This window comes from Nicotiana tabacum, chromosome 4 (genome assembly GCF_000715075.1).
Source record: "Nicotiana tabacum cultivar K326 chromosome 4, ASM71507v2, whole genome shotgun sequence".
Classification (NCBI taxonomy): domain Eukaryota; kingdom Viridiplantae; phylum Streptophyta; class Magnoliopsida; order Solanales; family Solanaceae; genus Nicotiana; species Nicotiana tabacum.
The window spans coordinates 109457988-109530076 of record NC_134083.1 but is presented as its reverse complement, the minus strand read 5'-3'; the positions used below and the strand labels follow the sequence as shown (position 1 = coordinate 109530076).

The following is a 72089-nucleotide window of genomic DNA, read 5'->3' as shown; positions in this document are numbered from 1 at the left end:
GGATGTGCATATAACCAAAAAATCACAACCTCTCATAGCATAGAAGAGTAACACAAAGAACATATCAAAACACAAACAAACTCAACTCTAACCGAATGACACACCTTTAAGCAATAACGGTGTTGAGTCAACAAATTTGACATGGTGTAGAATACACATCCTCATTGCGCCTACCAATGGCCCCCCAAATCAACTCCGGTCATCCTCAAATAGATAAATGGACCTCTAAAAGTCCACAATGACCTAACCATAGCACGTATTACCATCTAGCTAACTTTGTCAACTGACGAGCTCGAAACACATACTTAAATTATGCTCGCTAGTCAAATATAGTATAGTATATTATTGTATCCACAGGGATTGGATTTAAACAGTGTTCTTGTAGTTTCTAGCTTGATTGCTATCCAAGATGATCAACAATTTAGATTTCTATGATTTCTAACTACAATTAACTAAGAATCTAAAGCTATTGACTAATGGCAATCGCAATAAAGATAAGCAAGGAAGTTATCAATGGAAGAAGATAGGGGTTGATAGGATAGGTGCAAGATAATTGTTCAGGATCTAACTCTATATAATTCACTTCTAATGTTCAAGTCAGTCTCTCGAATTCACTCAATTATTAGTTCAACGTCAGGCAAAAACTCCTCTCTCGATTAAGTCTTAACCTCACAAGATGAACCAATTTAAGTACGTGAAGAGATGCAAGAATGCGTAGTGGATTGGTCTTTAGGAGAACCTCTCTCGATTATCCTCCTAACTAGGTTTAATCAATGATTCAACTAGCCTCTTTCAATTACTAAAAAGAATTAATGAATTCAACCAACAATATCATGCAAAGATATCACAAGTTATGCCTCTCTCGATTACATGAACAAGTGAATATAGATGCAATAATTAAATCATCCAAAAAGATTCAATGCATAAAACTAGAGTTATAATCCACAAACAATAATCAATACACCAAATCCATCAAACTCTAAAGAGAACTACTCCATAGACATGGATCAATTCATCACAAATATAGTTAAAGTAATGGAAAACATAAATTCAATCCAAACTCGTGTCTTGAGTGAGGAAGGAATGATGAAGTCCTCGTGGTGTTCTTCCAACTCCTCCTTAGGTCGAATATGTGTCAAAAATCCAGAAAATAATGTTTTTTCATATATTTATACCAAGTAAGGTCGGGCCCAGACGAAACCACCTTCTCCTATCCAAAATTAGATTTTCACTCTGTAAAGATCACACAGGCGCGCCGCATGGGGCGACGCGCCATACGGGGCATTAGTGGGGAAATTCATTGGATTCGGATAGTGCAGATTTTAAATACGAATCCAGTGGCAATGTCGTAATTAATATGAAAAATCTAGCAACCCAATACTTAGTAAAATGACCATAAATTCCTCATACGATGTCAAAACTTGATGATTTCAGTTGCCATGGTTCCAAAATTACGATACAGATATAATGGTTTAGTCGAAACACGAATCAAAGATTGTTTGCTCAATATGGTAACATTTATGCTCAAATCGACGTCGAAACTGGAAAAAATTACCATACAACCTAAACTTATCCAAAACTCATAGGAATTTAACCAAACTTTGTGGACATGTCCAAAATCAACATACAAACTTATTGAAATAATTAAAATGTGATTCCGAGTCCACTTACCCAAACGTGAAACCTTGGTCAACTTTTCCCACTTAACACTTCTAAAACGAGAATCATTCTCCCCAAATCAATCTCGAACCACTCGAAAATCGAAACCAACCATACACGCAAGTCATAATACATAATATGAAGCTACTAAAAGTCTCAAACCACCGAATAGAATGCTAAAGCTCAAAACGACTGGTTGGGTCGTTACAAACTGAGGCAGCAATCTCTCCAGTCTACCGGGCTCACAAATCTCATGCCAATCAGCCCAAACAATGATACATGATGTAACAATAAATAACAATAAAGACTGAGATATGATATGCAAATGATGGATGTGACTGAGTACATAATAATTTAAGCAAATAATTCAACATTAGAAATAACCTCTCTGGGTCCCAACAGAATAAGCATATAGCCTAAACATGATTTCTAACATGGACTGCAGCTCAATTACTCTAATATGTAGGGATTTCATGAATAACAACAAGGTTTGATAACTACACAGTACCACGGAAGCAACCGAGCCATAATTACCACGGTGCACGCCCACACGCCCGTCACCTAGCATGTGTGTCACCTCAATACCAACCACATAACACGTATTTCAGGGATTCATACCCTTAGAACCAAGTTTAGAAGTGTTACTTACCTCAAACCGCGCAAATCCCTACTCCAACAAGCCCCTGCCTCGCGAATCGGCCTCCGAACGACTCGAATCTAGACACAAACAATTTAATACAATCAATACAAGCTATAGTAATCAATTCCATAAGATAAATCTAATTTCTTTAACCAAAGTCAAAAAGCCAACCCAAAAAGTCAACCCTGAGCCCACGTCTCGGAAGCAGACAAAATTTACAATATCCGAATAACCATTCAATAACGAGTCCAGCCATACCAAAATTACTCAATTCCAATCTCAACTCGACCTTCAAATCCTCAAATTATAGTCTATGAAGTTTCACAAATGTTTCCCCAATTTCTCCAACCCAAAACACTAATTAAATGGTAAAACAATTATAGATTCATGTATAACAACCAAAACCGAGTTAGAATCACTTACCCCATTCAACTCCTTGAAAATCCCTTCAAGAATCGGCCAAATCTGAGGTCTCTAGCTCAAAATATGAAAAATAGGTTCAAACCTCGATTTTGAAATTTAATGATTGCTGCCCAGAGGTCCTTCTTCGTGAACGCGGAAAGTGCCTCGTGTTCGTGAAGCACAAAATTCATCTGTCCAAAAAATCCTCTTACGCGAACGTAAAGGACCCATCGCGAATGCGACGCATCCCCCTGACCGCGAACGCGAAGGATTAAGGCCTGGTGCCCAAGACGACCTCATCCTTCTACGCGAACGCGAGCACCCCCTCGCGATCGCGATGCTCAAACTCCCTTCACCTTCGCGAACGCGTGGCCCTGTTCGCGAATGCGTGGACCTTTTCACGAACGCGAAGAGCAAACTTCTCCTGCCTCCCAGATACCCTTCGCGAATGCGAGACCTCTCTCCCAAACACGTATAAGGAAACCAGACACCAGAAAATCTGCAGCTTTACAAGGACAAACTCAATCCGCAATCAACCCGAAACTCACCCAAGGCCCACGGAACCACATCCAAACATATTAACACATCCTAAAACATCATACGCACTTAGTCGAGGCCTTAAATCACATCAAACAACATCAAAAATATGAATCGCACCCCAATTCAAGCCTAATGAACTAATGGATTTTCAACTTTTACAATCGATGTCGAAACCTATCAAACCAACTCCAATTAACCTCAAATTTTGTACACAAGTCATAAATGATACAACGGACCTATTCCAACTTTCGGAACCAAAATCCGAGCCCAGTAACAAGAAAGTCAACTCTCGATCAAACTTCTCAGCTATCCAAACTTTAACTTTTTTCAACTTCCGTCAATACAAGCCAAAATCACCTACGGACCTCCAAATAAATATCCGAACACACTCTTAAGTCCAAAATCACCGTACATAGCTATTGGAACTATCAAAACTCTCTTCCGGGGTCATTTACACACAAGTCAATACTCAGTCAACTCTTTCAACTTATGCTTCCAACGTTGGGACTAAGTATCCTAATTCATTGCGAAACATCCCCAGAACCAAACCAACCACCCCAGCAACTCAGATAACAACAAACGAACACAAAATAAGCAATAAATGGGGAAATGGGTCTACAATACTCAAAACGACCGATCAGGTCATTACATTCTCCCCCTCTTAAACAAACATTCATCCTCGAACGGGTCTAGAATCATACATGGGGTCTCAAATAGGCGTGGATATCTGCTCCGCATCTCCCGCTCGGTCTCCCAAGTAGCCTCCTCGACTGGCTGAACCCTCCACTGAACCTTCACCGAAGTTATGTTTTTTGACCTCAACTTTCGAACCTGCCGATCCAAAATGGCAACTGGCTCCACATCATAAGTCAAATCTCCATCTAACTGAACCGTGTTAAAGTCCAAAACATGAGACGGATCACTGAAATACTTCTGTAGCATGGAAATATGAAATACTGGATGAACACTCGATAGACTAGGTGGCAATGCAAGCTTTAAGCCACCTCCCCAATCCTCTCAAGCACCTCAAAAGGGCCAATATACTGAGGGCTCAACTTGACCTTCTTCCCGAACTGCATAACACCCTTCATGGGTGAAACTCTGAGCAATACCTTCTCTCCTGCCATGTAAGAAACATCATGAATCTTCCGATCGGCATAAATCTTTAGTCTAGACTGTGTCGCGCGAAGCCGATCCTGAATCAACTTAACCTTTTCCAAAGCACCCTGAACTAAGTCAATACCCAATAGCCTAGCCTCACCCGGCTCGAACCAACAAACCGGAGACCAGCACCGCTTCCCATACAAGGCCTCATACATAGCCATATGAATACTCGATTGGTAGTTATTGTTATAGGAAAACTCTGCAAGCAACAAAATTGATCCCAAGAACCCCCGAAATCTATGATGCAAGCACGTAGCATATCCTCTAATATCTGAATGGTGCGCTCAGACTGTCCATTCGTCTTAGGGTGGAATGTTGTACTCAACTCAACCTATGTGCCTAACTCTCGCTGCAATGCTCTCCAAAACTACGATGTGAACTCCATGCCCCGATCTAAAATAATGGACACCAGCACACCGTGAAGGCGAACAATCTCACGGATATAGATCTCAGCCAACCGCTCCTAAGAATAGGTAGTCCCAACTGGAATGAAATGCGCGAACTTAGTCAACTGGTCCACAATCACCCAAATAACATCAAACTTCTTCAAAGTCTATGGGAGCCCAACTACGAAATCCATGGTGATACGCTCTTATTTCCACTTAGGAATCTCAAGCCTCTGAAGCAAACCGTCCGGCCTCTGATGCTCATACTTCACCTGCTGACAATTCAAGCACCGAGCAACAAACTCCATTATATCTTTCTTCATTCTCCTCCACCAATAGTGCTGCCTCAAGTCTTGATACATCTCCGTAGCACTCGGATGAATAGAATACCTCAAATTGTGGGCCTCCTCAAGAATGAACTCACGTAACCCATCCACATTGGGCAAGAAAACTCTGAATCTCAGTAGCTGAAGACGGTCTGGGCTAACTCTGAACCGCCTCAATCTTTTTCGGATCCACTTTGATCCCCTCACTGGACACCACGTGCCCCAAGAACTCCACTGAACTAAGCCAAAACTCACACATGGAGAACTTAGCATAAAGTTTCTCCTCCCTGAATGTCTGTAGTACAATCCTCAGGTGTTGTGCATGCTCTTCCTGGCTACGTGAGTACACCAGAATATCATCAATAAATACTATGACAAACAAATCAAGATATGGCTGGAATACACTGTTCATCAGATGCATGAATGTTGCTGGGGCATTGGTCAGATCAAAAGATATCACAAGGAACTCATAGAGACCATAACGGGTCCTGAATGCCGTCTTCAGAATATTCGAGTCTCGAATCTTCAACTGGTGATACCCAGACCTCAAATCAATCTTAGAAAACATTATAGCTCCTTAAAGCTAGTCAAATAAGTCATCAATGCGCGGCAAAGGATGCTTGTTCTTAATTGTAACTTTGTTCAACTGCCTATAGTCAATACACATCCACATAGTACCATCCTTCTTCTTCACAAACAGAACCAGTGCACCCCAAGGCGACACACTAGGCCTAATGAACCCATTATCAAGAAGCTTATGAAGCTACTCTTTCAATTCCTTCAACTCTACTCATGTCATACGATACAGAGGGATAGAAATGGGCTGAGTACCCGGCACCAAGTCAATACCAAAATCAATGTCCCTGTCGGGTGGCATGCCCTGCAGGTCTGCAGGAAACACATCTGGAAAGTCTCGCACTACCGGAATAGAATCAATGGTAGGAGTATCAGCTCCAACATCCCTCACAAAAGCCAAATATGACAAACACCCCTTCCCAACCATCCGTTGGGCCTTCAGATATGAAATCCCCCTACTGGGAACATAGTCTAGAGAACTTCTCCACTCGATCCTAGGTAACCCCGGCTTCGCCAATGTCACGGTCTTAGCGTGACATCTAGAATAGCATGACATGTGGACAACCAATCCATGCCTAAAATCACGTCAAAATCAACCATACTAAGCAATAAGATATCAGCTCTAGTCTCCAATCCCCCAATAGTCACCACATATGACCGATACACACGGTCTACAATAATAGAATCCCCCACCGGCGTAGATACATGAACAGGTGAAACTAAGGACTCACGGGGCATATCCAAATAATGAGCAAAATATGATGATACATATGAATAAGTGGAACCAGGGTCAAATAATATGGAACCATCCATGTGGCATACTGAGACAATATATGTGATCAATACATCTAAAGCAACAGCCTTTGGCCTAGTAGGGAAAGCATAGCATCGAGCTTGAATGCCACTTGATCGGCCTCCCCCTCCAAGGTGACCTCTGGCTGCCTGAGCCCCACCTCAAGATGGCTGAGCGGTTGGTGAAGTAACTGGTGCGTACGTCATAAGCGGACCCCTCTGCTGAACAGGATCTCCCAAGAAACGGGGACAATACCTCCTCACATGTCCAAACTCCCCACACTTGTAGCAACTTTGATCCGTCAATGGTGGTGAAGACTGAATCGAACCTCGAGAACCAGAATAGCTACTAGAAGGACCTGGTATAGATGAACCCTGAACTGATGGAGCACGAGATGAACTTTGAGCTGGGAGGGCACTGAGAAATGACTGACCCAGACGAGCACTGTATGAACCATGGCTAGCTGATGCACCACGATGAACCGGACGAGCCTATAAGGACGACCCCTGCTATGGTGGGACAGCCCTCTAGAAGAAACACTGTCAAAACCACCTGAACCACGAGGCCTCTTGGGAAGTTTGTCATGCCCCGACCTCGGGGAGCACGACCGGCGCTCAACCGAGATACCCCGATTAAGCAAGACTGCTAGATGCCTTCTACCCAAACTTGCCCATTAACAATATAAGAATCAGTACAAGTGATAGACATGAGAAGAGTCAAGTATTCCACATTCTTTTTCCATTACTAAAGGATATTCATTTATGATTTTCAAAATACTACAAGTTTAGAGATATGATGGAAAACGTGTTTGCCCAAATACCAACACTTACTAGTTTAATTCCCAACATTAAACACCACCCACAACCTGTCTACGGAGCCTTTAAGTACAACAGAAGAGTAGTATAGAAGTGCCGACGACAAGGCCCCGACTATACCTCAAAACATAAAGTACCACGTCAAATGACATGAAGCCTGAAATAGAGTAGGGCTCACCAAAATCTGCTGAATAGAGAGTAACTGCTAATGAGGATCAAAACCGCCTGCTGACGAACACCTGCATCCATTGAAGATGTAGCGCCCCCAGCAAAAGGGACGTTAGTACATATGGAATAGTACTAGTATGTAAAGCTAAATGTCCTCTTTCAAAATAGAATGCCAATATAAGAAAGGGAAAACCATAGAAACAACAAGTCACCATCAACAATATCCAAATGCCCAGTTAAAACATAACAATTTTAAAAATACGAAAATAGTATATATTTTCGTATTTGGGAGATCATTAGCACCGATATACCACCATATTTTTAGCACGGAGTTCGATCACGCCCGATCGGCTAAGCCATCTCCCCACGAACAATGTGGTTTGACATGTGATGCAAAAAAAGGTGTTACCAAGAGTAGTACCGCCATGTGCGCAACATGGCGTCCGATCTCCACCCCATCGGCTTGGCCATCTTCCCACATATGCCGTGTGGGTTAATTTTCCAATTCACAGCTAATATCAGTCTCATCCCAATTAAAGGAATAGTCACAATCACATCAATATTATAATCTCATCCCAAATAAGGGGAATAATCACAATCCACCCCTACACCGACACGTGTAATTTCGGGATTGGGCCTTATGACCCACCCTTCCTCGGTTTTCTAACGATACTCCCAAAAATATTTTTGTTTTGCACACAAGGGAAACAAAAGTACAAATATATGTACATATATCTATCTATATTCTTTTTCTTTTATTCACCCCATAACCTTTCACACCATATATAGTTTCATTAGTACTTTCAACCATTCACAACATCATTATTTCCTCGGCTCTATTGGCCATACGTATGATTCTTCTTTCATGGCATGGTGGTCGTATTTCATATTTCACACTTTTATTTCTTTACTTTCAAGGATCACCAATATCAACATCAACATATAGCATATTTTGGAAATTACAACTTTAAGTTCATTAGTAATGAAGGCTTTAAACACATTAGATACCTTTTCAAAGTATGGAGCACAATGACTTTTAATCACAACACAAGTTAAAAATCATAAGCGAGTACTATACCGTATCTTTTTTAAATACTTATTCACAAAAGGGCAATACACAATTTCAACTCTCGAGTACGTAAGAACTTAAATCGCATTGGAAATATTTATAAAGAGGGCATGGTGATTTACAATTTAAACACGACTTCAAATCAAATGCACTAGCTACAACAACCATGGCCACGTTTTGTATCTCACTTTAGTTCTTTCACTTTCAAGCATATTTGTAGGTCATCAACAGTAAGAGCATTTGGGATCAAGGCCTTAAGCATGAATATGAACAATAGGGGTCTTAGGCACATTGAGTTTTCCTTCACAATTGAGCATAACAACTTGCAATTAAAAACAAGATTGAAATCATAATATTCCGATACATTGGCCACATTTGAATACATTCCCGAAGGAGAGCACAATATGATAGGAGCATTCGGTACGCGTTTCTAGTACATATTTTTCAAAAAAAAGTTAATTTGGAATAGTAATGTTTGTACGGAATAACTTCGAACATGGGAATTAGGAACTTGGGCCAACCATACTTGAAACTTACGGGAACATCATGGAATTCGATTCCAAGAGAGAAGTTTAACCAACATACCTTGTTTGAGCTTTCCTTAAGATACTATAACGCCCCAACACTTCTAGCAATAACAATTTATAGGAAGATAGCGAAAATCGATTAATAATTAGAAGGATTCACATGGTGTAACCCTCTTAGGAATTTTGACAAACACCTAGTATGCAAAATAGACTATAAAGCTCTACAATGGTAACCCCTTCCTCTCTCAACCAATTTCAACAAGAAACCAACCAAAATGGTTCATTGATCCCACATACTACAACCTATTGTCACATGTATGGCCTATTTCCAACCCCCACAATATACTTGAACTCATAACCTCTTGCATGAAAGCTTGGGACTAGACTTACCCGGATAGATGATAATCTAGTGATTGGCTTCCTTGATTCTTGAAGGTTGGTGTAAGAATGGGTGCTAGAATGCTAGGCCTTCCCCTTCTCTCTCTAAAATACTCTTACCTCTCTTTAAATTTACCAGACATCTGTTTCAAAATGATCCCCAAAGGCTATTTATCAAAATAGGGTCGGGTTATAAAAATAGGAAAATAGACCCTTTGAACTCATGTCTGCAGTCGCAGAATGGACCTCATAACATATATGCGGCCCGCAAAATGGGCCGCAAAAATGATGCCAAGAAATGGGTTGGTCTGGACCAGTCTGCGACAGGTCTGCGGTCCGCAGACCACTTATGCGGTCACAGAATGGACCGCAGAATCATCCAACAAAATTCTTCATGCCAAATATGCGATGGAAAATGCGGACTGCGAAATAGATATGCGATCGCATAATGGACCGCAAAACGACCTTTAAAATTCATCCATTTTTCTGCTCAACGCTGCAAGGGTATTCGGCCCGCGGAGTGGTTCTGCGATCGCGAAACTGACCGCAAAATCGCCTTCTTCTGCCAAAAATTACCATCAAATCCATAGTGCTTTCTTCAACCCAAAAGGTTCGTACTGCGGTGAGCTGTTCACCTCAAAGATTTCTACAATCCCCAAACACATAGGCCTACCTCGGTACCATAAAACCTTAAATTCCTTAGAGATGTTTTATGGGGCCTTACATCCTCCCCCACTTAGGATCATTCTTCCTCGAATGAGGAGTAGAGTCCGCCCCAAAACAACCAACATAATTCATCTCTTCTTTCACACATCTTGAGCCTCCAAATTAACTAACTCCCAAACTTTTCAGAAATTTCGGCAGAGTCTCCCCTGCAATTGGGCCTATCCACTTGTCAGAAAATTACCAAAACCACCCTAACAACATAACCACAACTCAACAAACTTATTGTGCCCCTCTTTCCACAGCCATAACATATTTCAAGAGTCATCCAACATGTTCCCAAGTAACACTTCTTGCAAATCAAACAATCTGGTTCATTAGTACCAACAACCCTCTTTCGTTTCTTAGATGCTCTCACCACACGATCTGGTGGTGTGGAGACATTGGTAGGAACAAGGACACTTCCCTTAGCAACAAGTTCTCCCATTCCCTCCACAGCTTGACGTATTCTCCCAACGAACTCTTGTGCAATCTCCCCCAAATTCAATGGCGGGGTCATTCCTTCCTCCCTCAACCAATTTTAACAAGAAACTAACCAAATTGGTTCATTAATCCCACATACTACAACCTATTGTCACATGCATGGCCTATTTCCAACCCCCACAATATACTTGAACTCATAACCTCTTGCATGAAAGCTTAGGAGTAGGACTTACCCGAATAGATGATAATCTAGTGATTGGCTTCCTTGATTCTTGAAGATTGGTGCAAGAATGGGTGCTTAGAATGCTAGGTCTTCCCCTTCTCTCTCTAAAATACTCTTACCTCTCTCTAAATTTTCCAGACATCCATTTCAAAATGAGCCCCAAATGCTATTTATCAAAATAGGGTCGGGTTATAAAAATAGGAAAATGGACCCTCCAAACTCAGGTCTACGATCGCAGAGTGGACCGCATAACAGATATGCATCCCTCAAAATGGGCAGCGAAAATGATGCCAAGAACTGGGCTGGTCTGGACCAGTCTGCAACAGGTCTGCGGTCCACAGACCACTTATGCGGCCGCAAAATGGACCGCAAAATCATCTAACAAAATTCTTCATGCCAAATCTGCGATGGAAAATGCCGACCGCGAGATGGATATACGATCGTAGAATGGACCGTAAAACGACCTTCAAAATTTAACCATTTTTCTACTCAACTCTGCGACGGGCATGCGGCCTGCGGAGTGGTTCTGCGATCGCGAAACTGATCGCAGAATCACATTCTTCTACCAAAAATTTCCATCAACTCCTCAGTGCTTTCTTTAACCCAAATGGTTCGTACCGCGACGAGCTTGCTCGGGGAGAAGATTTCTACAATCCTCAAACACATAGGCCTACCTCGGCATCACGAAACCTTAAATTTCTTGGCAAAATTTACGGGGCCTTACACTCCCTCTCCTCACACTTCTGACTATGGACCTGCTCTAGCTGCCTAGCAATATCAACCACCTCGTCAAACCTACCACCCGATGCAATCTCCCGAGTCATGACAAAGCGTAGTCCATAGTTGAGGTCATCAATGAACCTTCTAATCCTCTCTCTCTCTGTGGGAACCAACCATATCGCGTGACGAGCCAACTCTGAAAATCTCATATCATATTGGGTCACGGACATACCCTCTTAGCGTAGCTGCTCAAACTACCTACGCAACTCCTCCCTGCGTGTCTGTGGAACAAACTTCTCCAAGAAGAGAACAGAAAACCCGTGCCATATAAGTGGTGCAGCGCCGGCTGGCCTGCTCAATTCATAAGCCTCCCACCATCAGAAGGCTTCCCCCGACAGCTGAAAAGTAATAAATGAGACTCCGCTAGTCTCTAGAATAACCGTCGTGCGAAGGATCCGCTGGGATTGGTCTAAGAAGTCCCGAGCATCCTCTAACTCAGCCCCACTGAATGATGGAGGCTTGAGCCTCCCAAACCTCTCTAGCCTCTTCTACTTCTCGTCACTCATAGGTGGACCAATCGGGGCCTGAGCCGCTGCAACCAGCTGGGCTAGTAGTACCTCTGATGTATGAAGTCCCTGAACTACCTGGTTTGGAGTACGGACGACGGGTGTCTGAGCACCTCCCCCAGCCTGAGAAGTGGCTAGTGCGGTCAGAACTGAAACCACCTGAGCAAGGCTAGTGCATACAGTCAATATTTGGACCAGAACCTCCTGAAGGCCTAGAATCCCAATTGGCACAGCTAGTGCCTGAATTGGTCCCACCGGCTCAACCACATCTGGTGTCTGCTCCTAAGCTGGAGCAACGGGTGGATCCACAGGTGTTGCTCTACCTATTCTACGAGCTGCACCTTGGCCTCTACCGAGGCCCCGGCCTCCCGCGACCCTAGCTGGTGGTACTGGTGGCCTTCCGCCCTATCCGGTAGCACGTGTCCTCACCATTTGTGAGAGAATAAAATACTAGAAATTTAGTTTCCAGAATCAACAAATTCGCTTGACAAGAATACAAGAAAATGAAGTTTCCTATTGGTTTGGTAGCCTATCGAAGATAAGTACAGCCGTCTATGTACCGATCCTCAAGACTCTACTAAACCTACTCATGACTCGTGAAACCTATGTAACCTAGGCTCTGATACTAACTTGTCTCGACCCAAATCTTAACATGTCGTGATGGCGCCTATCACAGTACTAGGCAAGCTGACATCACCAAACAACTACTCATTTTAATTTAAAAGCATGATATATTGAGTTTAAAAGTGAAAATCTCATAAATAACAGAAAGGACTAACTGCGACTCAAATACGAAATCTCCCAAAATCTAGGTGTCATCGAGTACATGAACTACTAAATATCAACATAGTCAAACTTCTGATACAACTATCTGGAAAGATAGAATAGTGCTAAATAAACTGAAAAGAAGGAGAGTCGAGGTCTGTGAACGCCAATGTAGCAACCTCAAAAGTCTCCAAGCAGAAAATGCTCCCAAATCTAGCAACCACCGTGCCTAGAAGTACCTGGATCTACACACGAAGTGCAGATTATAATATGAGTGTGACCAACCCAATGTACTCAATAAGTAACAAGACTAACCTTGGGCTGAAAGCAGTGACGAGCTCAGAAAGATACAGTCCAAATCCAGATAATAACAGTACAGATATGATAGGAAAATGAAAGTAGTAACTCAGAGAATCTCATAATCAGTTGTACACAGTACAGAAATGTAAACATGCTTTCAAGTTTAACAGTTTAAGCTCAACATTGATAAAATATTACAAGTATGACTGATATGAGAAATGCTACATCTCTATATCTACATGTCAAATGTGCATGTCACATATAATGCATCACAGTGATAACCTCATGTACTCACACTCTTAGAGTACTCAATCTGACTGTCTCAACTATCACTCATCACACTCAATCACTCAACACTGTACAATACCTACGCTCACTGCTGGTATGTCAGACTCTGGAGGGGTGGATCCTTCCCAAGCGCTAATATTAAGCCAATATGGCTTATTGCGGCATGCAACCCGATAAATCCTATAAGGCATGCTACGACATTCAGCCCGATCCATAATAATATATATAAAGCCAAGAAGGCCTGCTGCGGTGTGCAGCCCGATCCACAACCTCACTCAGAACACGGCTCTCAGGCCCCAACTCAGTCATCAATCTCTCTAGTCTCTCGGGCTCACAAATCATGTCAATCAGCCCAAACAATGATACATGATGTAACAATAAATAACAACAGAGACTGAGATATGATATGCAAATGATGGATGTGACTGAGTACATAATTGTAATTTAAGCAAATAATTCAACAGTACAAATAATCTCTGTGGGTCTCAATAGAATAAGCATATAGCCTAAATATGATTTCTAACATCGATTGCAGCTCAATTACTCTAACACATAGGGATTTCATGAATAGCAACAAGGTTTGATAACTACACAATACCACGGAAGCAACCGAGTCACAATTACCACGGTGCACGCCCACACGCCCGTCACTTAGCATGCGCGTCACCTCAATACAAATAACATAACACGTATTTCAGGGATTCATACCCTCAGAACCAAGTTTAGATGTGTTACTTACCTCAAACCGCGCAAATCTCTACTTCAACAAGCCCTTGCCTCGTGAATCGGCCTCCGAACGACTTGAATCTAGTCACAAACAACTTAATACAATTAGTACAATCTATATGAATCGATTCCATATGATAAAGCTAAATTCTTTAACCAAAGTAAAAAAGTCAACCCAAAAAGTCATCCTTGAGCCCACGTTTCAGAATCAGACAAAATTTACAAAATCCGAATGCACATTCAATAACGAGTCCAACCATACTAAAATTACTAAATTACGATCTCAACTCGACCTTCAAATCCTCAAATTATAGTCTATGAAGTTTCACAATTTTTTCCTCAATTTCTCCAACCCAAAACACTAATTAAATGATAAAAATAATGATAGATTCATGTACAACAACCAAAACCGAGTTAGAATCACTTATTCTAATCAACTCCTTAAAAATTCCATCAAGAATCGCCCAAATCCGAGGTCTCTAGCTCAAAATATGAAAAATAGGTTCAAACCTCGATTTTGAAATTTAATAATTGCTGCCCAAAGGTCTTTCTTCGCAAACGCGGAAAGTGCCTCGCATTCGTGAAACACAAAATTCAACTGCCCAAAAAATCCTCTTACGCGAACGCGAAGGACCCATTGCAAACGCGATGCTTCACAGTGCTTTGCCTACGCGAACGCGTTCCCTTGACTGCGAACGTGAAGGCTTAAGGCCTGGTGCCCAAGCTTGCCTCATCCTTCTACGCGAACGTGAGCACCTCCTCGCGATCGCGATGCTCAAACTCCCTTCACCTTCGTTAACACGGAGAGCAAACTTCTCTTGCCTCCCAGATACCCTTCGCGAACGCGAGACCTCTCTCGTGAATGCGTATAAGGAAACCAGACACCAGAAAAATCTACAGCTTTACAAGGCCAAACTCAATCCGCAATCAATCCAAAACTCACCCGAGGCCCCCGAGACCCCATCCAAACATACCAACACATCCTAAAACATCATATGAACTTAGTGGAGGCCTCAAATCACATCAAACAACATAAAAACACGAATCGCACCCCAATTCAAGCCTAACGAACTAATGGATTTCCAACTTCTACAATTGATGCCGAAACCTATCAAACCAACTCCGATTGACCTTAAATTTTGCACACAAATCATAAATGACACAACGGACGGACCTATTCCAACTTTCGAAACTAAAATCTGAGCTCGGTAACAATAAAGTCAACTCTCGGTCAAACTTCTCAACTCTCCAAACTTTAACCTTTTCCAACTTTCGCCAATTCAAGCCAAATTCACCTACGGACCTCCAAATCAATATCCGGACATACTCCAAAGTCCAAAATCACCATGCAGAGCGATCAGAACAATCAAAACTCCCTTCCGAGGTCACTTACACACAAGTCAACATCCGTTCAACTCAGGCTTCCAACCTTGGGACTAAGTGTTCCAATTTATTCCGAAACATCTCCGAAACCAAACCAACCATCCCTACAAGTGACATAACAACAAACGAACACAAAATAAGCAATAAATGGGGGAACGAGGCTACAATACTAAAAACGATCAGCTGGGTCGTTACACTTTTGTTGTTAGCCTTATAATAAAATTCTGTTTTGTTGTCATTTATTGCTTTTACTTTCCGTTGTTAGATTATATTAATATTCTGCACATGTTTCTATGTCTAGTAAGTGTCTTGACTTGACCTCGTCACTACTCCACCGAAGTTGGTCTTGATACTTACTAGGTACCGTTATGATGTACTCATACTACACTTCTACACATTTTTGTGCAGATCAGGTACTCCCGTGCCAGACGCTAGTGAGTTGAATCAGATATCACGAAAACTTCAAGGGATACCTGCTTGACGCTCGCAGGCCTCGAAGTCACCTTCTAGTGATCATATGCTACTATTTCTTTTGTTTCCAAACAATATTGTAATAGAGATTCCTAGTGTATTTCAATAGAGCTTAAGACTCCGTACTACCGATTTTGGGGTGTATTACTATTTGGTCATTTTGTCGATGCTATGTCACTTATCCGTTTACGCTTTTAAGTTAATTAAATTTAACTAGTTATTCTTATCATGTGTTAGGCTTACCTAGTATTAGAGACTAGGTGCAATCACGATTCCTAAGGTGGGATTTTGGGGTCATGACATTTATTGATTTTCAGTTAAAGAGTTTTTAATTGGGCAAGTTGGGTAATATGGTTATGAGTCTCGTCAGTTAACACCAAATATAATATTAGGCCGAACCAATAACATATACTTCCTTCGTTTCAATTTATATGAACCTATTTGACCGGATATAGAGTTTGAGAAAAAAAGAGAATGACTTTTGAACTTGGGGGGTAAAATGAGGTACATATTTTTTGTGTGTCAATAAATTATTGCATAAAGGTAAATTGTTTCAAATACGGAAATTGGGTATTACATTGTTTCAAATACGGAAATTGGACATTCTTTTTGGCACGGATTTAAAATGAAATACATTCACATAAATTGATAAATTGAAATGAAAAGAGTAATTTTTGTCATTTTTAAGCATACTATTATATACAATACCTTTTGTCATTTTTGAGCATTTATAATCGTTTAAACTAATTGTTCAACTGATATTAGTATTAATAATAGTAACACATAAGTAAGTTGGAATTAATTGCTGATATCGTCGGTTGTAGCAAAGTGAATGTGATATTCAGGAAATTACCAATGAGGCTAGCAGCAGCACCAGCAACAGCAATTGGGGCTCCCTCGTTATTTCCTCCTAACACTACTACTAGGAGTACTACTTTGGCATATTTGCCGGTCTCTTCTACTTCACCACCCCCAACTACTTACATCTTCTCGCTTTCCATCACCCCCATCTCAGGTTTCTCTCTATTTGTTTGTGTGCAAAAGTGGGTAAATTGTCTACTTTGCTGCTTGATGGACCCTTCAATATCAAAATCTATGTGCCAAGATTTTTGCAGAAACACAATTTTGAGAGTAAAGCTGAGGCTTTTTTCATCTTTAGATGACAACTAAGTGACTGAAATGTGAAAGTAAAGGATAATTATTGGATTGGTATTAGCAATACTTTTTTGTTATAGGTGAATTTTCTGCTTGATGGACCCGTCAAAATCAAATTATTTCTTGCAGAATTATAATCCAGATGTTAAAGTTGGGTGGGTTTTTTTCTTGTTGCCTTTAAATGACAATTGAGGAAAATGATTAGATGGGTATTTTCGTACTTTTTTGTTCCATTTGTGTTTGCTCTGGAATTTGCTCATATCGGTGTCAAAGACAGTGTTTTTTATTTTTTTATCACTTGATTTAACTGTGAAACTACTGGAGAATGACAAGATGAGCATATCATATCTTTCATTCTGTTTGTTTTTCTTTGAATTTTGCTTAAATGAGTGTTTTTAAAATAGGTTTTTTTTTCATATAGTTTTGTCACTTAATCTGCTTTGGTATATCTGAGATGGATCGTGTGTTTCGTGGTTGGTGCTAACTTTGCAGGGAGGAAGAAGTTATTGTTACGAGCTCAGAATCTTGATTGTGAAAGTGAGGAACAATTAATAGTGGATCAAATGGATTTGAAGAAAGAATTTCCTGCATTGAACACGAATCTATACCCTTCTATAGAGCCATATAGTACTGGGTTTTTGAAAGTTTCGGACCTTCATACTATATACTGGGAGCAGTCAGGACATCCTAATGGCCATGTGAGTTTTTTTCCCTATTTTTCTCTTTCCGATTTCTGGGTATGTTGGCATTGGAGCAGAATCAATTCATGCTTCTTGAACAAATCAAACTGATTTTCATGCCAGTGTCGAATAGAAAGATTAAAAGAGAATTGCTGTTAAATATACGTTGGACAATGCTTGTGCAGAACTGATGGATCTTTATTTATTTAAATCTTCCCTTGAAGATAAAGTGAGTTAAGAGCTAAGATGCTCTTTGTCTGTTATTGCTTCACTCAGTTTTTCTTTTTAGTCTGTTCAGTTACGTGGAGGCGTAGTTGTTGGCGTCTATTCTATTACCTTGATGGTTTGATCAATTGCCATAATTGAAACTGTTCTTCAAAAGACATTCACTTTAATGTGAACTAATACTACTCTATGTTTTTGTTTCAGTGTGACATTTTCGTTGCACAAAAGCCCACTTTATATTCTTAGCTATTTTGGGACTAGCTTCTCAAACTTCATAAATCAACTCTAGAAGTCATGATATGCGATTACTTCCGTCTCTTCCTGAAAGTGCTCTATTGTTTCTCTGCTGCCCGATTTATCATGGGAAAAGGGCCAAATTTACCTCTTTACTTTCAAATGTTGTATATATTTAACCTTCGTTACACTATTCGGCCAAATTTACACCTACTGTTATACTATCCGGCCAAAATTTACCCCTATCGTTAGCAAAATTTTAAAAATTACCCCCAACCCTAAAGGCAACCCAAAATCTCCTTAAAATTACCCACAATCTTGTAATCCTTTTGTAGAGCTAGCACCCTCTTGATGTCAATCTAATGAAATTCTTTTACTTGTCAAAATGAATCACATATTTCTTGGTGGATTTAATTTGACTCTATTTTTGATAATTCACACTCTTATTCTTATCTTCCGTCCCTTTTATGACTTAGACAGATATACCAAACTTACCTAAGCAACAACAGCGAAGGAAACCTTAGTAGGCAGAGACTGATAGCACCGAGAGGGTGCTAGCTCTATAGAGGGGTTACAAGATTACAACAACAACAACAACCCAGTATAATCCCACTAGTGGGGTCTGGGGAGGGTAGTGTGTACACAGACCTTACCCTTACCCTGGGGTAGAGAGGCTGTTTCCGCTAGACCCTCGGCTCCCTCCCTCCAAGAACTCCCCACCTTGCTCTTGGGGTGACTCGAATTCACAACCTCTTGGTTGGAAGTGGAGGGTGCTTACCACTAGAGCAACCCACTCTTGTCAGAGGGGTTACAAGATTGTGAGTAATTTTTAGGAGATTGTGGATTGCCTTTAGGGTTGGGGTAAGTTTTAAAAGTTTGCTAACAGTAGGGGTAAATTTGGCCGGATAGTATAATAGTAGGGGTAAATTCGGCTGGATAGTATAGCGAAGGTTAAATGTAATAATTATCCCAAAGTAAAGGGGTAAATTTGACCCTTTTCCCTTGTATCAAACTCAATCATGTTACAATGAAGGACTTTTTTTGGAATACAAGATCTACTTTGGGAAAGGGGACACGGATTTTACTACTTCTAGAAAGGAAAATGGGGCAGATAAGGGGCTTAGAAAAGTTGCTGAAATGAAGAGCTATTTGGTACCTCTAGGAATGTAGTGTGGAATTTTATCAAGTATGGCCCCTTCCATTTTCTGTTCTTTGGTAATTTATCCTTATTTTATTTCTTCTGAAATCCAGGCTTCATTGGATAAACGTTAATTTGGCATCCTGAGTCGGAAAATTAAACAAGTTTGAGTTTTACAACATTTTTGGAAAGATCCAAGTATTCCTAGTACGTGGCCATTTAAAGTTCTAAGTTTGCTTGCCTACATTACCATAACCTTTTGCAAATTGCAAAGGCAGTATCAGATTTCAACTTTACATGTGTTCCACTTTCTCAGAGTAGTCCCAGCTCTCTTTTCCTTACTAGGAGAAATTGTGGAAGGTGAGGGAGCAAGCATATGAAGAGTGCATTTTTGCTTGTGACTCCATAAGTGATTGATCAGTTTCCCTCTTTTTGGTGGACAACATTATTTTATTGGACAGTGATATATATGCCTATTTCAAGGTAGGCCATGTTCTCATGTTCCTACTCTCTGATGTCTTCACATGATGCAGAAGTAGAGTTGTTCTGTCCAATTTTATTAAAGCCATCACTTCGACAATTAAAGCGATGAAGCGATGTAAAGTGAGGGGTCATCGCTTCATGGGTGAAGCCATTCATGCATGATCTCGCAAAGGATTTGACGAGAAACAATCGATTCTTTGATTCTCATCTTTGAGGAGTTGGATTGATATCAGCTTTATTGTACGTTGGATGTTGAAATTAGTTTGAAATTGATTATTATAGTACTAAATTCATAATTGTATGGTACTCTTTTTATTTTCCTAAATTGTGCGCTTCACTTGTCGGTTCACTTCAAGCCCCTAGGACCTTGTTGCTTTTTTATGCTTTTTGGATTTTGAAATAATGGTTCTGTCACTGCCCAAGAAGGTGAAATCTGCTTTTTGCAATGATGTGTTAGTGTATACAGTCATTTCGAAAATTAGTTCCATATTTGCAGCCAGTAGTTTTTCTTCATGGAGGCCCTGGAGGTGGGACTTCACCAAATAACAGGAGGTTCTTTGATCCTGGCTTCTACCGAATCATTCTGTTAGATCAGGTAGATATTCTTATTTAAGTGCTAGTTCATGCACTCTGTGCTTTTTCTAATGAAGACATTGCTATCTTCCAGAGAGGTGCAGGTAAAAGCAAGCCTCATGCTTGCTTGGAGGAGAATACAACATGGGATCTTGTTGGGGATATTGAAAGATTAAGAGAGCACTTAGAGATTCCAGAATGGCAGGTGCAAATAAGCTCTCCATTTGTGACTGCTTGGTGGATGGTACTTCATAAGCCTCTCATAAGCGTGATTTTTGTGCAGGTATTTGGTGGTTCATGGGGAAGCACTCTCGCTCTTGCATACAGCATATCACATCCTGACAAGGTTTAATACATGACTAATTATTCTTTAAGTTCAGGTTTTTTAGAACTTATTAGGGGGAAATGATACATTCTGTTTTCAAAATCATGTTAAATCGATGTTATTGCTAAATATTTTAAATTACCTTTCTGTTAAGGTTACTGGTATCATTCTCAGAGGAATATTTTTGTTGCGGAAGAAAGAAATTGATTGGTTTTATGAGGGTGGAGCTGCTGCAATATTCCCTGATGGTAAGCTTCTGAATATCATGCGTTCATTTGATTGAGTGCATAATGGCCGAGGAAAAATCAACTAACTGTAACCAGTGAGCAGCTGTATCGAGATGTTCTAGAATCTGTAAACTATTTCATCCGAATGCTTGAATGTATTAGTTTTGTTGTGGATGAACCTGAATTATATGTAGGGTATAAATGTACATTAATTTGGCATGGGAGTTCCTATGTGGTTTTTCCATATGAAGATAAGGAACAACTTTTCCATTCACTTGTGGATCTTTGAAAACTCACTTCTAAGCCAAAGTTTTAAGTAGTTCTTTCTAGTCCATGAATGAAATGCATTTTCCAGAGTGTATTTCTAATTTTGTGAACTCGGACAAACTTGTGATAGGTCTATGTGAGTCACTCCTTTTAATGAATCTTTTCAAATTTTAACTAAGTAGTTGTCTTACTAAAGCTTCTTACAAGTACATTGTATTAAGTAGTAATTGCTTACTCAAAACTGGGAAATTGTCAAGTGTCTAGGTCTAATCATCATTAAGGTGTTGTTTTCATTTGGGATGACGTATATAGGTCTGATCATCATTAAGGTGTTGTTTTCATTTGGGATGATGTATAAGGGGACTGAAGATGTAGCTTTGGAAGTTAATGCCTCTTTATTTTGTGATCTGTTGCAGCTTGGGAGCCATTCAGAGATCTGATTCCAGAGAATGAAAGGAAGTGTTTTGTTGAGGCCTACCACAAGAGATTAAATTCCGATGACCTAGAAACACAGGTAAGAAGATGCTGTTTCGTTGTGTACGGCCTCTTTCTTTACCATTCTGGATTTTTGAATATGTTTTAGCAATTCCTCTCATGCACCTGGGAACCTCTAGGTATTTAAAAGTTTCCTGTCTTTTTTAGGTAGACAAAAGAGTTGATAAATAAAAATAAAAATGATGCAACTGTCTTCTCTTTTCCCCGTGGTATCCTTTGATGTTTCACTTTTGCCTATTGGTGAAATACAACATATATATCCCCTTAGATCAGAAACTTTTGAATAAATGGAGGTCTTTTTTTTTTCTGTATAACTTGATTTAATTTTGAATACTCAACAATGGTGGAAGCTCTTTTTGTTCATGTGTTAGTGGCATACGGGTAATGTTATTGAGATAGGAAAGTTTGAAGTATTCATGATACTTACTGCACATAAACCACTATATTCTCTTAACTAAAGAAGTCAAGAAATAAGTTATGCATGCATTAGTAATGGTTTCCCTTGGGAAATGTGTAACCTTTCCAAATTCTCTCCCTAACTATCTTTTCCGATAGCTTTCGTTTCCGGCGATCATTGCTTTTCGATTATCCAGTTTTTAATCTTTATCTTATCCTCTATTCTTTCTTCATCAGTGATTCTCAATCAATTTATTTCTTTCCTTTTTGTTTCTGACTCTACTCTATGTCCTTGATTCTTGTTAAATGAACACTTTTGACTGAGTAACTTAAGCCTACTTTACGGCGACGAGAAAAGTGAAGGTGGCCAGTTAACAAATTAAAATGGTAGAGCTTGCTTTTTCATGTCCTGCAACAAATCTTTTGAAGAGTAGAACTCAGTGATAGTTGGTATGAAATCGTAGAAAGGAGAAAATTTCTTATGAACAGAGTTACTTTTGACAGGTTTAACGTCCTGGGCTTATGCAAATGCATGGAATGGGCAACAGAGGGACTGGGTAACATATGTAGAAGCTGGGATTATCAGATTCAATTCGTATCGTATTTTCCAGAATTTTAACAGGATGGGCAGATTCATCAGAGTCGTGGCAGTGAAAGGCAGCAGTAAAGTATCCATCATAATTCCTGAAATCAGTGAGAATGTTGGGTGGTCTGATTTTGCAGACAAGATCAAGAGATTTGTTTTGGAGAAGGAGAAGGCGAGGTATGAACCACTAAATTCTAAAAGTGGAGAAAGTTTTATTCAGGTAGTACAGATGGAACAATGGCCTAAAGATGAAATCAAAGTGATGAACGATGATTCCTTGGAACCAAACCAGCTTCGGATTGAAACTAGTTCGTTAAGGAGCAGGGTGGATTATCATTGAAAGTGTGTTGGGCTCCCTATGTTATTATCCTTATAAGTTTCCAAGTTGCAGAGAGTTACAAGCTTGGGCAAACAAAAAGTGGAAGATTCCGGCAGGGGTGGTAGTTAAGGAGCTGAATGACGAATACTTCCTTTTTGAATTCCCTTTGAGAGTGGAAGCAAGAGAGAATCAAAATGGGAAAATGGAAGTTTGAAAATCAGGAATTATTCCTGGATTGGTGGTCCCTTATTTTAACTTGTAATCGCAGAAACTCTAAACCTGAAAAGCTTTGGATCAAGTTAATAGGTCTTCCGTCTCACTTATTGTCAGAGAATATCTGCAAAATGGTTGGTGACCGGTATGGAGGCTTTCTGGGTATTGATGAAGAGACAAAAAATAGAAGTCATCTGAGATGGGCGAGGATATGTGTAAAAAACTCTGACACATCTTTTCCGGTAATAGTAGAACTAATTGCAGAGAAACTTATCTTCAAAGTACCTCTATGGGTAGAATCTATTTCTTGGGTGGAGGAAATTGGATGGAAAAGTGAACGAGAAGGTGACCGAAAAAGAGAGGATGATCATCAGAGAGTATCTCAGAACTCTAAGAGTCGCATTAATGAGAGACAGTCGGCGCCCTCAAGTTCCAAGACAACAAAAGTACAACAAACTGAGACGCATTGAGTTTGGGGATGGGACATGCGTCGGTTAAAGGAAAGGATCAGGCGTCCTTTAATAAATCTGGGCTCTCTAATAACTCTAACGCAAACAAGACGGGTAAATATACTGGGTTGAAGGGCACTAATAATCCAAAATAGAAGGCAGGCCCAAAAGAGAGTTTTAATAGGAGAAAGATGGGCCAGAAAGTTCGTTATAGAGTAAAAGTGGTCGACCCATGTATCTAGAAGTCCTCTTTTACTGCTGGAGATCTAGAATTATCCAACTCTTTCGATCCTTTAGCTGTTGAAGTTGAGGCGATAAAAGCGAAGACCTTTTCTTTGGAGGAGAAGGACATGGAAGATATACAACAACAAGAAAACCAAACCAGAGATTTTGGGCAGTTGAAATGGTAAGAAACACAAAGAGGGAAGATGAGAAGAATTGGAGAATCTTCTACCTGAGGAAGATAACCCATGCATGAATGGAGAGGGTGTGGAGAATCCGATGAATAACTATTCCAATAGCGAATAAGAAGATGATTAATTACTGTTTAACTATGAAGAGAGACTAGAAGTTGAAGAAAGACTAGAAGTTGATGAAGCCTAGGATATTTTGATGCTTTCGTGGTATGAGAATCAAGCTGCTGGATATCGAGCAGAAGTTAATTCACTTGCAAGCTTCAGTTTGGGTAAAAAGAAACATGACAAAAATTAGCAAGCAGTTGGGGATAAAGGCATTGGGGAAAAGCTTATGGAGTTACTTATGCGGATTGATAGTGAAAGATCCGAAAACTCTTCTACATCTAGTTCATCGAGTACTGTTTCTCCAAGCAAAAAATGTGAGAGAATTGAAGTTACTGGAGTTTAGGATATGCTTCGAAGGTAATGCAAGTAAAGGGGGTAGAGGCAAGGGAAGGAGAGCATTGCCAGTTGATCAATGAAGTTGAAAATTATATGTTGGAATGTGAGGGGTGTTAACAAGGCGGACAAAAGGGAGTTGGTTAAATTAGTTTTATGTAAATGGAAGGCTGACACACTTCACAGAAACAAAAATGAAAAAGATAAATTTAGATTGTATCAGACAACTTGGGTGGTTCTAGTGGACTGAGTGAGTTGAATTGGAAGCTCAGGGTAGTAGTGGTGGGATTATTATATTCTAGGATAAAAGAAGATGGAACTGTTTGGAGAAAATTATGGGTCAACATTTAGCTACGATCTTGCTAAAAGAAGAAAATTCTAGACATCAACATGCTTTCACTAGAGTTTATGGTCCTTGTGATAGAAAAGAAAGAAAAGGTTTATGGAAGGAACTTGCAGCAATCAACGGAATTATGTCACAACCATGGGCAGTGGGGGGAGATTTTAATGTATTAAGGTTTGAAGAAGAGAAGAGGGGAAGAGCCAAGAATACAACAGCTATGAGAGAGTTATCAAAATTTATACATGAACTATCTTTGATTGATCTTCCATTTCATGGAGGCTCTTATACTTGGTTTAGGGGGAGAAATAGTCAAAGTGCATCCATGATAGATAGTTTTTTTATTATCAGAAGATTGGGATGAACAATTTAAATTCTTGCAATAGAGGGTCCTTCCTAGAACTACTTCAGATCATTGTGCAATCCTATTAGAATGTGGAGACTGCAAAATAGGAAAAAAGTACTTTAAGTTTGAAAATATGTGGTTGGAGCATAAGGGTTTCTTAGAACTAATTGATAATTGGTGGAAATCCTATGATCTCCAAGGTGATCCCGATGTTGTTCTTCCAAAGAAACTTATACTTTTGAAAGGTGATTTTAAAAAAGGGACTAAAGAGGTTTTTGATAAGCCGGAGGACAAGAAGAGTAGGGCCTTGGCCAGGCCGGAAGAAATTGATCATGGTATGGTATTTAATCAGGATTAAGAACATTTAGACTCTGAAAGAAACTCTATCATGATGGAGACGGAGGAGTGGCAAAAGTTGAGGAGATCTCATGGAGACAAAAGTCCAGATGCATTTGGCTTGAGCAGGGGCATAGAAACACAATTTTTTCATAGGCAAGCCAATGCCCATAAGAGATTCAATTGTATTGACAAGATAGAAATTAATGGAGAGTTGGTGGATGATAACATAATCAAAATACATATTTAGGATTTCTATGAGAAGTTGTTTAATGAAACTGAAGACTGGAGGCCAAGTTGGGAAGACGATAATTTGATGACACTTTCTGATGAGGACAAGGAATGGCTGCAGAGATCTTTCTCCATGGAAGAGTTCGAAAATGTTATTAAATCATTCAGAAGTGATAAGGCACCAGGACCTGATGGTTTCAACCTTTATTTTTTCCAAAAATGCTGGAATACAGTTATGGATGATGTGTGGCAAACTGTGGAGGCGTTTTATAAAAAAGGTTCCTTTGTCAGGAGTATGAATTCTACTTTCATTGCATTGATCCCCAAGAAAAAAGAGCTGCAGATGCGAAAAATTTCAAACCTATAAGTTTGTTGGGAAGTGTTTATTAGATCATTGCAAAGTTGCTGGCAGAAAGACTTAAAGTAGCAATTGATAAAGTAGTATACTATCAGATAGTCAGAATGTATTTATCAAGGGTAGACAAATAATTGATGCTGCTACGGTTGCCAATGAGAGGTTTGGCAATCTGTTGAGGATGAAGAAAAGAGGTGTTGCTTACAAACTGGATCTTGAGAAAGCTTATGATCATGTGAATTGGTCTTGTCTGCTAAGTATTCTAAAGCAAATGAATTTTGGTGACAGATGGATTGAGTGGTGACGAGTGTCTGGCGTGTATATAATTTAAACTCGTACTCTGTCAAATACAACAACAACCCAGTATAATCTCACAAGTGGGGTCTGGGGAGGGTAGGGTGTACGCAGACCTTACCCCTACCCCAGGGAGGTACTATGTCAAATAATAGTATAGAAAGATGTCGAACTCACAGAGATTGGTATATCTATTCTAGAGACGTTTCTTGTTTTAATTACTATTTGAGAAAATCAGAAAGAGTTGAGTTGTGAATTAACTAACAAAAAATGCATGAATAGAGCAATAGAAAATATTTTGTTTTTCACAAATATAATAAAAAGGTGTTGGGATCATAACTTCACTTTAATATTTCTATTATATAATAGATAAAATTATCCTTCAATTTCTATTTCTCACAAATGTATAAATGCCTCTCACGATTACATTTATATATTATTACTTAAGTTGAGCAATTAATTGCACTCCTCTCGGTTATACAAATTAATCGTCAAAATAGTAATATTAAAAGAGCCAGGAAATATATGCTTAAACTGAAACACACTCTTTTTACTAAGTCCCTTTCGGTTACCTTACTTGTTACAACTGATTTTTACACTATTCGCCTCTCTCGACTACAAATAAGTGTAGAATCAATTTTAACATATAAGAGCTAGATGTCACTAAATAAAAGTTAACATCTATCAATACCAAAATTAACTGTATTACTTCTTCCACCTCTTTCGATTACAGAATTAGTAATAAGTTAATATGTAGTACGAAATAGATAGATTTTAACAAATTAAATAACACCTAACTATAAAGCAGATAAAATTTAAATAAAAAGCTCCAGCTCAAGCATGTGAAATTGAGGAATAATCTACTATTATATTAAAATATTAAGATCCGTCATTCTCCCAACACAAGAAGAGTTACTCCATACTGGAGTTAGTACTAGCAACAGAAATATTCTTGCCCATTAAATAAGAAAATAGAAAAAAATATTCAAGAAAAATAATTCCCACTATTTAATTAAAAATGGGAACTAGAGTAATTTCCTACACTGAATAACTGAAGACGAAGAAGAAAGAAAATGACTTATGAAGATAGAGAAATTATCTATGCTCCTTTCCTCCCCTCGAAGTTGCTCAATGTGACGCTATTTATAGAGCTTCCGTAGTACCATATACACTGAATTGTCACACTTCTTATTTTCCAAGTTGGCCACTTGCCTGTTGTTGTGAATTTGTCAGAAAACTTTCTTTATCCAATTTGTCAAGTTGCCACTCCGATTGTTTTGAACTTGTGTGCTAGTAAAATTTATTCTGACAACTTTGTCTTTCAAAATTCTCATTAGCAAATGCCCACTTGCTCTAAAGTAGCGTGGCTTGGTCTCCAGCTTTTTCTTCTTCTTTCTTTCTCTTTCTTTTCATTTTGTTTGTCATGGATCTTGATTTGTATAATGCAAAAATAGGTTCTTTTTTTCTTGTCACATGTCTCCTTAATTGTCAAGCTGCTGAATTTTTAAATAAAATATGATCTTTCCTGCAAAGAAATTATTAATATTAGTATTAAAAATTAAATATTAACTTAATTATGTATGATATTTTTCTTTTATCAAGTGGATCAAGTACTGTATATTGTATTAATAAATGGAAATCCCCAGGATTGTTTTAGATCTCAAAGGAGTTTGAGACAAGGGGACCCTCTGTCCCCATATTGTTTACTCTAGTGATGGAAGTTCTTAGTAGGATGTTAATGAAGGTGGAGAAGTTGGGATGGATTAAAGGAATGCACTTTGGCAGAACTGGTGATAATAGAGTCATATTTTCTCATATCATATGTGCTGATGACACCCTCCTTTTGTATGAAGCAGAGAAAGAGCAAATACTATACCTCAAAGGAGTTCTGCTAATTTCTGAAGTAGTCACTGGATTAAGAACTAATATGGCCAAAAGTAGCATATTTAGCATTGATGCTGATAACACAGTTGAGGAGCTGGCTGCTATTTTGGGTTGTAAGGTTGAGAAATTTCCAACAATATATCTTGGGCTTCCTCCGAAGAAAAATGATCAGAATATTTGGCAATGGGTCTTGGATAGATGTGCTAATAAGTTGGTTCTCTCGAAGAAACAATATTTTATCTATGGGAGGCAGACTTACATTAATAAGAAGTGTGTTAGATGGAATGCCAACCTACCTGGTGTCCCTTTTTGCTATGCCCGCTGCAATCGAGAAAAAGATGAATACCATGAGAAATAAGTTTCTATGGGATGACAATGCTACTAAAAAGAAAATGCATTTAGTCAAATGGCAAGTGGTGTTGAACGATAAATAAGGGGGTGGCTTGGGTATAAGAACTCTGAAAGTTCACAATAAGAGCTTGCTTTTCAAATGGTTATGGAGATACACGCATGACGGGGATTATGTATGGAAGAAGCTGATCAATGCTATTTATGGTAACAAGATTGAGTGGAGACCTTCCTCTTTACACTTGAATGCAAAAGGAGGCATCTGTAAGTGTATTAGTAAACTTTGGGAAGAATTTTTGAAATTTACTAAATTGGAAGTTGGGAATGGACAAAGAATTAAATTTTGGATAGATTTATGGATAGGGGAAGAATGCTTGAAATTTAAGTATCCTATTCTATTCAGTTACTCTGTTAATAAGGATGGTATGATTGGTGATTTTCACACAGAGGCAGGATGGCAGGTGGAGCTCAAAGAAACTTGAACGACCGGGAGGTAGATGATTATTGTCTTTTACTTCAGTAGCTTGACTCAGTCTCAATTAATCATAGTAAGGTGGATGCACTGATCTGGGCAGTCAGAAGCTGTTATAATATGCTGATTAAGAAGTTAAGTCACAGGGTTAACAATTGGCCTTGGAAGATGATTTGGAAGACAAACGCTCCGGTCAAGGTGGCATGCTTTGGCTGGATAGCAACCTGGGAAGCATGTTTGACACAAGATATTTTGCAAAAAAGGGGTTTTAATCTAAGTAATAGATGCTATCTGTGTGAAGGAGTTCAAGAATCAGTGAATCATATTCTTCTCCATTGTAGAATTGCTAGACAATGCTGGGATTTATTCTTAAACATTTGTGGTATCTCTCAGGTAATGCCACAGACTGTTAGGAGTTTGTTGGAAGAGGGCAAAATCAAAGAGTACCTAGAAGACTGAAGCAAATGTGGAAAACCATTCCAATGTGCATATTCTGGACTTTATGGCTGGAAAGGAACTGTGCTTGTTTTGAAGGACACAAGGATCACATTTTTAGAATTAGAAACAAATATATTAACAACTTGTTTTATTGGTGTAAAAGCAGTGTACCAATGGAACAACAATAGTTTATTGATTTTCTGGATTTACTAGGAGGCCCGCACGAGATGGTTGTTTTTGGGGTGCTCTTTGTAACTTTTTGTACCATCTTGGTACCTTATTAATGAAACTTTTACCTGTTACCTTATTAATGAAACTTTTACCTGTTGATTATTATGATTCAAGGAGATTTGATTTGATTTGATAGCTAGATTTATTGTATAGATCTATTTTATTTCCTTAATTAACATTAGGAGCTTTGTATAAATTTTCTTGCTCATGGGATGTAAACACACACACAAATACAAGAAGCCTTTTCTTTTCTTCTCAAAATCTACATGGTATCAGAGCAAGCTGAGGTCCTAGGTTCGAGTCTCACTGCCACCCAATATCAAAAAGAATTTCCACGTGCTTGACTCATCAAGTCCGCACGTGCACAACATAATTAAGTAAATAAAAATGTGTTCTCTCTAACAGCTTAAGCTTTTAAATGAGATGGTCACACATTTCAATGTGGTATCAGAGCCATTGCTGCCTTTTTGAGGTAAGTGATCTCCCTCGCATCACTAGGGTTTCGTTTTTATTAAAGAGGTCGGGTTTTCTCTCTCATGGTGGCTGTGTGCAATACAAACTTCTTCTGGTTCCGTCGAGATAGATTTGGTTTCCGGCGAGGCAGATTATTTTTAGCAATTTTCTTCAGATTTCCTTCTGATTGGGCAAAAAATATGGAGACATTCAAAGAGACGGTTTATGGAGAAATCTTGTCTTCGGATGAAATTCAACTTCTCCGTCGCCTCCTAGCCAAACTTGACTCCGCTAATGTTGCCACATCCAATTATGTGCAATCAGGTACTGCCTTTGCTTCTCACCTTAATTCTTGGATTGTTGATTCTGGTGCAAATAGACACATGACAGGCTCTTCTAAAGGCATTCAAAACTATTCTCCGTGTCTCAAAGGAGGTAATGTTAAAATAACTAATGGTTCTTTAACACCTATCTCTAGAACAAGTTTTGTCGTTTGTATTCCTAATATTAAACTATCATCCGTGCTCCATGTCCCTAAGTTCCCTGTCAATCTTTTATCTGTTAGTGCCATCACCAAAGCTCTAAACTGTAAAATCTAGTTCTTTCCCGATCATTGTATTTTTGAGGATCTTCAAACAGGAAAAAAGATTGGCAGTGGTAGATTGCATGATGACTTGTATATATTAGATGGAATTCAAAACTCTGATCAAGCCTTTTTTGGGGAAAGTAAGGATGTCAACCAACAAATAATACAACTGCATAGACGGTTAGGACACGTATCATTCTTTGTTTTGAAGAAGTTATATCCCGATTTGTTTTCAAGGACTCGATTTGAATCTTTGTTCTGTGGTGCGTGTGAATATGCCAAGCATACTAGAAACTCTTATTTTGTGAGTGATAATAGAAACACAACTACGTTTATAACTATTCATTATGATATATGGGGTCCTACCTAAACTGTTTCTTTGTCTGGTAGTCGACGGTTTACTACTTTCATTGATTGTTGCACTAGGATGACTTGGGTATATTTCTTAAAGGCCAAAAGTGAAGTTTTCTCTTGTTTTCAGTCATTTCGTAAGATGATTTGTACTCAGTTTGATGCCAAAATAAAAATCTTGAGAACTGATGACAGCGAATACATGGATAATTATTTGGAGTTCAATGGGATAGTCCATCAGACTAGTTGTCCTTATACTAGTGCACAAAATGGGGTCGCGGAAAGAAAAAATAGGCATATGTTAGAAGTAGCAGGATCTCTTATGTTCACCATGTATCTACCAAAACCTTACTGGGGATGCTATTCTAGCGGCTGCCTATCTTATCAACATAATGCCACTTAAACCCCTCAATTTTCAAAGTCTTCTAGAAGCTTTAAAGGGTAAGAATGAATATACTGTTCTTCCAAAGGTGATAGGGTGTGTTTGCTTTGTCCACACTAGTAATTCTGGGAAACTTGATCCTAGAGTTATAAAGTGTGTTTTCATTGGGTATCCTTCGACACAGAAATGTTATAAATGTTATCATCCTCCCTTTAGGAGATCTTTTGTTAGCATGGATGTTACTTTTCGAGAATCTGATCCCTATTTCAGTATTACCTCATCACCTCTTTCGGGGGAGAGCATTAAGGAGGAATAAGTGATTCTACCTAGTTCCGTTACTAGAGCTCTTGATGACATTGTCATAGGGAAAAGTGAAATTGGAGAAAGAATTCAGGGGGAGACTATTGGGCGTTTGGATAGGCCTGATTTGAAAACTTACTCAAGGAGAAATAGAGCAGAGGAAGCCATCATGCAATCTACCGAAACTGAACCTTCTTTTGCTGGTGAGTTATCTTGATTTTCTACTGCGTTAGATGTGCCTATTGCTCAGAGAAAAGGAGAAAAGGAGCCAGATCTTGCACCACCAAACACCCTTTATCTAATTTTGTCTCCTATGATTCTTTGTCTCTCTCCTATGGAGCCTTTGCCTTGTCTATTTCTTCTGTGTCTATTTCCAAGAATTGGGGGGAAGCTTTTGCAGATCCTACATGGAAGCAAGCTATGATTGAAAAAATGAAGGCCTTGTCAAAAAATGAGACTTGGGAACTTATCACTTCACCACCAGACAAAGAAGTTGGATGGCTGCAAATGAGTCTTCACTGTGAAGCACAAAGTTGATGGCTCAATTGAAAGATTCAAAGTAAGATTGGTGGCTGAGGGATTCACTCAGACTTATGGAGTGGATTATCAAGAGACATTTACCCCTGTTGCTAAGATAAACACTATTAGAATTCTTTTATCTTGTGTAGTTAATCTTGATTGGAATTTGCAACAGTTTGATGTGAAGAATGCAATTCTTCATGGAGACTTAGAAGAAGAGGTGTATACGGAGATTCCTCTTGGATTTGATACTGCACAGAATCAAGGAAAGATATGCAGATTGAAGAAAGCCTTGTACGGACTGAAACAATCCCTCAGAGCTTAGATTGACAAATTCAACAAAGCAATGTTCTCAGGGTTACCAACAAAGCAATGTTGATCACACCCTCTTCATAAGACATCAAACGGGTAACTCACTCTTGTCATAGTTTATGTTGATGACATAGTAATGACATGAGATGACAAAGAGGAGATAACCCGATTGAAGAAGTTGTTGGCACATGAATTTGAGATCAAGGATCTAGGAAATTGCAAAAATTCTTGAGAATTGAGGTTGCTAGATCCAAAAGAGGAATCTTTATTTCTCAAAGGAAGTATATTCTGGATCTCTCGAAAGAAACTGGTATGACAGGTTGCTGACCCGCATAATCGCCCATTGAAAGCAATCACAAGTTACAAAGGGGAGTTGGAGAGTCGGTTGATAAGGAGAGATATCAGAAGTTGGTTGGAAGACTCATTTATCTCTCCCACACTAGGCCAGACATAGCCTATTCAGTTAGCCTGGTGAGTCAGTTCATGCATGATCCCCGATATCCGCATATGCGATCTGTCTTTCACATTTTGCGGTATCTGAAGTCTGCTCCAGGGAAAGGTCTACTTTTCTCCGAACATGATCACCTCCAAATAGAAGCCTTTACAGACGCAGATTGGGTTGGATCTCTAGATGACAGAAGATCTACATCCGGTTATTGTACGTTCGTGGGAGGAAACTTGGTTACTTATAGAAACAAGAAGCAAAGTGTAGTTGCTAGATAAGTGCGGAGGCAGAATATAGAGAGCTATGGCCCTGGGTGTTTGCGAACTGCTTTGGCTACAAAAGCTACTAGAGGAAAATTGAGACTGTCTGAAAAAGGAAAACTTCCCTTGTAATGTGACAATAAGGCTGCCATCAGTATAGCTTATAATCCAGTCCAGCATGACTGAACAAAGCATGTGGAAATTGATCGACACTCATCAAAGAAAAAGTTACAACTGGTGTCTTGAGTTTGTTTCAGGTGCCATCGGAAAAACAACTAGTTGATGTGTTTACCAAAGGTCTCAACAAGCGAGCTTTCCATACTTTGAGTTGCAAGTTGGGCATGTGCGACATCTTTGCACCGACTTGATGGGTAGTGTTGATTATATTTAGGAGATTTGATTTGATTTGATAGCTGGATTGATTGTATAGATTTATTTTATTTCCTTAATTAGCATTAGGAGCTTTATATAAATTCCCTTGCTCATGGGATGTAAACACACACAGAAATACAAGAAGCCTTTTCTTCTTCTCAAAATCTACATTACCTTATCAAAAAAAACTAAAGAAGTCAAGACTCTGGTTTTTCAGTTTGTCATGAAAAGATATAAGAGAAAAATTGGAAGCACAAAGGATTTGAATACGTTTGGCAGCAAAGATGATATGACATACCAATTTTTGTCTGCAGACATTGTAAACGGCAGTTTCTCATCCTATTGCCTCCACAACATGACATCAACTGCACATAATTCTAGATCACTATTAAAGACTGTAAACATACTAGTTTGCTCGTCTCAAGTTCTTAATTTGTTTTAGTATGCAGCAGCTAGGGCATGGACTAAATGGGAAATGATGACTGCTCATCTTCTCCCAAATGAAGAGAACATAAAGAGAGGAGATGCTGATGATTTCTCCTTGGTGAGTACGTTTATGAAGTGTATGCGGTATTCCGTTGACCTTCCCGTTGAAGCATTGTTCTTTTGCATCTATATTCTTAAACTCTGGCTACTCTGAACTTGAAATTATGATATTCTAGAATATTCAATGTGAACAATTATTTTCAATCACAGAGATTATTATCATTCTTTATTATAATATCAATATATCATGTGTTGTTCAGGCATTTGCAAGGATTGAGAACCACTACTTTATCAATAAGGGCTTCTTTTCTTCGGATTCTTTCCTTCTAGATAATGTTGAAAAGATAAAGCATATCAAGACAACAATTGTTCAGGTAAATTCTGCTTTCATTTCTACCTTCTGCTTTGCATTGCTTTCTCAAAGTTCAAAACTCCCATGTTATGTGAAGGCCAATCTGGAAACACAAAACATCCAGAAGATTTACTTTCTTTCCATATTTGGATGAGATTTTCCATGGAAAAAACGATATTGGGAAAGAACTGTGAGTGAAGGACATACATACAGGATGTAGTGCTAGCCGGTAGGGGATCAATGGTTGCCAGTGTTGTTAATTCTAGTTGTTGGTGACTGCCTTCTTGAATGGGACACAGGGATGTTTACTTTTCTCCCAGTGATGCTTTTGGATACTTTTGAGACCTGAATTTTCCGAATAAATTTCGAAGGAAATTTCTTGGTCTGGTGTCTTTATTTTTGCATTCATGGCTTCATGTGCTCCGAAATAATTGTGCTATTATGGTTCCATGGGAGTGTTCATAACTGAGGAGACACCATATATCAACAATCAATTTTGCATCCATTCTTAACCCACTCAAGTCCTCGGCATGCCTTTACTGGCAATTAGAAATTTTGGTCTCCGCTACCATCATAAATACTCAAGTGTTTATCCACTGTCTTTTTCTTTTTAGTGGTTGCCCATTTGTTGATTTCCAGTGCAATTGTTGTTTTGGCAGTTGCCACAAATCAAGCAAACTCCTAAGAGGGCTTATCGGATTTTATGGCCCTACAGGATCCTGCTGGGTTACTTGCATGAAAAAAATCCTTTTTCCAGGACTATGTGCTGCGAAAAAAAGAAGAAGAAGAAGAGATATTCCTGTGCTTCATATCATAAGTCTGTTTCTTGACTGTTGAACACCTATAAAGATCTCATACTTGAAAGCTGTAACAAAATTAGCTTGAGGTATATTATGCCGCTCTCTATTAACTGACTGTGCCATCTCCAAGTGGGTATAATAGCTCTATGAATCTACCTGTGAGGTGTTTTAACTGGACTCTTTCTATTACTCTCACGGTTAGAATTGTTATGGACAATTAACAGCTTGCAGCTCCTCGAGTGACCACTTTTTCCGCTACCTGCTATTGAGTATCACAGCCTAAGCGATTCAATTAACATAGTGGCTGCAGTTGTACCAATGAGATCCGGAGCTAGCCCCTGTAGTTGTCGGATACACCTAAAGTACCATTATGACTACCATCCACCAGCATTAACTTTATTCCTTAAGAATGGGTGTTTCGAACCACAAAATCACCGCCTTAAATTTGTTCATTAGTCGTCCGTCTAATGCATGATGACTTAGTTACTGAAATCTGCTATTGCTTACTACTGAACATTATTGCTGTGATTGCAAAATATGATTGGTTCCTGCGTTGATTGGGGAAAAGTGGGATGGAATGGGAATTTATGTATTTGTAACGAGGATCAGGATGGTGAGTAGCTCTGTGATATGAAGACAATGCCAACAGCGGCAAGAAGTACAAGAGTGTGATAGAAATGAGATTGCTGGATGAAATATTGGATGAGGTTTTTCTTTCAACAGATTTCTGGAGTTTAGCTATGTGATTTTATATTTATTGCGATTTTATTTTCTTTGAAAGTATATTTTCCATTGCCATATTTTTCCTATAACTTGCCAATACAGTTTAAATAATGATACGAGTAAAGAGCTGGCCGAGTTTCGAATGTATGTTGCCAAAATGGGAGTGCATTAATTTTCCATAGTGCTTCTTGATGTAATCATGTGAGTTTACCTAAAACATCCACTTAGTGTAGTTGACAACTGTATGGTCCACCAGATATTGGCTTAAATTAATCATTGAACATGCATATTTAAGTTGTCAGATGTCACTATGTTTGACTGTTTTCCTGTCATTATGTATTGTCAATCTAAGATGTATATATGTGTCCCTTTAAAACCCTACACTAAACATGAATCTTATATATTCTGCATGCATCTGAGGTGAATTGTATTCCTGGACAATCTGAAAGCAAGAAATTTTTTCTTAATGCACTTTCAGGGAAGATATGACGTTTGCTGTCCAATGATGTCAGCATGGGATCTTCATAAAGCTTGGCTGGAGGCAGAGTTCATAGTAAGTAATATGTGATTTGCTAAGTTAAGTAGTTGCGGAAATTCAACATATGGGAAGGGGGTTATGAATCACATCTTACATTCTCGTCTTCTCAAGTTGATCATACCTAAGCTGCTCCATCTGTTTCTCAATTTGTCTCTTTTTTGGGCTATTACGCCTTGAATGATAGTTTGCTTTCGTACTTGAATGTTTTGTATGAAAGTACATTTGTCTAGATATTCTTTAGGAAATTTATCCGAGTGCTCATCTTTAGTCTTATAGACTTGAAATATATATATTCAGATGCATAGTTTCCGGTGCAATGTCTTAAAGTTGCACCCTTGGGTGTCTAACTTAAATAAAAGAGGGCCTTCCACCATTTGATATGGAGAGAGTAGGGACAAAGAAATGCCTACAGCTAATCTGGAGGGAAGAGTAGTTCTTTTAATTTTTTTTTTTTTTTTTCTTAAAAGGAACTGGAGGGAAGAGATCTTGAGACAAAAAAACCAAAGGTAGTGTTAAACTGGCGATTGGGACCAGAAATAGCGAAGGGACCCCCCCCCCCCCCCGAGTACAAACATGGTAGATTTACCAATAGTCATTGATTTGAGATTTCTATGAAGAGTTTGTGGGAAATGAAAACTCACTAAAATCAAGATATGTAATGAGCTGACACAATGGTTTGAATCCTCCAACCCAACACGATATTTACCCAGGAAAAATAATAGCTGAAGAAACAAGGCCGCCTTTACCCAAGAAACGTCTTCTTTACCACAGGAAAACTAAATTGAAAAAAAGAGGAAGAAGTTTTGTACTCTTCGCAAATGAGCTAATGTTTTACTTAAATTTGTGTACATGCTCTTTTTTTGGGGGGGTTTGGGGGGGGGGGGGGGGTCCGGTAGGGGGGGGATGTCGTGTACATTAGGGGTTTGTGGTTACATTTTCTTTTTATGTGTAATTGACATAAGAATCTCGATTGTTGATCTATGTAGACTTCTAAGTTATTGGTAACTGACAGTTTCTGCTGTGTAATAATAGGTCGTCCCGGATGCAGGTCACTCTGCAAATGAACCAGGAATTGCAGCAGAACTTGTTGCAGCTAATGAAAAACTGAAAAACATCCTTAAAGGAGTTTGTTGAGTTCGAAGTGCCGCAAATAATCGAGAATTTACAGATCTTTGCTCCTTTGAAGCGTTGGATATTGGCATTTGATGTTTGTGGGAGGATGAATAATGATCTGTGTGTTTAGTGTTTTAGATCCTTGTATTCCAGTATTCTAGCTTTACGTTTCTTAGGAGCACCACACTGTGTGGATGAAAACAATGCCATGAGTTTTCTCCCTTTTTATGTACGACTATGGCACGAGGCTAATTGGAAGAAGTTATTTGTGATTTACATGTATGAATTGTAGGTGCAGCTAAAGTCTTGCACAAGAGGGTATTATGATTCATTGTATTAAGATTACATTTCCTTGTAATTTTCATTTCGCACTTGAAATTACAACAGTCACAACTGAAGTTAGTTAGAGTAGTTAGAATCAGGCACGTGAGGGGCACATGCTTCCCAACTTTCCCTCCCCAGATTCCCTCGCCTATATCAGGTAGAATTAACCTTAATCCTCTCTCTCTCTCTCTCTCTCTCTCTCTCTCTCTCTCTCTCTCTCTCTCTCTCTCTCTCTCTCTCTCTCTCTCTCTATATATATATATATATATATATATATATATATATATATATATATATATATAATTCTTTCCCAGTTATTCGAGTGATTGTTCAAGAGCAATTCTTCCAAATTTGCTCTTTAGGTCTCTCGATTCAATCTTCGATTTTGGAGATCGTATCATTGGTATCAGAGCTTTCCTTTCCTTGGATCCGTGAGTGGAAATGGGTGAATTCAGGAATTACGCAGGGATCTCGATGGACTTCGTGGGTCCTTCGATGGCATTAGTGGTAGTATGGAGGAGTTGAGGAAGACTGTCGATGAGAAATTGGCAGCGTCTATGGAGGAATTCAAGAGGATCTGACTGGCAACTATTGGTAATTAGAGACCAACAGACGAAGTTGTTCCTAATCGACCTAGGCAAGAGGAGTTGAAGATGAAGAAGCTGCTCCTGAAGTTACCAGCGCTCGAAGGGATGATGGATATCAACTGCCTATAAGAGGGCATCAACTGAATTTCCTAGGTTTGATGGAGTAGACTTGCATGATTGGTTGTATCAATGTGAGTAGTACTTTGAAGTAACTGAAACTCCAGCAACCTCAAGCAACCTCAAGACTCAAGATGGCTTCTTGCCGGCTTGAAGGTAAGGCTCTTCAATGGCATCAAGGTATATGTGAGTAGTCTATATTCTAAGTTTGGATCTGAACATTTTAATGATCCAATGGGGGACTTGAAGGTTCTGAAACAAACTTCCACTATGTAGTATTTCATAGATGTGTTTGATGAATTGCTAACTCGAGTAGAGTTGAGTGAGGAGTATATTGTTAGTTGTTTCTTGAGGAGTCTTAAAAAGGAAATTGGACTACCAGTGAAAATGTTTGCTCCCAGATCCTTACAAAAAACCATCGGCCTTACAAAAATTCAGGAAGAAACATTACTTCTCCAAAAAGAAACTCTGAGAACCACCCCAATTCTTTCACAACCTAGATTTGTCCACAGATTCCCAAATAATCCTCATAACAGTAACCAAACTTACCCACTCTATCCTAAATCCAGCCAAAACATCCAAAGACCCCAGAACTCTCAAGCTGGAACCAGCAAAACCATATATAAAAATCCCAAATTTCTGAGTCCTGCAGTGATGGAGGAAAAGATAGCTAAGGGCCTTTGCTTCCATTGTGATGAGAAGTACACACCTGGACATGTGCGCTTTAAGAGGAGGCAATTATTTTCCATTGAGGTAGAGGAACCAATAGAGGAAGTGAGGGATGAGGAAGTAGACATGACTTTCACCCCTTCTGAGTTCTTGTGTTTGGAAGGAATAAAAGGCCATGTGGATTCTGATGGAGTTGTCTTGGCTTATGTATCAGTGCATGCCATTACTTGTATGTACAATTTTAGGACAATGTTCAAAACTATGAGGGTCACAGGATCTGTGAAGGGCAAAGATGTTAAGATTCTTATTGACACATGCAACACACACAATTTTATAGACCTTGGGATAGCTAAGAGGATGGGATGTTAGTTGACTCAGATACAACCTTTCTCTGTATCAGTAACAGATGGTAACAATATGTACAATGGGTCCATGTGCAAAGGTTTTGCGTGGAGGATGCAAGGAGTAAAATTCATATCATTAGATAAGTTAGTGAGGCCATATAGCCATTAGAATGCTCATTTGATAGTTTTCCACTTGCTCATTCACTTTCATAAAGATCCACTTCTAGAGTTCAATCAATACCTCAATTAAATCATGAATTCTACTCATAAACACCTTCTACATACCCATTTATATACAATTAGTCAAAAGACAAGAAGTACAAAATTTTAAGAAAAATAAATAAATATTATTTTAAAATTTGTGGTTATATACTAGAAGTTAAATGAGAAAATGTAAAATCATAAAAATGATGATAGTTGATCATATTTAACAGAATCAATAAATGGAGAAGCTCCGCCCCGTCGAAGTCATCAAAATCCTAAATTTTAGTTCTGCCAAATGCGCGCGCGCGCGCGCACACACACACACACACATAATAGATTATACTCGTCAAACAAGATATTTTTAATGCAGACATAATGTCACGACCCAAAATTCCACTTGAGGATCGTGAGGAACTAGGTAAGCCTAACACATGCTGAGATTTAACAAATTTAAACCATTTAACTATTAAATATAAACTAGTAAATGACATAACATAGCCGAAGATGAACAATTATTATACATCCCCAAAACCAGTAATACGAAGTCATAAGCTCTATTGAGAGTGCACTAGAAATCGCTAAATACAACATTGTTTAGAGATAAAGTAAACAGTAGCAAAGAATAATAGAAGGTGACTCCGAGGCCTGCGTGCAAAAATGCAAGTATACCTTGAAGTCTCCACAACAACTCTGATAATCAGCTCGCTGTCGCCTAGCTCTAAGGTACCCGGATCTACACAAAAATGTGCAAAAACATAGTATGAGTACACCACAATCGGTACCCAGTAAATATCAAGACTAACTCAGTGGAGTAGTGATAAGGTTCAAGTCAAGACGCTCACTAATCAAATAACCTGTGAAAAATATCAAACATCGGAAAAAAGAATAATAACATAAAGAAATATAAACTAAAATCTCACCAGCTTAAGCGATAACCAATTAGTAACAATAAAGGTCCAGTTCCGACGATAAATCATCAAATAGAATCACATGTAACCGGCACCTCGTGCCTACTTTATCAATCACCCTCGCACGGCAAAGACCTCATGCCACAATATAGGTCACACTCGCAAGGCAAAGACCACGTGCCACAACATATACCACAACCGCACGACAAAGACCTCGTGCCATAATGTTTATCACAACCTCACGGCAAAGAACTCGTGCCACAATGTATATCATAACCGCACGATAAAGACCTCGTGCCATAATGTATATCATAACCGCACGATAAAGACCTCGTGCCACAACATTTACCGTACCTGTGTCAGTTACCAATAACACGTTCAAGAGAAATTTATCAAGAATCAAATAAAGTAATGCACGATAACGACTTCTTTTTTATTTCATTTCGTTATGTTACCAACTCCACAGAATATGAGATAACAACTCCACGTAGGTGAATTTACCTTGGCAACCAAATCATCAAGTAAATGAAAGAGACACAGATAAGCACATTGGAAACAACACAACAAAACACGTGAAAATGTATGACACACACAAGAAGTCATATCACCACACAAACCTCATCAATAAAACGCCCCCAGGCCATCACATATCATCCGCACATAGCCCCCTTGTCTCGTCGCGTGCACAACAATAAAGTAAAGGCCCATCTTGTCTTGCCACAAGCTCATCAACAATTATCCCACCTTGTCTCGTCACATGCGCAAACCATATGCGCGCGCGCACACACACACACATATAGTCCGCCTTGTCTCGGCGCATGTGCAATATCAATAATAACAATAGCACGACAGAAACCTCGCGCAAACACCTGAACAATCCTCCCAACAAGTTCACATGTGCCATAATCACAACAACACAACATGCCAACAATTGTTATCAAGATAAAAACTTACAATCTACCAACACAGTGCACAAGGATAAACCAATAAAGGAAATGCGGATGGGTGTTCAACTTATAAACACGAATTCAACCAACTCATTAGGAAATTAAAATCCTAAAGCATGATCTCTAGCACAGAACATAGATTCAAGTAATTATCCAAAGAGAAAACACGTGGTACATGGACCTCTCAACCCGAACAAGACAATAGAAACAACCTCGGGTCAAATCCAGTCATAAGGCACATATACGTCCATGTACACACCCATCACCTCGTGTACATGTCGCTTACACATAACACAAATAAGCAATTAAGCCAAATCCTAAGGGGTAATTTTTCCATACAAGGTTAGGCAAGATACTTACTTCAAAAGTCCTCAATCAATACACTAAAAATGCTTTTCCTCTAAAATTCACCTCCGCTCAGCTCAAATCTAACCAAAATCAACTTAATAGCATCAAACAATGCAAGAGAAACCAATTGCAATTAATAAAGTTAAAGATCTTTACACAATTCTCCAAAAGTCAACAAAAGTCAACCCCGAGATTGCCCGGTCAAAACCCGAGTCGAAGGGTAGATCTTGACTACCTGTAATCCCACGAGTCCAAATATGTATTTGGTTTTTAAATCTGAGTCCAATTCGACTCTCAAATCTCAAATTTTTATTTTTCAAACTATAGTAAAAAATCCGCAAAATTTCTCTTCAATCTCATGATTTAAATGTTAAATCTCATAAATATTCTTGTTATATAATCAAAATTGAGTTAAAATCACTTACCCAATGACTTTGTATGAAAATCCCCTCCTAAAATCGCCTCCCACCGAGTCTAGGGCTAAAAAATGTGATAAATGAAGCTAAGGCCCGAAATCCCAGCTATATATTCAGATGCAGATGTCGAAAATACGATCTTGGGTTCGCAAATGCGACCCTCTCAAATATGAAACACTCATCGCAAATGTGGAGCCTGTTGATCCCAAAAGAAGTTGACTTCGCATTTGCGAAGTCAGGCCCCTTCGTAAAAGCGATTCTGTGATCGCAAAAGCGATCAAGCCTGTCAAGGCCCCCAATCACAAAAGCGATAAAAAGTTCACAAATGCGAGCATGGCAACCCCCAGCCAACCTTGCGAATGCGTTCCCAACCTCGCAAATGCGAATAGTGTCTCACATTTGCTAGACCTGCAACATTAGTCCAGGACCAGCAACTATGAAACATGGCCAAAACAATTCAAAACGCGTCCTAAATTCACCCGAGCCCCCGGGGCTCCACACCAAATATCCACACAAATCTAAAAATATCTTATGAACTCGCTTGTGCGATTAAAACACCAAGATAACATCTGGAATCACGAATCGGACACCAAAACACATGAAAATTACAATGAAACTTAAGAATTGCTAGAGACACAACCATGCGAACCGATTCCTACCAAACCAACTCGGAATAACATCAAATTTTGCAGACAAGTTTCAAATGACAAAAAGGACCTATTCTAAGTCCAGAAACCAAATCTGAACCCGATAGCCATAAAGTCAACCCATGGTCAAACTTAGAAAAATTCTAAACCTTCAAATTGTCAAATTTCACTAAAAAAGTGCCAAATAAACCTAGGAACCTCTAAATCCTATTTCGGGCATATGTCTAAGTCCAAAATCACCATTCGAGCTTAACGGGACCGTCCAAACTCTAATTTGAGATCAAATACACAAAAAGTCAAACGTGGTATACTCTTCCAACTTAAAGCTTCTTAAATGAGAATCATTCTTCCAAATCAACTCCGATTCGCTCGAAAACCGAAATCGACCATACACGCAAGTCATAGTACATAATATGAAGCTACTCAAGACCTTAAATGCTACTCAAGACCTTAAACATCTGGAACCACGAATCAGACACTAAAACACATGAAAATTACAATGAAACTCAAGAATTTCTAGAGATACAACCATGCGAACAGATTCCTATCAAACCAACTCGGAATAACATCAAATTTTGCAGACAAGTTCCAAATGACAAAAAGGACCTATTCTAAGTCCAGAAACCAAATCTGAACCCGATAGCCATAAAGTCAAGCCATGGTCAAACTTAAAAAAATTCTAAACCTTCAAATTGTCAAATTTCACTAAAAATGTGCCAAATAAACCTAGGAACCTCTGAATCCTATTCCGGGCATACGCTTAAGTCCAAAATCACCATTCGAGCTTAACGGAACCGTCCAAACTCTAATCTGAGATCAAATACACAAAAAGTCAAATATGGTATACTCTTCCAACTTAAAGCTTCTTAAATTAGAATCATTCTTCCAAATCAACTCCGAATCGCTTGAAAATCGAAATCGACCATACACGCAAGTCATAATACATAATATGAAGCTACTCAAGACCTTAAACCACCGAACGGAACTCTAAAGCTCAAAATGGTCGGATCGTTACATTCTCTCCCTCTTAAAGAAATGTTTTTCCTCGAACGTGCCAAGAGTTGTAGCAAAGCCATCAAATTACTGCATAAGCACACCATACCCATACCTATGGGTGATCTCACATCACTCCAAATAATATAATCCCGCCAACACCATCTCGGCTGAAGATTGTTCCTTCAACCTTAACTAATAAGCTTTATAACAAAATTGCAACATTCAAGCCTCTCCCAAAGACCCGTTCCCCACATATACACATTGTATCAACCTCAACCAGCTGCAACAAATCATAAATACATCCGCAAGGTATATCCACATGACGTAACCCATCGCTCACATGCCCATAGCTATATCCCTGACCACAGTAGCTGCCCATAACCAAACCTGGCACGGGTAAATAATCTTGTATTGGCTAGAATCATGTCCCAAACCTTCACGACATTTCAAATGAAGTAAGAAACATGTGAAAACTAATACCACTCACCAACAAATAAGTCACAAAAAATACCACATAAACACATATGCCGTAGTCCGTACCTACCAAGCACAACTCGAATATAACTAAAGATAAAAAGAGGAACGCTGGATATAACTATACAATAAGTACAATAGGTACAACTCCCCATCGGTACCATACCACGAATCCACCTTACAAGGAAGAAGCAAATCACTCGCAACAACCACAAAGAATCTCATCCTAACATAACTCCATCGCGGCATATAGCCCAGTCCAAACATACCGATCCACAAGGAACACGGGGATCTCATTCAACTCGGAATTGCAAGTAGGATAAACATCTGACAACTTAAAACCTTCTACTAACTCAATCCCCTAAAACAAAATCACAGTACGCAACAAACTCCCCATACTTGTAGAGCACCTCAATCGCAAGCCGTGTCCAAATCATTTAGATTCATGTCAAAACCCGTTATATTAATTAACAACAAATCCACCCTAGTCTCACAATCGCCAATAGTTACCAACCAAGAACGATAGACACAATCTACCACAATAGAGCTCCTAACAGGTATAGACACATAAATAGAGTGTAAGAATCATGAAACATATCCATATATGAAGCAAGATAGGATGACTCATACCAATAAATATGACCAGATCAAAATAAAATTGATATATCTCTATGACAAACCGGAACCATACCTGTAGCAACATCATCTAGTGCAGCGGCCTCATCCCTACTAGTGAAAGCATAACAACGGGCCTGGTCTCCCCCTCTAGGATGCCCTCTATCCGCCTGTCCCCATCTCTAGCTACTTGTGCAGGTGTAATAGCAACTGGGGCAGAACCCATAGCTTGAGTACTCCGCTGAGGTGAACCCCCAGGAGTCTGGGACAATCTCTCACCATGTGCCTGATATCCCCATACTGGAAGCTGTCCGAGATAAGTGCTTTGGGACCCATGGATAACTGGAGCACCACGTGAAACATGAAGTGCAGACTGAACTGGATGACCAACAAAACCTCTGCCATGACGCGCCCTGCACCCAAAATAGGGATCAGTAGATCCTCCAGGTTCATGAGGCTTCTTCAACTCTCTTTCCTCCCTCTCTAGATCGCAGATCCGTTCCATCTTTCTAGCGATCTCAACAACTTGATGAAATCGAGTATCAGTCTCCAACTCCTGTGCCATCCCAAGTTTGAGACCATAACTGAGTTCCTCAATAAATCTACGGACTCTCTCTCTAATAGTAGAAACCAAAGTAGGTGCATGACAAGATAGCTCTGCAATATCATTGTGAGGCCCCTCGAATTTCCTATTAGTCTGAGGCCATAAGCACGCTCACAAGTCGCTTAAGTGTCGTCTTGACTTACACGAGAGGTTAAGGACTGGAAAAACATAGATGATCATGATATTAAGTGTAGGAGGTGTATTTAATGTTGTTAGGGTCTAAGGATATCCCTAGAACTAAGCCAAGTTGAGAGCTATGCAATGGGCTAAAGTTTCAAATAAATTTGCATAAGATCTAACTTCAAACGAATACGTCTACCAAACTATAAAAACTTAAGTGGTGATATACCTATCAAATTAAAGCCCTTTGAGTCTAGTTTCCAAATCATCAAACCGTTTGTCATTTGGATATGTATACAGAATGTTATGGCCAGTTTACCTGACCTATGCCATATGCGCGCCCAGATGTGCGACCGCGCACAAAAACGAGGTTTCTGCCTTGTGTGCACGTCCAGATGCATGGACACTTGCCCAGGTGCGTGGCCACACACGTAGGAACCCTATAAATACCCCCAAGGTCGGGGAGAGAGAGTGGCTAAGTCATTTCTTCAAGACTAGGGCTTTCTCTCCATCACCCATCCGGCCAAGGCTTCTAACACATACCTAAGGTGAGTTTTTAAGTGTGTTTTTATGATAATTTAACTTCTCAATCACTAGTTACAATGAGGTTTTGATTGGATTCCATAGGATTTCTTCAAAATCTCAAGAACACCTCAAAAGTTGTCTTTCAAGATTTGGTCTACAAAAGGTAATCTTTCACCCTTAAACCTACATGCATGGATTGTTAGTGAATGTATGAGCAAAAAATAAGTACTAGCACTTATGGGATGGTGATTGGAAGCCATAAGTTATTAACCTAGATAATTGGGTGTTGTAGAGATTTTGTAATGAGTTAATTAGTAAAATTTGGTGTATGTGAGTTCATTGATGATTATAATGGTGCTAAGAAGGTAGTTAGTGGATGAAGGATGTTGTAGTATCTCTTGTTGGTTGAAAAGAGGAATTGTTGGATGAAGAAACACAATTACTAGAGCTTGTAGAAAAATATGTACATTAGATGTTTGATAAAAAGTCTAAATGACTTAAAGTATAGAAATCTTGCTAATATTGGTGCAATTGTGTTGCATTGTTGTAGATTGAAGTTGTTTAGTGTGGTGGACCATCGTAGTATTATTAAGGGGCGAATTTCAGGTATGTTGGCTAAAACATCTCTCTTAGAATTGAATTCCATGATGTTCCCGTAAGTTTCAAGTATGTTTGGCCTTGGTCCCTAATTCCCATGTTCCGAGTTGTTCCTAATAAATTCGATTATCCCGAGTAAGCAAAGTGTCGAAAGATGTATGTACTCAAAACGTGTTCCAATTACTCCTATCTCACCATGATCTTCTTCGGGAATGTGTTCAAGTATGGTTTATGTGTTAAAAGCGTTATAACTTCAATTTATGTTTCAAATGAAAGTCCATTATGCTTAATTTGGAAAGAATACTCAATGCGCCTAAAACTCATATTGCTCATATATATACTTAAGGCCTTGATTTCAAATGCTCTTATATACACTTAAGGCCTTGATTTCAAATGCTCTTATGGTTGATAATCTATGAAGATGCTTGAAAGTGAAAGAAGTGAGTTGGAGATATAAAGTGTGGCCACCGTACCAAGAATGAAAGTTATACTTTCGAATGAATTGATGTGTGAAAATTATGAAATGAGTCTTGATTCAACTGTTCCAAATTGACTCCGAAAATAGATTTGCCTAAAAGGCTCATGTACTCAAGTCATGTTCAAATGTGGTTGTTCTAAATTAATACCTATGATTTGAACCACTATTTCAGTTGTAAATCACCATGCTCTCTTTTATAGCATTTCCAATGTGTTATAAACTCTTACGTTCTCATGAGTAAAGGCTATGGAGTTCCTAAATGTTTTAAATGCTCTTAATGTTCTATGGTCACCCATGGCAAGTAAAAGGAAGTGATAGTATGAACATGAAATGTGGCTGCTTGCCAAAATGAGAATTATGAGGCATTGTATGTTCTATGGACGGTTTGTGAAACACATAGGTGCATGTTAAGAGAGGGCTATGGACGGTCTGGTGAGACACATAGGCAACATGAACAATAGGTGCCACTTTCATTGCCTTTGTTTGTACATGTTGTTACATTTACATTATATTTTGACTCGGAGGGGTTTATTGCACAAAAATATTGGGGCGTCACGTGTGCGCATTATTGTTGATTTATCTCTTCCCACGCATAGTTCATATGGCTCACTTGATCTCAAAAAAAGTACATAATGATGTAAGTATAATAAGTCTTGACATGTGATTCTATGGTTAGTTTCATAGTTTCTTGATGTACTTTATTTGCCTCTTATTTGAGTTACCGTATTTTCAAATGTTGTTCTGTCTGCCTTACATACGAGTACTATTCCACATGTACTCACGTCCCTTTTGTCGGGGGCACTGCATCTTTTAATGGATACAGGTGGTTCCACAGCAGGCGGCATCGATCGGTGATAGAAGTACATACTCCTCTCAGCAGACTTGGTGAGCCCTACTTCATATCGGGGTCTTGTGTCTTTTTGGCTTCATGTGTACAGTGTTTTGAGGTATAGCCGGAGCCTTGTCGCCGACACTTCCGTACTACTCTTCTGCTGTACTTAGAGGCTCCGTAGACATAGTGTGGGTTGTATCTTGGTTTTGGCAAACAAAAATCAAACTAGAAATGTTGGATTTGTGTCACATGTTTTTACTGCTAAACTATGAATGTGTAAAACATATTTTGGAAGAAAAACAAATCGTGAACGAATTTATCAATGGTAATGTGATTGGTGTTGATTATGAAATCCTCTCAATGTTTAAATAATGGTATACATCTCCACTCTATTCATGGGTAAGGTCGAATAGAAAGCATCTAGCAGGCTTGCTTGACCGGGTTATCTCGGTTGAGCACCGGTCGTGCTCCCCGAGGTCGGGGCGTGCTCGGACACGGTCATAGTACCCTAGTGCAACTGCTCAAACTCGGTGCGCAACGCATCCCAGAGGGTCTGTGGAATGAACTCCTTCAAAAACAGATCAGTGAATTGAGTCCAAGTACGTGGCGCTGTGCCAACTGGCCTACTCTTCTCATAAGCCTGCCACCATCTATATGCCGGCTCCCGCCAGCTGGAAAGTAGTAAGGGCAACCCAACTTAATTCCACTATGCCCATGTGTGCAGAACACAATGACAATGGTCTAGAAAACCCTGTGCATCTTTAGAAGTTGTGCCACTGAAAGTAGGAGGATCATACTTCTTGAACCTCTCTATCCTCTTTTTCCCTCATCTGACGCCGCTGGCCTGACCTCAGGCTGAACCGAAATCACTGGTTGTGCCGGCATAACACCCGGAGTCTGATCAATATGAGCCCACTGCTTTGGAGTACGGGCGGAAGGATTATAAGCTCCCCCTAGCCTGTGAAGTAGCTGGTGCAACCGAAATCAAACCCGTAGGAGCCAATGTACCAAACATGCTCAGAAAGTGCGCTAAAGTCTTATAAAAACCCAAAAATGAAGCTCCGGAACAGGGTATGCGGTCACATATGCGACCGCAGAATGGATATGCGGTCTTCATATCGGCCGCACAATTTGGTGCCAAAAACTGGGAAACAAATCTGCCTGGGTCTGCAGTAGTTATGCAACCCACAGACCTGTTCTGCGGTTGCATAACGCACCGCAAAACTGGTCTGCGACCACATAATGCACTGCAGACTTTCGCCCAAACCGCCTCTCCTCTTCTTCATTCTGCGACCATTATGCGGTCCACGGAGTGATTATGCGGCTGCATAGTGGGCCGCAGAAATGCATTTTTCTGGCCAAATATTTCCTTCACTTTTAGTGCATTGTTCAACTGAAACACGTAAGCCTACTCCGGCACCATGAAACCTTGAATTCATTTGCGAAATTTTTACGGGGCTTTACACTTAAGTACTTCAAAATTTTCCGGGGTGTTACAAGGATTCAAGCCCAAGCACTAATCAAATAAAAAGTCAACAATCACCATAACTCAGCTCAAATGGCCTAGTGCATGCGTCGCCTCAATATAATTACCACTTAGCCTAATAGGGGGCTTGGCGTACGCGTCACCTCAATATCAATCTCAATACGGCTCTAAGGCCCCAAATCAGTCATTAATCCGCTCAAATCACAATATGCTACTGTCACACAGTATCAGAACTCAATATACCGCACGAATTATACTAACGTGCCATAAATCCACTCAAACCCATTGTACTCAAGTAAGAAAACCAAAAACATCTGAGATAATAGGTAAGAAGTATACAAAATGGTGAAATAATGTGCCGATATAATATCATGATTGAAAAGTATCACTACAATCAAGGCAAATGGCCCAACATAGAAAAATGGCCCAAACATGTCTCAAACGGATAAGAACATAGCCTAGACATGATTTCTAACGTGAATAATAGCTCAAGTAGTCATGCATGTAGATAAAACACGGTAAGATGAAGGCATGATAGCAAAACCAAGCACGTAATAGCCTAAGGTCTACCAGGATCATGAATAACCACGGTGCATGCGTATGCACTCGTCACTAAGTACGTGTGTCACCCCAACACATAGCAAACATCGTATTCTATATTGAAATACCCTCAAGGCAAGACTAGGCAAGATACTTACCTCAAAGCATGAGAATCAATACTCCAAAAAGCCTTGCCTCTCGAATTGGCCCCGGAACGGGTCAAATCTAGCGAAAAATAACTCAATAACATCAAACACGACTATAGAAATCGATTCCAAGTAATAAAGCACCAATCTTTATCAAATATCAAAAAGTCAACCGAAATTTCAACCTGGGCTTGCCTCGCGAAACTCGAAAAAAAACACAAATCATGATCACCCATTCCAATACGAGTCTAAAAATGCAAGTTTCATCCTAATCCGACTTCAAATCAAGGTTTAAATGCCAAATAATCACTCTCCAATGGTTACTCACAAAAAACCACATTTCCTCCCTTAGATTTCATCAACCAAAAACCAAAATCAAAGACAGAATAATGAAATAAAATCAAATCCAAGTCAAGAACACTTACCTCAATCCAAGTGGTAAAAATCACCTAAAACATCTCCCCAATCCGATCTACCAACTTAGAATATGGTAAAATGAAGCTAACCCTTGATAAAAATGTGCACTGCCCAATTATTTCACACCTACAACATGCTAGCCACTTTTGCAGTTTCTCTTTTACTAGAAATACTTGCTTCTGCGAGTTTCACTTAACCCTCGCTCCTGCGGCCAAAAGCTTCGTTTCTGCGCAAAAAATCCCAAACTGGCTGCCTTTGCTTCTGCGATCACAACACCGCATTTGCGTACTCGCAAATGCGCCAAGGACCCTCGTATCTGCGAACCTCTCCTGCCCAGCCCTTTTTTTGCTTCTGCATCTTCATCCACACATCTGCGACCTCGTACCTGCGGCCAAAGCTCCGCATGTGCGACACACCAGAACCAGAATTGTCCATAAACCTCAAAATGATTTGAGACTCATCTAAAACACTTTTGAGCCTCCCGGGACTTCGTCCAATCACACTAAACACTCCTAAAACATAACATGGACTTACTCAAGGCCTCAAATAACACAAAATAACATCAAAACCATAAATCGCACCTCAATTCAAGCGTAATGAACTAATCGACTTCCAACCTTCAAAACTCTTATCGAACCACGTCTAACTATCTCAAAATAACCCCAAATTTTGCACACTAGTCCCAAATGAGATAACGAACTAACTCCAACTCCCGAAAAAACAATCCAACCCCGATAGCCTCAAGGTCAACTCCCGGTCAAACCTATGAACTTTCCAAACCTTCAACTTTCCAACTTTCACCAAATAGAGCCAAATCAACCTAAGAACCTCTAATTCCAAATTCGAAAATATGCATAAGTCCAAAATTACCATACAAACCTATTAGAGTCTTCAAAATACTATTCTGAGGTCGTTTACACAAAAGCCAAATCTCGATCAACTATTATAACTTAAGCTTCCAACCTTGGAACTAAGTGTTTCAATTCATTCCAAAACTTCCCCGAAATCAAACCATCCATCCCTTCCAGTCACAAAAGAATAAAGAAGCATACGGGAAGCATCATATAAGGGAAATGGGCTCAAATACATAAAACAACCTGCCGGGTCGTTACATTCTCCCCCTCTTAAACAGGTGTTCGTCCTCGAACGAGTTTAGAATCACACCTGGGATATAAAAGAGGTGAGGATATCTTCTCTCATATCATGCTCGGTCTGCCAAGTCGTCTCCTTGACCGATTGACCTCTCCACTGAAACTTCACCAAAAGCAATATTCTTCGACCTCAGCTTCCGAACCTGCATATTCTAAACGACCACTGGCTCCTCATCATCAGCCAGATCCTTGTCCAACTATACTGAGCCGGTATCCAACATATGTGACAGATCCTCATAGTACTTCCCATGAAACACCGAATGAACTTCAGATAAGCTGGGTGACAAAGAAAGTCTATAAGCCACCTCACCCACTCTCTCTAACACCTCGAAAGGACCAATATACCGGGGCTCAACTTGACCTTCTTCCCAAATCTCATAACGCCCTTCATAGGCAAAACATGGAGAAGAACCTTCTCATCCTCCATAAAAGCCACATCACGAACCTTCTTATCAGCATAAATCTTCTGTCTGGACTGTGCTATATAAAGTTATTCCTGAATTAATTTCACCTTCTCCAAAGCGTCACGAACCAAATCTGTGCCCAATAACCTATCCTCACCTGGCTCAAACCAAGCAACCGGAGAACGGTATCACCACCAAAGCTATGACGGAGCTTAACATTGCTTGCTAGGAAAGCCAACGTCAAATATACATAAATAAACTCTAACAACAATAAGAAGGTCTCAAAAGCGATATAAGATAGATAACTAAAGCAATATAGCGATACAACTGCAATACCATCCCAGAACCCGATGTCAATGAGTACATGAGCTCTATAGATTAAATAAGTACAACTGTCTGAATAGTGATACAATACTATCTGAAATACATAAATAGTAATAACAAAAGTAAAGGAAAAGACTTTAAGGACTGCGAACGGAAAACAACTGAGCTCCCTTGAAATCTCAAACAGTACTGGTGCAACTCTCTAACAATCAGCTCGATCAACAACAACTGGATCTGCACATAAAGTGTAGAGTGTAGTATTAGTACAACCAATCCCATGTACTCAATAAGTAACAAGCCTAACCTCAGATTGAAGCTAGTGACGAGATTGGCAAAGTATGCTACTCACTTACAACAGTCAACAATAACAGAATCATCATAATAATAACTATAAAAGGAAAGCAGCTCAATAATAACAAGTTTAACATATTCACATTAACAAGAAATAGGCATGCTTTCCAATAAATCAGTTAAAGCATCAATTTTAGATATAGAATTTCAATTAGCATGACGAATATACACCTCTATGCCTGCATTACAAGTAAAAATGCCAAAATCAACGAATTCACAGGGAAATCACCAAATAAGTCCGCTCTCAACACTATACGGATGCCTTGCATAAGACTCTCACAGGGCCCAAAGACCATGGGTTATCACCTGATTCCGGAGGGGCAAATCCTAGACCAAGCACTGATCGGATCAAAAGTCAACCATCATCATAAATCAGCCCAAATGGCCTGGAGCACGCATTGCCTAAATATCAATACCACTTAGCCCAATAAGGGGCATGGCATATGCGTCACCTCAATATCAATCACAATACGGCTTTAAGGCCCCAACTCAGTCATTAATCCTCTCAAATCACTATATGCCACTATCTCATAGCATCTGAACTCAATATACCACACGAGTTATACTACATGCCATAAATCCACTCAAACCCATAGTACTCAAGTAAGGAAACCAACAACATATGAGCTAACAGGTAAGGGGTATACAAAATGGTGAAATAACGTGCAGATATAATATCATTACTGAAATGTATGACTACAATCAAGGAAAAAGGCCCAACATAGCAAAATAACACAAACATGTCTCAAACAGATAAGCACATAGCCCAGACATGATTTCTAACATGATTAATAGCTCAAGTAGTTGTATAAGTAGAGAAAACACGGTAACATGAAGGCATGATAGCAAAACAAGGCACATAATAGCCTAAGGTATACTAGGAACATGAATAATCCCGGTGTATGCACATACGCCCGTCACCTAGCACGTGTGTCACCCCCATCATATCTCAAATATCATAGCTAATAGGGAAAATTACCCTCAAACGAAGTTTAGACATGTTACTTACCTCAAAACGCGTGAATCAATACCCCAAAAAGCACTTCCCACGTGAATCGACCTCAAAATAGTTCGAATCTAATAAAATCTAACTCAATAACATCAAACACGGCTATAGAAATTGATTCCAAGTAAGAAAGTTCCAATCTTTTCAAATTGAAAAAGGTCAACCAAAAAGTCATCCTTGGTGTCACGACCCAAACCGATGGGCCGCGACGTACACCCGGTGCCTTACTCAAACGAGTACCAACGTAACATATCTTTCTTATCAGACCATCACGGGCAAATGGGCCAGAAGGGCCATCATGATATAACCAGAATAAAACATAAGGGAATACTCAACATAGGACGACCCAACATGGATTACAAACTTATACATGTGACATACGAGCCTATAAGACCAAAATGATCACATGTACACTCAAAACATAGGCCGACAAGAACATACAATCTTTCATATGTATGAAAACTATCTACAAGCCTCTAAGAGTACATAAACGTCATAAAGATCGGGAGATGGCCCCGCCATACCAATCATTATATGTCCAAAGCATACCGACCAAATAGGCAACTCTAGAGCAAGTGGAGTGCGCCAACATCTTCTGCTGAGCTGATAGACTACTAGGAGGACTGTCAACCTGTCTATCAGGACTTGCGAGCATGAAACACAGCATCCCCAGGCAAAAAGAGACGTTAGTAGGAATAAAGTACTGAGTACGTAAGGCATGAAAAATAGTATATAAAAGACATGAAAGAAACATGGAGTAAAGGACTCAACTTGTAAGTCTAAATAGCGCAGTGAATCATGAAATATTTGTAGTGTCATGTATATGCATATAAATGTCATATCATGCATAAGTATATGTGTACATAACATCTTCAAGCCTTTGAGGGCATCCCATCATATCATCTCGGCCTCTGTGGGCAAAATCATCAACGTATGCCAGCTAATCAGGTGGTGGTGTGTATATAATACTGTATCCTTTTCCCATACCCCAGACCCCATATACATATAATATACTTGTATATAACGCCATCTGGTCATTGGTCAATGTACATGTATAAATGAATGCAATGCATAATGAAGTAAGTCAATAGGATCTCTCGGAATGTCATAAGATCAAGCTGCTTTCGGATAAACTTTATCAACTTACTTATTTTTTGAGACTCATTAATAGACGATATAATAATAGGACACATGGGGAATCAAGAACATAGGCACCCCTAGTACTTCTACGGATAGAGTCATTTATGAAAGTTGCACGTTCGCTCGTTTCATTTGTATCATATGGATCATTCCATAAGGAAAGAAGGGATAGCCTTAACATACCTTTGTCCTTTACATAACCTCATGGCATTGGTTCAACCGGTTAGTACTTCAATCTACAATAATGATATGGAAGCGTTGTTAAGCTTACGGAAGCTAGAATTCAACACAAATGAGCGACTAGCTCTTCTACAAGTAATTCGACAGTACCTCCCCTTATTCTTTTCCTGTCCTCAAATCAAAAACCAAGACCAACATGCCTAGAATTTCAACAAACATATTACATCAATACCCCACCTTAAAATCCATCGCAATACATCACCAAAACAGTCCACAGATTCTGACACAACAACCTAGTGATACTTTGCACTTTTCCATCCCTAAAATTAAGCTAGAACTTTTGAATACACTTCAATACTGACAATCACAATATACTCAGGTTATACATACTAATTTTCCAGCTACAACCAAAAAATAAAAATGAACTCATAGCAGTCCACAAATTACAACAACTCAAAATTGATTTTTAGATTATTACTTCATCAATTCTTACTCTCACAACTTAGTTAAGGCACCAATAAGCTTAAAATTAACATGTCCAAGAAAATATTCACATGTGACAGCCATATAATAACATGAAATTACTCCAAACAGTCCATAACACCTCAACAATTTCAACTCAAGTTTCAGCCCCTACTTCACAAGTCCTTCACCAAACAACCTAGCTAGAACTTAGATAAACTCAAATAAATGAAGAAGAGATAATTTTCATACCTAGATCAGATCTAGTAGGGATGAAACAATGGTAGTATCTTACCCTTTATGACCATTAACTTTCTCCACTTCAGATCCTTCAAGATTGCAGATTAGCCTTTAACTTGAATTGAAAAAAGAAGAAGATTATCGGCAACCTTTTGAGGGTTTGGAGTCGATCCATTTGGGAGAGAATTTCGTGGCTCTCTTTATGTTTCTACTACTTGGATATTGTGAGAAGAAGTGTATTGATTCATCCCCTAAAAAGGCCCTCTTGGCTAACCTACACATGTCCATTTAGGTGGACTAATTTGGGCCTCCCTTATTGCAAGTAGCTGACACACCTACTTGTCACCTTCTTGGTTACCTAATAGGTGTCACATGCTGCCCTTATTCACTTATACACGTGTATTGTCCTTGTTTAATAATCATGACATGTGTTAAGTAGCTCAAGCTAGTAGGACGGGCAAGCAAGTAGCTTAAGCAATTATCCCGTTAAGCAAGCAACTCAATTTATGTATCCATTATCTCATTTTTTTTCCAAGTCTCATTCATCTTAACTTACTTAAGACTTCGATGAACCCTCCTTATCCTAGAATAAGGATTTCATCCTTTTTGAGCTTATATTAGATAATCTTATAATGACAGTGGTGTCTAAAGTACTGGGTGTAACATCCTTCTTCCTTAGAAATATTCATCCTCGAATGTTAACTCTTAAAGGCTTGCGAAAACGGGGCGTAAAATTATTAAATTAATTTATATACTTTCAAAGAGGATCTCATTTCTAAGCTTACATCAATTGAATTACGATGTATTTTCATGTAGGAAAACATGGGATGTAACATCATTCTCCCTTTTGGAACATTCGTCCTCGAATGTTGACTGGTGCGCTTATCATTCTCATAACCTATAGCTCTTACAGATACTTTAATACTGTCCTTGCCATCTAGGCATTTGTTCTGTGAATAAATCCAAAGTCTAGGGTATTACCCCCTTTAGGCCTCTTTATCACACCACGACTTGTGGTCGGAATTCTTCCAATCTCGTAACTATTACTACCTTCTATCACGCAGTCTGTAAGATTTTGTCCTTGTATGTGCACCTATGAGACTCCTCTCTCATTTTTCCTCCAGCTTTTAGCCAATATCTTGACCTCACTTTGTGAACATATACAGAACTATGATAAACTGTTCATGTGGTCATCTATAGGTGTACTAAAGTTCTTCGCTCGGTACTTTGTCAAACTTATGACAATTGTTATATCTTGTTTCATAGCCTCAGTTATCTATTCTTATGGCTTTACTACATCTAGGTAGGTCATACTATACCATAACTCTTACTTCGATTTATTATTATCGGGGTCTGCTACCCAACTCCAGGTTACTCTCTCACTGCTCTCTCACTGCTTATCCTATATGAATAAATCTAAGTCCTTTAATGCTTCCTTATTATTGTTCATTTAAAGAATGACATCTTTATCTCCTCTCCTACATAGGAACTTTTATCCATCTATTGCTGATTCACCTTAATATTGATCTATATTCTACCACTGATAACTTGAAATCTCTTATGCAATACATTGTCACTAGGGCTCGCGTCTCATCGGGGAACATCTGAGGTGATTTCCCTGATCCATCTAGGGATGATACTATACTTCAATAACCGTATTTCATAGCATCCAAATGTGATTCATCTTATGGGAGGTATTCTAATCCCGTACAATTCATGAAATACCTTTTTTTAAATTCATTACTCAATCAAAGGCATAAACGTCATCCTCATATCTATCACAATTACACCCTTACTCTACTACCAGGGCACTATTCCATCTCTTCTATATGCTCCTAGTCTTAGACTCCTCCGAGTTTATTCAGGCTATACTGAGCTTTCTATAACTTAAGGAACCATCAACTCTCTTGTTTTGATAGGCTTAATCCCGAGGCCTTACCTATTCTCGTCACCTTCTCACTCACCTTTTCTTATCCTTACTCCTATCTACCTAAAACCTTGTCACTCTACCGTACTTTATCTTACGGCCTACACATATCTATTTATACTACTCACAACATTCCTTTAACTTGCTAGCACCATAGATTTCTTTTCGTGCCTTCTTAGTTGTCTTTAAACATAAGGAATTACTTTTCCTAGTCGTTCTACCACTTGCTGCATGGATACTTGGCTTATCTTAGTGCCCACGAATACTGGAATTCCTTGTAACTCATATAATCTCAAATATCACTTTTGATTTTTTTTCTTCCCGTTCATTAGCCACGATAGGTGCCACTTTCTTATGGAGTGCATTCAATACTGTAGTGAGGCTGTTGTTACAAGATCATTTCTTCTTTAGGTCACTATGCTTAGGGTGAAACATTTTTCTTTATTTCCTCAGCTAGTATTCGATTGTAGTACTTAGGGGACATCCTCTGACTCCTGTAAAGCTGTGAGCTTATTGTCGTATACCCGAAAGATTTTTTTGATGTTCTTACTCGCCTATAATTATCCTTAGTTACTTACCTCTGCACTTTTATGCTCGTAGGGTTGCTTCAGAACTGAAATTTTGACTGTCTCCCCAGTGGTACTCTCTTTTATTTCTGTAACACCTATAAGGTACCTTTAACTACCCCAACTCCAATCTGAATATTTCTCAAGGATCACGATGTCATATCTGCGAGACTTAATTCCCTATGTTGGGGTTCACTATGTTTATCTTGAACGATCTGTTGATTTATCCATATCCTCTTGTCTAGCCATAACTAGACTCTTCCTGAATCCACTACTAACTACTCGTTGGTCCATTCTCATATCTATATTCCGTGTAATCTCTCTTGGGTTATTTTTTTTGTCTTAACTTACCTCTCACACTGACTCCTTATGTATCAAATGTTAATTCACACTTTTTTATCAATAACATCCTGGGGGGAACCCTTACTGCCTCCCCCCGGTGGCGTGCTCGCATAATGTTCTGGAGTCGTAATATATCTATAGAATCTATATAAATGCAATCTCATTCCTTTTGCTTGTTTATCACATTCTTTCTTTACTATTCCATAGTTACCCGAACCATATAACTCCTACTTAATACCATATCACACTATCTTCCCCCCTCTCTTCATCTTTGGCATGTTTTCAAATCTTCATTGATTCTTACTCGCCTTGCTGTAACCTTTGTGTACCAAGGATAACGAAATTTCTTTCTCACGAGGGTGACATATAGTGTAACTGGCATACGTAGTCCCTTAAGCTTAACTCTACTCATAATGCTTGCTTTAGGGAAGAGTCTTCCTGAATGACCTTTAAATGTTGTTCTTCTATTGTCCATATTATTATTGGCGGAACGCGGTCTCTAAAATTCTCACAATGCTAACTATTATCAAATCCTTCGGTCTCTAATTCATGTTCAGTTTATCTTGTTCACTAGCCCATAGAGATTTCTATTACTCTAGGGTCTAACTTATCCTTCTGGTAATCACGTTGGAGTCACCAACTTATTTCTCGAAATAAGGATATGACATTATGGCTTATGCCCTTTTATTGTTTCAAGGCCCGTCTCCTTTTGTCTTCCCTTCACTTGAGTATACACTCCGTCATCCTGTCATATTTTGATTTACCGTTATCACTCATTTATCACATCTTAGTCATAATACTTCATTTATTCTCTTCTTATTCTCCTGCTAATATTTTTGTCTATCACTTTATTCTAAACACTTCAATAAAACATTTTTTCACTTTTATATCCCCTTGCTCCATCCACTAGCTCTTCGGGTCGCCTAACATTCTCTCTTAACTAAAGACGAGAGTCATACTAAGGTAAATATTTATCCATTTTAGGATTCAAGTGCCTATCTTCTGAAATTTCTATACATTCTAGTATTCATATCGGACTGTACTGTTCTAGAGTTCACCACCTGGGTGTCTCACAAGGAGAACTATTACCATGTTTGCAATATCATTCAAAAATGTCAGCTAACGCTAATAATCAATCCACCATTTTGGGTTACTCTAACTCAAGCTGGATCTTAATATCCCATCCTTCTCTTAAACTATATCTGTTAGCTCCCATAGGTCATAACTGAGATGAGTGTGGTCAATTGTATATATCTCTGTTACTGTTGAAAGTAACTCATAATGCTTATATTTCTCTGCCTGAATTGTAAATACTGATAATCTTCACTAATCGGGTACCTCGTACCCTTCTTCACCTTGCTTCTTTTACTTGTTGAAACTTCTATCTCATTGTTTATTACCATATGGGTGGATAGATATTCACTCATTGGGGATCCTTATCAAGAAGCTTACACGTCTTACTACACACATGATCTGCTGAAGACCTTACATCTACTCATCATAAGTATGATTCAAAATCGAGTTCCTCTAACTCAACTCTTCCATAGTCATATTCAATCTCTTACCAACTGTCTTTTTGGATATAAGTATCGTTGTATTATGAATAAAATAGAATTTAGGAGTTTGAATTCTTACAACTGAGCTCTACCACACAATATAGAGTAGGAAGGAAAGAGTGACAGTCCTAAATGCCCAGTAGCCTCCTGCTTATAAGTGTGGTGCGCAATACACCCATAAACAAGTCTCTACTAGACACGGCTTATAGACTCCGTAGGACAGAACTACTCTGATACCACTTTTTTCACCACCCAAACTGATGGGCCTCGACGGGCACCCGGTGCCTTACCCAACCGAGTACCAACATAACGTATCTTTCTTATCATACCGTGATGGGTAAATGGGCCAGAAGGGATGCCATGATATAACCAGAATAAAACATAAGGGAATACTCGACATAGGATGACCCAACATGGAATACAGACTTATAAATGTGACATATGTGCTTATAAGACCAAAATGATCACTTGTACAATCAAAACATAGGCCGACAAGGACATACAATCATTCATATGCATAACATATGTCTACAAGTCTCTAAGAGTACATAAATGATGTGATTCTTCGAGTTAACAAAGAACTAACCGACCAAGATCATGTTCTTGAAACGAAATGTGGCTCATGGACTGATTTCAAGAAATAACGTATCTCAAGTTTTAGGACTCAAAATTTGATGATTCAAAAATGAGGTGAAAGATGGCGATCTAGACTATACGAAAGATAATTTACTCATTTAAAACAAGTAAGTATTGATGTTGTACAAGTTCAATGAAAGTTCTTATTCTAGGATATCTAAAAAACAAATTTAGCTCAAGAAAAGTGTTCTTGAATGAAAAGTTCCTAAAGTCACCACTTGGAATCAATTAACGTGATAAAGAAATACCACACACAATTGAAAACAATATGAAGACTATCACCACCTTTCTTGGAACCAAAAACAAGGATAAAGAAGACAAAATAGAGAAAAACACTCTATTGCAAATTAGGGCAAACGTCAAAAAACGTGAATTTTGCTCTACAAGGCATGAGAACCCTTTATATAGGCATAGGGTCTCTTCTTTGATAACTAGAATTCCTATTCTAATACTAAAATAAAATAGCTAAGGACAAGGAAAGTAAAATCCCTATTCTACAAGGAACAGAGACTAGAATCCTATTAAAGAAAAAATCTTTATTCTAATAGGGTTAAATAAATCCTATTATAAGAAGGAAATAATCTTGGCTTATTGAAATAAATTTTGAGCTTCTTGGAATTCTTGAGCTTCTTGAAAACAAGGCCATATGTTTGGACTTGAGCTGTAAAACATGATCTTTGCCAAAATTTAACATAGATTCTTCATTTTCATTCTCCTCAGGTTGAGAAAGACTCGTCCTCGAGTCTAGAGGCTCCACAAATGGTACAAGATTAGCAACTTCCATAACTTGGTGGAACGCATATTCACCAGGCTCTAAGTTACATTTTTCTAACTTGTCAAAGAACTTCATCGTGCTGTAACAAAGCTTAGCATGTGGTCGAACTAAATTCCACTTTCTTAGTAGTAACTTTGTACCAATATTTCTGCAATAAATCATCCTAAATAGATTTTCAACCACTAATCCATAATCATAAGTTATTTTCTTTTTATCTTCAGGAACTTTGAACTTCTCCATGTCAATGTGGTGCTTATGGGATATGCCCAAAAAGGTCGATTTAGTAGCATGAAAACCCTTAGAAGAATCAAATTCAAGTACCTTTGGATCAATCTTGGAGATCAAAGTATATCTTCTAGAGAATTCATTAGCAAAAATGCTCTCATATTTAGCTAGATCATAACCATTGATGGAGTTTGTGTTGAGATCTCTTGTTCCAACATATTCTTGAAAATATTCATCCTTTGGGGGCAAGAAAAAGGCTGGAACAAAGTATGAACTCAAACCCTCCATTATGGACCTCTTTATGATCAATCCTTCCTCTTGTGTTTGCAAAATTTCATCGACTTTTGGATTAACGAAATATGCCGCCTCGTTTGTAAGGATAGAATCAACAATTAAACCAATATTATGTTGATCATCTCTATTATATGAAAAGTTAAGCTCACATATGGGATACTCCAACGGATCATCATCAAACTTCGGAGGTAAATCCTCAACTTGTGCATCTAGTGCATGCTCCTCCTCATTGTGCTCTTCCATAGTAATTCCAACATTCAAAGACTTTTCTCTATTGATTGGACAAATTATTTGTAACTTGGTTACAAAAGAATCATCATTGAGCTTCGTATTTTTCATAATTTCTTCTGGATTCAATGGTACTAAAATAATCTTACGTCCATCTTTTGTAAAAAAAATATGTATTAAGGTATCTATCATGTTTAACACACCTATCATACACCCACGGTCTTCCAAGTAATAAGTGACAAGCATCCATCTTCATCACATTACACCAAATCTGGTCTTTATAGATCTTACTAATAGAAAAAGATACTCCGCATTGACGAGTTACCTCTATACTATCATCACCTTCAACTTCGATGCTGTAAGGATATGGATGAAGTTTGGTTGACAAACCAAGTTTAATAACCATCTCTTCAGAAACGATATTTATGTGACTCCCACGATCAATGATCAACGAACAAACCTTTCCATGGGAGGTACATCTAGTGTGGAAAAGAGATTCATGTTGTCTCGTTTCTTCATCTTCTTGAACCAAGAATCTTCCTCTTGGTTGAATCTTGACCATGATAAATTCATCAACCTTGGACTTGTGGATTACAGCTCTGATACCAAATTGATGTGATTCTTTGAGTTAACAAAGAACTAACCGACCAGGATCAAGATCTTAAAATGAAAACGTGGTTTATGGGCTGATTGCAAGAAATAATGTATCTCAAGTTTTAGGACTCAGAATCTGATGATTCAAAAACGAGGTGAAAGTTGGCGATCTGAACTATAGGAAAGATAATTTACTCATTTATAAAAAGTAAATATTGATGTTGTACCGATTCAATGAAAGTTCTGATTCTAGGATATCTAAAGAACGAATTCAGATAAAAAAAAAATGTGTTCTTGAATGAAAATTCCTAAAGTCACTACTTGGAATCAATTAACATGATAAAGAAATACCACAGGCAATTGAAAATAAGATAAAGACTATTACCATATTTCTTGGAACCAAAAAGAAGGATAAAGAAGACAAAATAGGGAAAAACACTCTATTGCAAATTAGGGCAAACCTCCAAAAACGTGATTTTTTCTCTACAAAACATGAGAACCTTTTATATAGGCCTAGGGTCTCTTCTTTGATGACTACAATTCCTATTCTAATAAGAAAATAAAATCGCTACAGACAAGAAAAGTAAAATCCCTATTATACAAGGAAAAGAGACTAGAATCCTACTAAAGAAAAAATCCCTATTCTAAAAGGAATAAATAAATCCTATTATACGAAGGAAAGAATCTTGGCTTCTTAATATAAATTCTGAGCTTCTTGGACTTCTTGCACTTCTTGAAAACAAGTCCATATGTTTGGACTTGAGCTCTAAAACATGATCTTTGCCAAATATTAACATAGATTCTTCATTTTCCTCAATAAAAGTCATAAAGACCGGGACAAGGCCCCACCATACCAATCATTACATGTCCAAAGCATATCGACCAAACAGGTAACTCCGGAGCAAGTGGAGTGAGCCAACACTTTCTACTGAGCTGATAGCCTACTAGGAGGACTGTCAACCTGTCTATCGGGACCTGCAAGTATGAAACGCAGTATCTCCAGGCAAAATGGACGTCAGTACGAATAAAATATTGAGTATGTAAGGCATGAAAAGTAGTATATAAAAGGCATAAAAGAAACATGGAGTAAATGACTCAACCTGTATGTTTGAATAGCTCAGTGAATCATGAAACATTTATAGTGTCATGTATATGCATATAAATGTCATATCATGCATATGTATATGCGTACATAACATCATCAAGTCTCTGAGAGCATCCCATCATATCATCTCGGCCTCAGTGGGCGAAATCATCTACGTATGCCAGCTGATCAGGTGGTGGTGCGTATATAATGCTATAACCTTTCCCATATCTATGTGTGTGTGTGTGTGTATATATATATATATATATATATATATATATATATATATATATATAACATACACGAATATAACGCTATCTGGTCATGGGTCAATGTAGATTTATAAATGAATGCACTGCATAATGAAGTAAGTCAATAAGATCTCTCGGAATGTCATAAGATCATTATGCCTTTGGATAAACTTTATCAACTTACGTATTTTCTGAGACCCATAAAAATACGATATAATAATAGGACACATGGGGATTCAAGAACATAGGCACCGCTAGTACTTTTATGAATAGAGTCATTTATGAAAGTTGCGCGTTTGCTCATTTTGTTTGTATCATATGGATCATGCCAGAAGGAAAGAAGGGTTAGACTTAACATAACTTTGTCGTTTACTTAACCCCATGGCATTAGTTCAACCCATTAGTATTTCAATCTACAACAATGATATGGAAGCATTGTTAAGCTTACAGAAGCTAGAATTCAACACAAATGAGCGACTAGCTCGTCTACGAGTAATTGGACAACACCTCCCCTTATTCTTTTCCTTTCCTTAAATCAAACAACAAGACTAACATGCCCAGAATGTCAACAAAGATATTACATCAATATACCACCTTAAAATCCATCGTAATACATCATCAAAATAGTCCACACAATCTCACACAACAACTTAGTGCTACTTTGCACTTTTCCATCCCTAACATTTAGCTAGAACTTTTGAATACACTTCAATACTGACAACTACAATTTACTCAGGTTATACATACTGATTTTAAGCCACAACACAACATAAAAATGAACTCATAGAAGTCCACTAATTACAGCAACTCAAAATTGATTTTCAGATTATTACTTCATCAATTCTTACTCTCACAACTTAGTTAAGGCACCAATAAGCTTAAATCAATATTTACAAGCCAATATTCACATGTGACAATTATATAATAACATGAAATTACTCCAAACAGTCCATAGCACCTCAACAACTTCAACTCAATTTTCAGCCCCTACTTCACAAGTCCTTCACCAAACAACCTAGCTAGAACTTAGATAAACTTAAATAAATGAAGAAGAGATAATTTTCATACCCAGATCAGATCTAGTAGGGATGAAACAATGGTAGTATCTTACCCTTTATGACCATTAACGTTTTCCACTTCAGATCCTTCAAGATTGCTGATTAGCCTTTAACTTGAATTGAAAGAAGAAGAAGATTATCGGCAACCTTTTGAGGGTTTGGAGTCGATCAATTTGGGAGAGAATTTTGTGTCTCTCTTTATGTTTCTACTAATTGGATATTATGATGATACGTGTCTTGATTCAGCCCCTAAAAAGGCCCTCTTGGCTAACCTATACATGTCCATTTAGGTGGACTAATTTGAGCCTTCCCTTTTTGCAAGTAGGTGACACACCTACTTGTCATCTGCTTGGTTACTTAATAGGTGTCACATGCTGCTCTTATTCACTTATCACGTGTCTTATCCTCGTTTAATAATCACGAAATGTGTTAAGTAGCTAAAGCTAGTAGGACGGGTAAGCAAGTAGCTCAAGTAAGTATCCCGGTAAGCAAGCAACTCAATTTTATGTATCCATTATCTCATTTGTTTTTCTCCAAGTCTCATTCATCTTAACTTACTTAAGACTTCGATAAACCTTCCTTAGTCTAGAAGAAAGATTTCATCCTTTTTGAGCTTACATTAGATAATCTTATAATGATAGTGACATATAAAGTATGGGGCGTAATACCAGACCTGCCTCCCATTACTCGACAAAAGTCACAAATCTCGACTACCCATTCAAATACAAGTATAAGTACACAAGTTTCATCCTAATTCGACTTCGAATCGGGGATCAAATCTCCATTTTTCACTCTACAAAATATTAGTCAAAATCTCAAAATTTATGCTTTTGATTTCATTACCAAAAATCCAAAATCAAGAGTAGAATCATGAATAATAGTCAAATCCAAGTTAAAAGCACTTACCTAATCCAAGTGGGTGAAAATTGCCTAAAGAATCGCCCCTATCCGAGCTCCCAATCTCAAAATATGATAAAATAAGCCAAAACCTCAATTGAAATACTCTGCCTAGTGTTCTTTGCATCTGTGGATAAATAACTCCCACCTATGAGCTGGCAGGTGCAGACAAAAAAATGCATCTATGCCCAGCTCTCTACTAACCAAACCACGCAGATGCAGGACTTCTCCGCAAATGCGGCATCCGCATCTTTTGGGCCTTTCTCATAGAAGTGACCCTCGTAGAAGCAGCCAAACTTCACAAATGAGACATTTTCCCCAACCAACTCCACTTCACACCTGCGCTCCCCTTCCTTGTAGGTGCGACTTCACACCTACGCATCTTATCTCCGCAGGTGCGATGCAACTGCACCAAACCTGCCAACAAACTTCAAAATGTTCCAAAACTCATTCAAAACACACCCGAGGCCCCCGGGACCCTATTCAATCACACCGACGAGTCCCAAAACATAATACATCCTACTCAAGGTCTCAAATCACACATAATAACATCAAAACTATGAATTTCACCGCAATTCAAGCTTAATGAACTAATCAACTTCCAACTCTAAAAACGCATCGAACCATGTCTAACTAACTTGGAATTACCCCAAATTTTTCACACAAGTTTCAAATAAATTAATGAACCTATTAGAACTTCCAAATCAACCTAGGAACATCCAAATGCAACTTCGGACATATGCCTAAGTCAAAAATCACCATGCAGACCTACTAAAACCATCAAAACACCATTCAGAGGTTGTTTACACAAAAGTCAAACCTCGGTCAACTCTTACAACTTAAGCTTCCAACCTTGGAACTGAGTATTCTAATTCACTCTAAATCCTTCCCAAAACCAAACCAACCATTCCCGTAAGTCACATAGCAATAAGCGTACATATGGGAATGATCAGATAGGGGAACGAGGCTCAAATACATAAAAATAACTGGTCGGGTCGTTACAGAAGTGATGCCTTAAAAGTAGGTCAAGAGTACTGTAAGAAAATTGGACCAGCATCGCATCAGCCTAGATCAACATGGTAATGGAGATGACCAATTCCCTTGGTATGATATGAAATTATAGGTACTTTTGTGGTATGACTTTTGGGTTTGACAGTTTGCATGATTTGGTTGACTTGGAGAGGTCAGTCTCAATGGTTGATTATTGTGTAAGTGTGTTTCTATGATCTTGAGGACTGTACTACTTGTGACGTGTAGTAGATAATGGAGTTCTTGTGCTTAGATATGGCATCACGATGGATATAGTGATCCGTGTACAGTTTGGGTTGCATTGCACATCGTGGTTCATCTTCAGACAAAAGGAATGAGATTAGAGGTAGCACAAATGGTTCTGTTGTTTGAGAGATATAGTAGTACTAATTTTGGTATCAACAAGAAAGTGGATGTGTTGTAGAGTGTGCTTAATAATGAGGTTTAAGGGAAATTCAGCTATGCACCATGGCATTTGTATGATAGTCAGTTGTTGAGGTTCAGATTTCAGTTATTGAATATAAAAGGGATAATGGAAGTGCACTTTTGAGATTCTTGCATGTGTGGCTTCATAATTGTGTTAGAGTAGGCATGTGGAAGATACTAGGACAAGAAATCTTGCACGTTAAGGTATGGAGGTTGGAATTCTAGAGGTGAGATTATCTATTAGAGTTTGTGAACAATGGAAGTGTTGAGCTAGATAGCTGGTCGTATGTGTATCTATGGTGGGCTACTTGAGTAGATCTGTGCTTGATAGAGCTTGTGGTTATGGTATGTAATATGTTGTGATCTACCTAAGTGTGGTGATATGTCCTTCTTGGAGGTCTTAGTTTGATAAGTATGGTTCAAGAGGCTGTTGGCATTATTTTTGGTATGTTGGCATATATGACAAGTTAGGTCAGGATTTTAGAGGCATAAGGATTTGTATATTCGATGCATTGGGCTCCATGAGGTTATAGCTGATCGCGAGTGGTATAGTTGGTGATTGGATTGATAATGATTGTATGTATATATTAACAGTTGAGGTAAGTGGTTTAGATGTTTCTTGTATGTTCATGAGTGAGAGTTAGAATGGATCCCTATTAGCTAGTAGAAGGCTTATTTCTAGTTCAGAAGGCTGTGGAATCAGTTTGGATGTCTACTAGTAATACTGTTGATGATGTGTATTCTACGACATGTCATATTTGCTTATAATGCACGATGTGACATACGTGTGCGTCATTCGCAAGATTTATACTTATATGAGGTACTTTTTACCATTGGATTCATTGGTGTGGTAGCCCACTATGTGATTGTGGTGGTTATGGCAGATGCTTCAGTTTGCATTTTGTCGAGTTTGCTTGATTGTTACATGATGGGTAGATGGAATAAGTTTAGATTTCATAGATTGTCAAGGTAGAGCACCATGGGTTCGAGTAGTTATTGGATGAGAAGTCTCTTTTATATAGATTTGTTATATTCGAGTTGTTACTTACATGGTGCAAACCATGTCGTTAGAGGCCCCACATGGGATTTGTGCGACTAGTTGATCGAGAAGCTTTAACTACATGAGGAAAAGTTTATGGACTTGGAATTAACGTGATCATATTTAGATAAGGGTACATTGGAAAGTAATTTTTCCAGCTAGCCAAGAACTTGGCAACTGTTCTTGTCGAGCAAGGGCACTTCATGACTTGTTATTCTTATCGTTGGTCATGAATTTCTACATGTTTATTTTATCATTAGCAATGTTGCAAAGGTTTGGAACAAGAATTTATTTGATATGAGGTATATTTACCGGTATCGAATTTGGTAATAAACAGTTATTGCGGGCAGAAGATATGGCTGTGGGCATATGAGTTATGGTATATATCGTGTGGTTACATCTTGGGAGTATATTTATGATTCGATGCAGCTTATGGGAATTGATACAATGCATATATACAAGAATCGGATCTTGGAGAGAGTTCTGAATGTTGGAATTTAGGGTCTAAGGCTTATAGGCGGAGGTTGAAGGAAGAATCTTTAGTCTGGAATATGTTAATGGATTTATATGGATTGAGGTGACTTGCTATCACTCATGGTTGTGTATATGATGAGTTCATACAGTTATTTGACGACTTTGGAATGACTCTTGGCACGTTCGAGTACGAACGCATGTTTATATGGGGGAGAATGTAACGACCCAGCCAGTCATTTTAGGCTTTATCATTCCGTTCAGTGGTTGAGACCTTAAGTAGCTTCATATGATGTATTCCAACTATCGAGTGTTTTTAGTTTTTTTCTCCGAGAGGTTCGGAAGTGGTTTGGAAGAGTAACTATTAACTTGGAAGCTTTAAGTTGGAAGGTTGACCAAGGATTAACTTTTGCACAAACAACTTCAGATTGATGATTTGATGGCTCAAATAGGATCACATTTATTTGACTTGGGTGTATGTTTGGATTTGGATATGGATGATTTTGACTTTATTTATCGGAAGTTGGCAATTTGAAGAATTGAAGAGTTTACAGGTTTGACTGAATATTGACTTAGGTATGATAGGACTCTGATTGTGATTTTGAGACCTTATATAGGTCCTAATGGTGTATATGAACTTGTGTGCAAATTTTGGTTGTCATCCAAAATGTCTAAGTGTCATTCAGACGTGTTAGGCGTAGTTGGAATGCTTGAAAGTTAAGATATGGATTTTGATCTACAATTCATGGTTTTGATGTTATTTGTGGTATTTAGGGTCCTTGGATAAGTTTGGATTAGGTATAAGGACTTGTTGGCATGATTGGACATGGTCTTGAGGGCTCGAATATGTTACGGGGTAGTTTCGAACCATTTCGATTGAGTTTGAAGCAGCCGATTTGTTGGTGTGCTGAAGTGCTACGCGATTGCGAAGAAGGATTTGGCCAGCTGGTTTTGTGCATAGTGTTCACGAACTTTAGTGCATGATCGATTAGAGTTGTGGGTTCCAGGAGCATCACGTTAACGTATGGGTGATCGCACTCACAAAGAGGTAGAGGTAGGCTGGAGGCTGGCCTTCGCGTGGGGTAGCTCACGTTCGCAAAAAGATGGATCTGACAAGGTAGGATTTGGCCTTCGTGTTCGCTAAGGTGTTGCTCGCATTCTCGAAGGAGTGGGTACTGTTGTCTATCGCATTCACTTGTTGCTCGCATTCGCGAAGGAGTGGGGACTGTTGTCTATCGCAATCACATCGATACTTTTGCAATCGTGAAAGAGGATTTAGGCGGCTGAGTCATTTGTGCTTCACGATCATAGACCAGTGTCTTTCTATCACGAAGGGTATCCCTGGGGCGGCTATTTGTAAGTTGTTATTTCGGGATTTTATCCATTCTCCCATATTTTGAACCATAGACTTTAAGAGGGGCAAATTTTGAAGAGGATTCTCAGCGAAGGCAAGAGGGTAAGTGATTTCTACTCAATTGTGATTATATTTCAAGAACATATATCGATTTTTAACCCCTAAAACATGGATTTAAAGGTTTGGAAATTGGGTTTTTTGGTATGAACTTAAGAGAGTGATTTTGGGGGGTTTGATTATGAATTTGGCCCCGATTTGGAAACGTAGGGTTATTGGTGAACCATATCTATGATCAATTCTGGATTCCGGGCACGAGGCCCGAGATTAACTTTTTGTTGACTTTTTTATTTGGGTTAAAGATTGAATCTTTTTGTCATGGGATCAATTTCTAAAGCTTGTATTGACTCATTTAAGTACTATTTGACTAGATTCGAGTCGTTTTGAGTTGGATTTGAAAGGAAAGTTGATTGTTGTTGATTAAAGCTTGCTGATAAGAGGTAAGTCTCTTATCTATCCTTGTATGAGGGAATTCTCCCCATAGGTGATCTATTTACTATTTGTTTCTTGATTTAGATGCTTCGTATATGTGCTTCGAATTTGTGTATATGCGTAGCTACGTTATGACCTTGGCCAGACAGAGTTAGGCTTATGATTTACCTTATTTGGACTTTATGAATTGTTTATTTATGTTTCTTTGATTTTGTGACAACGCGATGAATCTTAATCATGATTAGAAGCCATGCATGGGTTATGACTTGTTGATTTGGATATGATAAATTCACCGTGATGACCATTCTGATTTAGCCGTACTCATATAATAG

At 38.8% G+C, this 72089-nt stretch overlaps 1 protein-coding gene across 3 annotated transcripts; it reads left to right on the top strand.

Annotated features, from left to right (window-relative positions):
- The first annotated feature begins 16836 nt into the window (after positions 1–16836).
- LOC107777517 (proline iminopeptidase-like) lies at positions 16837–38340 on the top strand. 3 transcript variants are annotated; one of them, XM_075252335.1, is made up of 11 exons: positions 16837–17046; positions 17679–17884; positions 20443–20541; positions 20614–20724; positions 20803–20865; positions 20999–21092; positions 21755–21852; positions 34348–34449; positions 34652–34765; positions 36745–36819; positions 37837–38340. In XM_075252335.1, the coding sequence occupies exons 1-11, from the start codon at positions 16887–16889 to the stop codon at positions 37936–37938; spliced, it is 1224 nt and encodes a 407-aa protein (XP_075108436.1). In that variant the 5' UTR covers positions 16837–16886; the 3' UTR covers positions 37939–38340. The 3 variants fall into 3 exon arrangements, with proteins under 3 accessions (XP_075108436.1, XP_075108437.1, XP_075108438.1); XM_075252336.1 differs by lacking the exon at positions 16837–17046 and adding an exon at positions 17060–17341; XM_075252337.1 differs by lacking the exon at positions 16837–17046 and adding an exon at positions 17061–17266.
- The last annotated feature ends 33749 nt before the right edge of the window (positions 38341–72089 follow it).

Excerpts from the sequence above, each read along its gene's own strand:
- LOC107777517 (XM_075252335.1), top strand. The coding sequence starts at position 16,887 with ATGAGGCTAGCAGCAGCACCAGCAACAGCAATTGGGGCTCCCTCGTTA. Across the intron at positions 21,093-21,754 it reads TGCTGCAATATTCCCTGATG|CTTGGGAGCCATTCAGAGAT; the intron begins GTAAGCTTCTGA and ends GATCTGTTGCAG. Across the intron at positions 21,853-34,347 it reads CCGATGACCTAGAAACACAG|TATGCAGCAGCTAGGGCATG; the intron begins GTAAGAAGATGC and ends AATTTGTTTTAG.